This window comes from Sciurus vulgaris, assembly GCF_902686455.1.
Source record: "Sciurus vulgaris genome assembly, chromosome: 6".
Taxonomy (NCBI): Eukaryota; Metazoa; Chordata; class Mammalia; order Rodentia; family Sciuridae; genus Sciurus; species Sciurus vulgaris.
In genome coordinates this window covers 28,635,648-28,694,423 of record NC_136466.1, presented here as the reverse complement: position 1 = coordinate 28,694,423, position 58,776 = coordinate 28,635,648, and the positions used below count along the sequence as shown (strand labels likewise).

General features: G+C 43.6%; 1 protein-coding gene across 3 annotated transcripts; it reads left to right on the top strand.

Annotated features, from left to right (window-relative positions):
* The first annotated feature begins 12,433 nt into the window (after nt 1-12,433).
* LOC306664740 (proton-coupled amino acid transporter 1) lies at nt 12,434-57,550 on the top strand. Of its 3 annotated transcripts, XM_079145787.1 has the most exons (12): nt 12,470-12,592; nt 13,254-13,387; nt 21,369-21,513; nt 26,841-26,931; nt 27,681-27,769; nt 28,176-28,271; nt 30,504-30,588; nt 30,983-31,201; nt 36,162-36,260; nt 44,445-44,611; nt 46,843-47,012; nt 53,259-57,550. In XM_079145787.1, exons 2-12 carry the CDS (start codon nt 13,297-13,299, stop codon nt 53,528-53,530), a joined length of 1,524 nt encoding a protein of 507 aa, XP_079001913.1. In that variant the 5' UTR covers nt 12,470-12,592; nt 13,254-13,296; the 3' UTR covers nt 53,531-57,550. The 3 variants fall into 3 exon arrangements, with proteins under 3 accessions (XP_079001914.1, XP_079001915.1, XP_079001913.1); XM_079145788.1 differs by lacking the exon at nt 13,254-13,387 and having other exon boundaries at nt 12,434-12,592; XM_079145789.1 differs by lacking the exon at nt 46,843-47,012 and having other exon boundaries at nt 12,469-12,592; nt 53,259-53,536.
* Nucleotides 57,551-58,776: the final 1,226 nt, after the last annotated feature.

Here is a 58,776-nt window from a genome sequence, read left to right as displayed (position 1 = left end):
TTCAGTTATGTGTATACATACCTTCCTCTCTAGGCTGTGAGATTCTTAGGGACACAAATGGAATGTCGCTTTCTTTGCCAAAGTACCACAGTTCCCAGGTGTTCAATGACGTGTTATGAATGAGTGGAACTGTAAAGGGGATTCATGCTAAGGATTCAAAGCATGGTCTTCAAGGAACATTATCTTTGCCACTAATACAACTTCTCTATGTCTCTCTTTGCTTACCAGGAATGGGAAAAAGTCAAATTTAGCTCTTTGGGTTACTGGAAAGAAGAAGAAGAGGGAAAAAAAAAATAACCAAAAAAGTTTCAGGTTCAAGTTCTCAGGCCCAGAAGCTCCTGTTGAGGAGGGAGGGACACTATAAAAGCCCACTGGCCTCCTGGAAGCAGGGCCTGGTGTGGAGGAGTTGCTGGGCCCTCTCTGGAGGCTGGGAGGGAACTCTTTAGGCTTCGCCATCCAGGGATTGGCAGCTGGTGGAGGTGTCCCCACCCCAGGCAGGTAGACACTGTTTTTCAGCTCCAAGCGCTGGGTGGGTGAGGGGCCTGGTGCTGCCTTGGCTTTGGCAGAGAGAGCAAGAAGGTTTTTGACCTACAGAAGCTGCAAAACTCAGCTCTGAGCCTTGGTAAGTTCAGGAACTTAAATACAGGTCTTGCCTGAAGTGACACAGACCCTGGGCCTTAAGAAAAGTGAAGGACTAGAAGCACGAATGACTGGATAATCGGGCTTCTCCTCCGCCCACACAGAGACTACTTACAGTTCCTCTAACAGTTTATTTTTTTCCCCCCTTCTACCAATTGGATACCCATGTGCTAGGTACTCGGTTGGGGGCTGGAAGCCCAGTGGTTCCAAGTGGTACAGTCCCTGCCCTCAATGAGCTCAGCTGGAAATCATGAATATGAAGCACAGTCTCCCATAAATTAGTAAAAAATAAAAATAAAAATAAAAGAATTCAACTGTGGTAAGTACTCTGAAGGAAAATGCAGAGGTTCCATATGCAGGAAAGCAGTTGCAGTCAAAGGTTTTCTTGGAGAAGAGAAAATATCCCTTGCATTGCAATGTGGTCCCCCTTCTTGCTCCCATCAAAGGGTGGCTCCCCCTGAAGTCCCTCTACCCCTGCAAGCTTTGAATGGAGGACTGTTCACGCTCTCATCCCCTCGTTCCACAGGGCCAGGACCCTTGTTCTAGCCATTGCTTTCAAATCATTCGCTTTTCCTCCCTCTCTAAAAATGCTGCCTCCTTCAAAACACGTTCCAGCAGACGGCCTGTCCCCTCTCCTTGCTGCAGATGTGTGGGCCTCAGGGCCAGGCCCCCTCTTCCACTGATATTCGAACACTTCGCTCTCTCTCCCTCTCTTTCTGTTTTGCTATGGCCATTCTCGATGACTTCAACAACCACAAATGAGTCATCTATACTCCAGCCTTTTATGTCCTGACCACCTTTGCTCCCAGTTAGGTTGCTCTCCCCCCACCCCAGCTGAGACACCCACTCCCACCATGAGACCCCAGTCCCTGTTACCAAAAACAACACTGAAAGGAACAAGGCTGTAGCCATTTCTCCCCTGATTCTGCCCCCTCCCCACACACTATTTTTTAATCTACATTATTTACTTCCTCGTTAGTCATTGGTCCAAATAGCCCGTGGGCTTCCATTAGTTAAGGGTAGTTCCCCTGCTATTAGTGGTCCTCATCCTCCTTCCCTCTCTCCCCCCCCCTCTCTCCCGCCCTCTCCCCCCCCCCCCCCCTCCCTCCCCCTCTCTCCCCCTTCCTCCCCCTCTCTCCCCCTCCCTCCTTCCTTCTCCTCCCCCTCTCCCTCCTCCCCCTCCTCTCTCCTCCATACTTCTCCTCCTCCCCCTCCCCCTCTCTTCTCCCCTCTTCTGTCCCCTCTCCTCTCTCCTCTCCTCTCCCCTCTCTCCCCTCTCTCTCCTCCCTCTCTCTCTCTCTCTCTCTCTCTCTCTCTCTCTCTCTCTCTCTCTCTCTCTCTCTCTTGTGGTTTTCTGGGTGCTTTCAAACACCACCTTCCAAATTTATACTTCAAGCATCTCTTTCTCTCAGAGGCTCACCAACTCTATTGTTCTAGTTCAAATCCACTAGTCTACCCCTCCACAAGTGTATAATCTGATCAGGACCTTCAGTCTATTGAGACTGCTCGGCTGCCTATTTGTCCTTTCATTCTCTCTCCTCTCTTTACCCAGTGATCTGTCAATCATTGCAATCAGCCCGTCACATATTCTCATCCCTTGCCTTGAAAATCTACCTAAGAAATTTCCACCACCTTTCCATCTACCTCGTGCCTGCACCCACACAGTCTGGCTACAGATAATACAGTTTGTCAGCTGGTTGCATTTTAAATTTATGAACACAAATCTCAGGTGGGTCTTAGCACTGTTGGGCAAAATCTACTACTTCTGTCATTTATATCACTCTTCCAGCGTTCAGGAGGACTCTTTTCTGTCTCATCTCTTGATTCAAAACTCCATAACTTGCCCCTTCTTTTTCTCAGTTGATGACCTTGTTCTTAACTCATTGAGAAAATAGAATCAATAAGAAGAGAACGTTCTCATACTACAGCCACTGGATCTATTTACAGACCTGTGCCTGAATGCATGAATGTGGCTTTTTCCTCCTGTTACAGTAGCTGAGCTGTCCTTGTCCTTAGGTCCCTTTATCTTGTGCCTTGAACTTCATCCTCTTTCATTCACCTGCTCAAGAATTTTGCTCCTATAATTGTTCCTTCCTCTCTCTTGCATCATCAAAATGTCCCTTTCTGCTGTATCATTTCCATGAACATATGAATGTACCAGTATATTTAATCTCTCATCTCTCTGCTCTCTTGTATAGAAAAACTCTTTTAAAAAGGTGCCTTCATTCACTCTATCCAATTTCTCACTTTCCATTCACATCTCTTGAATTCACTCCAGTAGATTTTGTCTTATTGAAACTGCTCTTGCCAAGACCAGCAAGAGCTCCTGATGCCAAATCCAATGGCTAACCCTAGTCCTTTTTCTTTCTTTTCTTTTCTTTTCTTTTCTTTTCTTTTCTTTCTTTCTTTCTTTCTTTCTTTCTTTCTTTCTTTCTTTCTTTCTTTCTTTCTTTCTTTCTTTCTTTCTTTCTTTCTTAACTACTTGTCCTAGCAAGAGTAGAAATTTCAGACCTTCTTATACTATGTTGTTGCCAACATAGTGGACAAACGTGGTATCCACATTCATTCTCCCCCCACTCCCCTCCCCTCTCTTTCCTCCTCCTTCTCCTTCTTCTTCATCTGTGTGTGTGTGCCAGGGATTGAACCCAGGGGCTCTTAACCACTGAGCGACATCCCCAGCCCTTTTTCATGTTTTATTTTGAGACAGGGTCTCACTGAGTTGCTTAGGGCCTTGCTAAGTTGCTGAGTTGGCTTTGAACTAGCAATCCTCCTGCCTCCCGAGCTGCTGGGGTTACAGGTGTGTGCCACTACGCCTGGCAGTATTCACAATCTCATGTGTATGCCCCCCTGGAGTGTGGGTGGGACCTCTAATTTGCTTCTAACCAGTATAAAATGGCAAAGGTGATATGATTCCACTTTTGTGATTACACGTTACATAAAATTTCATCTTGGTAGCAGACTCTTTTGGATTTGAAGAAATAAGTGGTCATGTTGTAAAACCCACATGGCAACAAGCTGAGGGTAGCCACAGGCTGACAGCAACAAATCCTCAGTTCTACTATGGCAAGGAAATGAATTCAGTCAACAGTTGGAGCAAGCCTGGGGGACTCTTTATCAGTCCTCCAGATGATAACAGCTCAGTCAGCACCCTGATTTCAGCCTTGAAAGACCCTGAGCAGAGAACTAGCGTAAACCATGCCAGGCTCCAGTACTGTGAGATAGTAAAAAGAGTGTTGTGTTAATCCATTTGTGGTAACTTATTACTCAATAATGGACAACTAATACAGCCACTCATCTTTTTTATATGGTCATTTGTTTTTATGTCTGTTGCATAAGTGCCTTCTTAAGTTGTATTTTTTTCAAAACTCAGACACAATTTATGTACCTATTAAATAGGTAGAAATAATTTTCACTTCCATAAAAAAACTTGCTCCTCTTGTTTTTACGTGTTCACTGCTCTATTCCCAGGACCTGAAGCACATGTTTCAATATATATTCAGAATTATGAGTAAATTTAAAACTTTATTGAAAGATACAATCATCTTGCTCTGAGATTTTGTTTGCCTATTTCCTAGAGCTGTAGGCAACTGAAATATTTTACCTTCCTTTTCATCATAAAGAAAACAACATTGCAAGCCCAATGATGAATAGGAAATAATTCTTTTCTGTCTCTGAAATGAGGGTATAATATGGAACAGGGGCAATTGTGAGAAACGGGACCAGCTTCTTAGCTCTAGCAGGATTGCTGTGGGGGAGTATATGATTTGAATGTTTTGTCCCCTCCAAGACTCAAGCTGCAATTCTCATGAGGCATTAGGAGGTATTAGGATGCAGGAACTTTAAGAGGCGATTAGAGCTCTATCCTCAAATTATTCCATTCACCAGATATAATAACCCTTTGAACTTGGAACAGAATTGTGAGCAGGTCCTATGGGCTTAGTTTTGCCAAATTCTCTGTATTTAAAAATAAGAAATATGAAATCACCTGTTTTAATGTTTGACTGAATTAAATTTTGTTTAAACTGCACAATTCTAACTTCTTACAAAGTCACGGGAACTTAGGCTCTGAATGGGAATGTGAAACTGGAGAAAGGGAACATAATCTCAAGGAGGTAGGCAGAATTCTAAAGATAGCTTCCTGTCCCCAGCAGGATTCTTGTCTCCTGGTTATTTGCTCAAACACGAATCCAGGTGCTGCTTGAAGAGGGCCATGCAGATTCTAAGTAATTTCCCAAGTCAGTAGACATTACAATATGGAGATTATCCAGGTGGGCTTGCCACAATTAGGTGAACTGTTCAAAAACAGAGTTTTCTTTGGCTGGACCTGAAGGGACATCAGAGAGATCAGAAGACTGAGAGGAATGTGATGTGTCATTGCTGGCTTGAAGATAGAGGGATGCACGTTACTAGGAATATAAGATGCATTTCAAGGAGTAGAAGCTGGGAAGCCAGCAAGGAAGTGAATTCTGCAAACCACCCGTGGGAGCTCGGAAGAGGATTCCTCCCCAGTCAAGCCTGCAGATGAGCATGCGCAGCGTGATTGCAGCCTTGTGACACCCTTGGTGGTTTTAAGCCACTATGTCTCTGGCAGTTTGTTACACAGCAACAGAAAATGAAGGAGCTTGACAAGGAAGCGTTGTGGTTCTGAGATTCCAGTCTATATTTTTCAAAAGAAAAATCCTAATTACAGTTACTACTATCAAGGCAGTACGGTCCGGTAAGGGAACATTGTCTTCGCTTCTGAGAACAGCATGCTTTAAAAAATTCTTAACATCATCAAGGGGAGATCAAGAGAGAAAGGAATTCCTAGATGAAGGCTTCATTCAGACCAGAGAAGACAGGAGGCTGGAGCCATAAGCAGAATTCTCCTGCAGCTTTTCTCCCGAGGACCTTTGGTGGAATCCTGTGACACTGACCTTCTAGGGCACAAGTATGGTGAGACACCAGGTGATTCCAAAAAGATAGCTCCCCACCTGCCCAGATGGGTTGGAAGCTCTTCACACAGTGAATTAGAAATAAACCAAGATCTCTCCTCTCCTGACCCTTCATGCCTGCCCCAGCCTCCATCCGGGGCCTTTGAAGAAAAGTGCCACCTTGAACCTACTGCTCAGAGGATGGAGTAAAATTGTGTCCACAATGTGGACTGAGGATCCAACCCTCACTCAGCTTTGCAGCCCAAATTCATCCGCCTGGGTAGTACCAAACACCTGAGAAGTGCAGAATTTAATTCACATTCTCGGAGTGTAGTCACCAACTTCTGGGATAGGCAAATACATAGTATTTCCAGAAGAACCCATATTTCATCTCAGACCTCAAAGAATTCTCACAAGTTCCAAGGAACAGCAAAGCAAGAGAAAATTTAAATAGAACAAGAGGTTAGGGGTGTGGCTCAGTGATAGAGTGCTTGCCTAGCATGCATGAAGCCCTGGGTTTGATTCCCTGGCACCACAAAAAATAAATAAGACGAAAATAAGGTGAATAGAACACAAAAGAAATTTGAAAAATAGGAATGCTTGATACAGACTACAAAGTATTTTTATTTTAAATATGTTTAGCAATCATAAAAATGAGCTTGAAAATATCTAAAAGGTGCAAGATACTATAAAGAACGATTAGGACCAGATGCCTTATAATTCCAGCAGCTTGGGAGGTGGAGGCAAAGCCAGTCTCAGCAATTTAGTGAGGCCCTAAGCAACTTAGCAAGACCCTGTCTCTAAATAAAATATTAAAAAATGGTTGGGGATGTGGCTCAGTGGTTAAGTACCCCTGGGTTCAATCCCCAGTACAAAAAAAAAAAAAAAAAAAAAAAAAAAAGGCTTGTAGTACAAAGAAATTTGCAACAGGAAAAAAAAAAAAGTCACATTTAGGCAGTCAGCAGCTTTCTTAATAGCAACCATGGAAACCAAGAGATAATGATTGGAAATGATAACCTCAGTGTGCTTAAGGAAAGATAAAATATCTTTTAAGAAAGTTCAAAATAAAGACATTTTAAAATACAGTTGAAAAGAGCCTTATTAAAGGAAGTTTTGAGGCACATATTCAGATAGAAGGTCTGAGATGTAAAAGGAAATGAAGAACCTAAAAGGGGTAAAGAGGTGGGCAATGTTGATGCTAATATTAAAATATTATGGATCCTAAGGAAAGGAGACCTAAAATATGACACCAATAGTATATAATTGAGCATGCAGTGAAAGTACTCATCTTTCCTGGAATTAGAGAAAGATATTGCTTAACTTTTCATCACTACTCTATTAATTTAAGCTTACTTAAGAGAGAATAGAAATACAGTGTTTAACTTCCAAATTAGTAGAGGATAAAAGCATAGAATAAGGGAATAAAACTCAACTGGTCCAAAAGAAGGTCAAAAAAGGAGAGAAAAATTAATGGAATAGGTAGAATATATAGAACAAAATAAGAAGGTAGATATGACTGCAAATATGTATGTAATTGTAATATGTATAAATAAAATATTTTTTTAAAAATATTACCAAATAATGTTTATAAAAGACATCTAAAACATAAGAAGGCAGAAAGATTGAAAATGAAAAGGATAGAAAAATACCAGGCAATTCTACCAAAAGCAGAATAATATGACAAATTATTATTACCATTATTATTATTACCATTGCCCTTGTTACTACTGTTTATTGAGCACCTATTATGTATGAGGCAATATCTCAATCTTAACATCCTCCTTCTAAGATAGGCATTTGAAAATCTTTATTATGGTTCACACCACAATTAAAGGTGCAGATTTTACCTGTACAGCTAGATGTATTTTGACAAATGAACACACTTGTGTGAATCACCCAGAGCATGCCCTTATGCTTCTTTCCAGTCAGTACCCCCAATACCCACAGCACCACTTAGATCCCTAGCACCTTAGTTTTGCCTGTCCATGAACTTTGTATGAATGAGATAGTACAGTACATATTCTACTCTTTCCAGCCTCTATAACACGAGAGGCAGATTTGGAGAGAGGTTGGAATAGGGCTGAGGCCCAAACCACCATGTTCACCATTCTGCACCTTCATATGGCAAACTGAAACCAAGGACTCCTATCTCTGAGTGAGGGGTCACAGACTCCCCGAACCCTATGGCAAATTGTGACCAAGGAACTCTGAAGTTTAAGTGAAGGGTCATAGAGGAACCTATAGATTCTCACAGTCCCAAGTATGAACTTGAATAAATGCTTTGGTCTCTCTGAGGCTGTTTCCCTCGTGTAAAACGAATGAGAAGCTCTCCAGTATGATTTAGAATGATTCTGTGGCTGACCTGGGCCCAGCCTATCATCTTTAGCAGGAAGAAGGTAGCTCCCAACAGGGCTGGGAGGTTGAGGGATGAACTATTCATCCTGGTCAGTGAGGGACTGAGGGACGGAAGGCGCTTGCTGGTCGGAGGCAGAGCTGGTCTCAGCCTTTTCCTTTTGGCTCCTGTCGGTGATTTTGCACTGGCAGCAGGAGGCCTGCTCTCACCTGAGCCCCTCAGGCCTTTGTTACCATTGTGAGGTAAATACCAGACCTACCCACGCCACACCTGGGCTTTGGGCTTGGCCCCAGATCTCTTAAACTGCCTGGACCCAATCCTGAGCACACTCTTCCTCCAGTGGTGCCTTCTTCTGCCTTCTTTCAGGAGGACCTAGCAGTTGGCCCTGGCTTGTGCCAAGACTGAGAGTAAGGAAGCTGCTGGCTGAGTAAGAGGTGAGTGGAGGGTTGTGGGAGGGCAGAAGCTGGGATCATGCTTGAGGATTAGTGGGGGTGTAGAACTTGAGAGAACCTGAGCCCGTAAGCTCTTAGAGTGTCTCCCAACACACCATCTTACTTTAAAATTCATGTTTGTATGTAAACATGCTTGCCCGTGGTTACCGTAGGAATGGTTTTAACCAAAGGCTTTATAATAAGAAGCAATAGTCTGATGAGGTGACTTCTCCAGCCAAAATTCCTTTCTGTGGCTATTCTTCTGTTTTTAAAATCGCTGTTCCATTTTAGCTCTTCAGTTCTTCATCTCTCTAGATGATGTACTTAAAATTACACTTTCAGTTGATCAACGTTATGCAAGATGAAAATGTACCCCTACTCCACCTTTCGATATAATTATTTCATTGCTTTATGGATTGCTTTTGCAACTTTAAAAATTATATAAATCATATACATAGGGCCAAATTTCTTATAGATTATAAGTAGTATTTGTTGTGTTAGTTTCCTATTTCTGCTGTAACAAATGACCACAAACATAGTGGAGTAAAACAACATAAATTTATTTCCTTTCAATTCTGGAGGTTAGAGTCCTAAATCAAGGTGTTGGCCAGGCTGCCCTGTTTCTGGAGCCTCCCAGGGAAGAATCAGTTTCCTTGCTTCCCCAGCCTCCAGAGGCCTCCTGCTTTCTTTTGACTCATGGCTCCTTCCTCCATCTTCAAAGCCACAGGATGTCATCTTCTCTGCTCTCTGACCTTCCTGCCTCCCTCCTATCCTGGATGAGCAGTACACCATTCCAAGGAGAAGTGTGAACCTCACTGTCTTGTCCTTGTGACCCTCCCTGTGGGTTGTCAAACGAGTGTCCTCTTTGGCGACATCTTTACATATACCCTCCAGGTCTGTGTAGCTGTGGAATTTGCCACTCTCTCCCAGGTGTCAGATCATTGGCAATGTGGCAGAGGGGCCCTATGTAATCACCGGATGGATGGAATCTTCAATAGCTTGTAAATTTTTTTCCTGGGATCTCAAGAGTACATATGTCTGTGACCTTTGTAACATTTTTTTTCTTTATATCTTGTTTGCCACAAAAATACTATTGGTAGAATATTTTATCATCTTACCTCATTTCCGATCATAAAAAAAATCATAATAAGTGTCAGAACAATGTCTTGGAGGTGGAGGCACCTCACAGTCACGCTGATCTGGCTCCAGCTCTTTGAATATTTGTCCCATTGGTGGCTTTCTTGCTTCCAGAGCTGCTTTTCAGTCCTTCAGCTTCTTTGCTCATTTGCTTTATAGGATACTCTCTCCTGAGTCACGAGCATATAGTGTCCTAGTGGGTGTCTGGTATTCTTCATAGTATAGCAATTTAGTCTTTTCTTATTCCCAAAATTAAGATTCTTCCAAATTCACTTTTCAGTCTTTGGCCAACTTAGTGAATTCTTGAATTATGTCTCTATAGCTTATTAACTATTTTAAATTATAACAATGATGAATGCTTACACTATAGCAAATAATTATCCAAACCACCCACAGAAATTCCTTGCGTATGAACAACAGCATTGCTGTCCAGATACTGACTGCTTTATGGCACTAGCAGAGTAGCATGGTTTACAATACAGCAGGCAACATTCATTGGTGGCCGCCAGCCTGTGAGGACTCTGTACTGGTAAAGAGAATGCAGGAGGGACCACCAACCATATCTGCTGTATACCTCCGAGGGCTGGCATGACGATTCGATCAGTTAATAAACATGAAGCCTTGGTGTGGATCCTAGAACCTTGTAAGATACAAAACCTTAGAACTTCAGAACTGGAAGCTAATTTAGAGGGCAGTGTTCCCAGCAGAGTGGAATGGAACAGGGGTGCCATCAGTCACAGAATGTGCTGGAAGATGGGGCAAGGACCCAAGGGATCTCTAAAGTAGAGGTGGAGAGGAATAAGGGACACTGGGCAGGGCTCATATGACATCTGAGGACCCATTACCCTTGAGGATGGATGGGTGGGGTGGTAAGTAGAGGGGCTACATCCCTCACAATTAGATACAGATAGATTAATTATCTGCCAATCTCTCTAGCATATTCCTGGTGGTATGCATTTAACATTTAGGTGCCAGATTGCATCTGATTTGCAAACAAACCAGGGAGGGAAGCAGGATCAGGGAGGGTTCTCAACTTCATTTTCCAGAGGAGGAAACTGAAAAGAGATCAAAAGGCTTGTCCAGGCCACCTAGCCAGGAGGAAGTGATGGAGAAAGGCCTTTCAGTTACTCTACCATGCAGCCACAGGTGCTGGACTAACACATAGCCTGTGGGGCTATGGCTGAAGCAGGGCCCACAGAAGCTAACCCTAGGGCAGGGGTTATCAGAATCCAGAGCAATCAGAATCACTGGGAGGGCTAAGCAATGCACAAATTGGCGGACTGCACTTCTGGGGGTTCTGATGCGGTAGGTGGGGCAAGAGGCTCTGGAATCTATATTTCTAAAATGCCCAGGTGATGCTGATATTGTTGGCCTGGAGCCCACACTTTGAGATGACTGCTTACAACAGCAGGTGTACCACAAGGCAGCTTCCAATAGTGTAGCTATAAACAGGAGATTATTTTTAACATGAGGATGTCAGCATATATCCAGGCCTCCAGGAGTACCTGTTAAAGTCTCCAGTTTGACATCTTGTTATTGAAAATGAAGGAGAGACAGGTGGGAAGTAGAATTGATGACGCCAGATAATTGATTTTACGTTTTCTTTTGTGTGTTTTTCCAGAGTTTCTTTATGTCTATACAAACAATAAAATATATCCTCTCCCTTTTATACAAAAAGCTGTATCACTGTTCTCTTCATTTGGTCTGAAGCACAAGTCCAGTATTTTCTTATTAATTTTCTTTTTGGTTCTATCATTGATAAAAGATGGGTGTTGAAGTCCTCTATCATAATTATATTGCAGACAAATTCTCCCTTTGTGCCTATAAAAAATTGCTGTATGTATTTAGGTGCTGCCGTTAGGTATGTTTTATATATAAATATATATGCACATATACATATATACACACTTACATATATATATACATATATATGTATACATTATTGTAATATATGTATGTATTACATATATGTGTAATATATATATAATTGTAATGATCCCTTGATAAATTGATCACTTGTAATAAAATAATGAGTTTGTGTCTTGTGAATTTAAGACTATTTGTGACATAATAAAAAATATTTTAGTTGTAGATGGACACAATACCTTTATTTTATTTATTTATTTATGTATGTATGTTTATGTGGTGCTGAGGATGGAACCCAGAGTCTCACACATACTAGGCAAGTGCTCTCCCTCTGAGCCACAACCACAGTCCATTGCGACATAATTTTTAAAGGAAAAATCCGCAAAGAGGAAAGAAGACTAGATAATCCATATGTCTCAAGCATACTGAAATGTTGCCATCCATTTTTTATTTTTATTTATTTATTTTTGGTACTGGGGATTGAAGTCAGGGATAATTAGCCATTGAACCACATTTCCAGACCTTTTTGTATTTTATTTAGAGACAGGGTCTCACTGAGTTGCTTAATGTCTTGGTAAGTTGCTGAGGCAGGTTTTGAACTCCCGATCCTCCTGTCTCACCCTCCCAAGTCCCTGGGATTACAGACGTATGCCACGGGTCCATCCATTTTTAAATTAAACATTTTCAACATATTGAAAGATAGTGTTGCCCTACCCACAGTCTCATTTCAGTAGTAACCACAGATGAAGGTTTGGGTATGCTTGTTGTAATATGACCAGACGGTTTTTTAAAAGACATATATTCCTTATTATAAAAGCAATACACGCTCATTGAGATGTGTTATAGACAAGATAGCAAGTCGAAAATTGGGCTATTGCACAAGTTCACAACCAAGCGGACGGTCTCCGCTCTGCGGTGCTCTAAGATCAATGTCCCTCTTAGGTCCACTGCTAGTCCCACCCCTCGGTCTCAAGGAACGCGGTCGTCCCTGCAGTTGCAGCAACGGGTCGCCAGGTGGTGCTGCTGAGCAGAGCGCTCGGGCACAGGGGGGCAGCCGGCGAGCCCGGCAGCACGTGACCTGAGCCTCAGGCTTTGGCACCTACATCACGTGACAGGGCCCGGAAGCAGCTGCCCGGGCAGCCGAAAAGGATGGCTAGGGCTCCACGCTGAGGCAGGGAGGGGTGGGCTGCGCCGAAGCCGGAGCCGGAGCCGGAGCCCGAGCCGGAGCTGGGGCCGAAGCCGGATTCCAAGCGGTGAGTTCCTGCCCTGCCCTGCTCTTGCTGGCCGCTGTCACGGCCTTCCGCAGGGCCATCTCCGGCTCAGCAGATGCTCTAGGTTAGGGGCTGGACCCGCCTGGGCTGTGCGTCCGCGGCTCCTCGGCTCCTGGCCGCAGCGGCGGTGCGATGCGGGCAGTCCTCCCGCATGAGGCGGAGTGGCCATCCCGGTCCCTCGCGCTATCTGCCTGGACCTCGCGGGGCTGGGGGTCTGCCGCCCTATTTGACAGGTGGGGAACTGAAGTCCGGAGATGAGAACGATCACTCAGACGACCATCTCGGGCTTCGGGCTCTGCCCACGCTCCCCACAGCGGCGTGCTGTCTGGGGCGAGTCTCCCTCCCTCGCCCGCCGCAGGAGCTGTGTCCCGGACTTGCTGGTAAAGGGACTTTGGGCCACACAGTACCAGAACTGCAGGACCCGGGAAAGGGGTCTGGTGCACCCCGCTCCGCGGACAGTAGGGAAATCGAGCCCCAGGAAGGACTGGGGGCTTGCCTAGGGTCACCCGGTGAGTTAGTCCCCGATCTGCCACTAGAATCCAAGTGTCCCCGAGCTCCAGCAGCTGTTGACTTTGACTACACCGCCTCCTGCGGGAAACTTGATGTGTGAAAAGGCACCTTTTCCTCTTCCTTTCTCCTTCAGTCCTCTGCTTGTTTAGCTCCGCGTTCTCCATCGCCGGGGTTGGATGGGCTCTGGGCGTGGTTCCGTTTGTTCACGGTTTTTCTGCAAACTCATCACGGTGGAGGCTTGGTTTCTAACCGTCCTGCAAATTTCGTGTAAGTCATATCAAAATATGAAATATGAATTGGACTATGTCCCTGGGAGGATACTTGTCTCAACCGAGGCGGAAGAGATCCCTGGCATTAACTTGAAGAATGGAAAGACCTGTGCTTTATTTTTTATGTAACTTGTCAGATTGGGGGAAGATGCTATTTGAATGGATGTTTGCTGTTATTTGAGGCTTAATGAAATATGATAGCAGAACCTGGTACTGGAAAGAACTGAGATGGGAGAATCGGGATATTTTGCTTTAGCTCTGCCGCTTACTCTGCCACTTTCGGTGACTACCATTTCTCCTGGGTTTAGGTTTCTCAGTCTGTACAATGATAGAGTTAATCCCTAAGGGCTCCTTCTGCTCTGACATTCTTTGCATCTAGGTCTGTTTGTTTTTTATTCAGAGATATTTTTTCTTCCCTCTATGCTTGAAGCATCAGCCTTTCAACAAGAGTTAATCCAGTTGTCCAGGCAGCAGTTGTCCCGTACTTATTTCTGCATTGCCATGAAATTCTTCTCCTTTCTTTTCCTGTATTGTCTAGGCTAAATGCTAATAGCTGAAAATGATTTTAATTGTCTTGTTCATGATGAGAACCATCTTTTGACTCTTGTCTGGAGCCTTGTTTACAGTAATTAACTTGTATGTACAACAACAGTTTTCTTTAGAGGTTTTCTTGACAAACAAGAGTCTCCCTCCTTCATTTGGGGTTTGAGGTTGTTTGTCCAGGGGTGGCAGCAGAGACTGCTCTGGTGACAGTAGCTAGTTACTGTCCCCCATTTTTTGTCCTTTATAATCGGCTGCTCTTGAGTCCTTATTTTCTCTTAAGCCAGGTAGCCTCATCTCTGTGGCAGCCCCAAGTGCTCAGAGCTGACTGTGTCTATTCCGAAGGCTGTGTAAGGAAGAGGCATTCCATTTGTGTTGTAGTATTCCAGAATCTGCAGTTAGGATCAGATGATGGAAGGGCCCTAAAGAAGAGGTTTTTGGGTGAGCATAAAAACTTTCAAAGAATTAGTTCCTGCATTGCAACACAGTATGGCGTTCCCTGTCACTGAAGGTAATTGTCACTGAGCAATTACCTAGGGGTTTGTTGGCACATGAAATTACTGTGTTGGGTGGAGCGTTGGCCTAGATGTATTTTTAAGTTTTCTCCAAACTGACTCCAGTGCAGGTCCCAATTCTTCAAATGCTTCATTTCTCCTTAAGAGTCAGAAGATAAAGCGTTATTGCCGATGATACATTTCTTCTTTCCCCCTGACCTAAAGCAAGACTGTATACATGGGCTGAGTGAACGGTCTTCTGTTTCTACTTTTGCTGGGTTGCTGCTGATGATCTGTTCTAGAAGGTTATTACTGATTAATACCATTAATACCTGTAGCAGCTTTTCTTTTTCCCACAGAGGTGACTCATTGAGTCCATGTCCTTCTACCTGGGCCTGGGGGAATCCTGTGCCTCCCTCCTTTGGCCAGGGCTTGCTGTATTGAGCACAAAACACTGGTCACTGTTTAATGGGTGTGTATTCCAGTAGATGGGGCATTCAGAGTTTACCAGAATAGACACCACATGATGCTGTGTTTGATGCTGTCCCCTTTTCTAGCCCCAACACATTTCTCTTGGAAGCCCGGACACCCAGGGCCAGAGCATCAAAGACTTCTTTCTCTGTGTTTCCCATTTCTGTGAAATCAGAAATCTGTGTGGGTTACTGAGGTCCACTTGATACTTAGATCTCTTTTACCAAGAGCAGGATCTGACTTAGTTCTCCAGGGTATTAAATGAAGAAAGTACCACAGAGGTTCTATAGTGAACTTTCTTGTTTCACATCCATGAATGTCTGTAATAATCACAAATGCTAACATTATAAGGCTCCCTTATGTGCCAGATAACATCTATGTACCTTTATAACAAATTTGTGATGTAGATGATATTAACAGTATCTTTCAGATGAGAGAATCAAGGCAATTTGAGTAATTTGGCTCAGAGTCACACACCCAGGCTCCAAATAGTACTTTTTTTTTTTTTAAATCATGCACAATGGCCTTGGCAGACTTAACCCTGCTCCAGCTTTTAGGGACAGTTCTGTTGTGGAGATTTTAGAGAAGGTGGATAACGTGTGGTGTGGTAGAAAGAACATTGGCCGGGGACTTTGTTTTGCTGGCTTTTAATCCAAATCTTTGACCAGTTGGGGACTATGTGGTGTAACCTCTCTAGGCCTTGGTTTTCTCATCTCTTAAATGGAAAACTGAAATAGGATCTGTTTTGAAGTCATGCATGGTTCTAATACTTAGTAATCTTTGTGATAACAGAAAAAAAGTGGGCATGTTTACCCACTTAGCAGTGCCTGCTGAGGTCAGCAGCTGCCCTGTGGCTGCCCCAGCATGAGACTTGTCCTCATTTCAAAATAATGGACAGCACTTTTACTTTGCAGATATCACCCGTGTGTGAACTCCGGTAGGAGGTGAGGCCTGAGGTGTACCCATCATAAGAAGATCATAATTTTTTTAGTGCTTTATTTAAATCTTCCTATAACCAGGATCACCTGGGATTAAAAATAAAATGCTCAGGTGAAATCAGGTGTGGCCCAGAAATCTTTGTTTTTTGTTTTTTTGTTTTTTTTTTAATTTTAACGTGTTTAACTACTTCTATTATTGTAGCATATAATCAGTACAAAATTATGAGTTCATGAAATATTTCATAATTTTTGTACCAAATTACTAAAATCCTGTGTCTACACATTTAAGTTTTGACCAACTGTATTTCAAGTGCTTAATAGCCACTTATGACTAGTGGCTACTGAATTGGATAATACAGGACACTTTGATGGCTAGGTTGTATTCTCCTGCATCCTGATATATGTACCATTTTAAAATGGAAACAGTCTTTGAATTAAAGAAACAAAAAAGACTTTTGTCTTTACCTTAAAATTCACTACAAGCCAGATGTGGTGGTACCTGTAACCCCAGCAGTTTGGAAGGCCAAGGCAGGAGGATCACAAGTTCAAAGTCAGCCTCAGCATCTTAGTGAGGCCCTAAGCAACTCAGCGAGACCCAGTTTCTAAGTAAAATAGTTTTTAAAAGGGCTGAAGATGAGACTCAGTGATTAAGCACCCCTGGGTTCGATCCCTGGTACCAAAAAAAAAAAAAAAAAAAAAAAAAAAAAAAAATCACTAAAAATTCTTCTTAAAAATTCTCACCTCTAGAAAATTGAATGCTTTTTCTTCTTACAAAAATTCTATTTGCAAATACACTTTCCATGCTTCATCCAGTTGTACAAAGTGATTCCAACTGCTCATGTTTAGTGCTACACTAAAAACAGCACATTTTAAAAAAATTTTTTAATTTTTATTTTTTTTATTGTAAACAAATGGGATACATGTTGTTTCTCTGTTTGTACATGGTGTAAAGGCATACCATTTGTGTAATCATAAATTTACATAGGGTAATGTTTGATTCATTCTGTTTTTTTCCCCTTCCCCCCACCCTTCCCACCCCTCTTTTCCCTCTATACAGTCCTTAAAGGGTAAGTCTTATTTATTGAATCAACTAAAAGAAGTTCGTATAGGGAAAAAGAAGAAAGTCTGTTGAGGTTATACAAGTAGTTGCTATTTCAGTGTGATTTGGATTGAATGTACTTTTCTTAAAAGTTTTCTTTTTGGGGGCCTAGATCTCTTACAGAGGTTTTGACTTTGTGTTAATGGACCACACATAATATATAAACTCTGTTCATTGTACTCAATAACCTGAAAGACAGGCTCTTCTTCAACTTTCACATATTACAAGCCTCGTTTGGACAGTTAACAGGTCCTATTAAAATCTTCCAGAGGGCAGGAACTGGCAATTACTGCAAGAGACTTGCATACCAGCCTTCATCAAGGGAGCCCAGGGGCAGGGTGGCCGTGGAGGCCACGTTCAGTGGTCACAGCAAGAGAACAGAAGGAGCCATAGAAGGGGTGGCTACCACCACTCTCTCTGATGCTTGACAGCCTATGTAACAGCTTTGATTATTCCAGAGATAGGAAATTGCTTTCCCTCCATCTCTTCATTTGGACAACTCTCTTTGCTAGAAGTTTTTTCCTTACATCTAGCCAAAGATCTGCCATTCTTCATTTTCTACCTGTTGAATCTAGCGCAGATCTTTGAGGCCTCAAAGAACCAATCAAGCCGGGTGCAGTGGCACATGCCTGTAATCCCAGCAGTTTGGGAAACTGAGGCAGGAAGATCACAAGTTCAAAGCCAGCCTCAGCAACTTAGCGGGGCCTTGAGTAACTTAATGAAACCTTGTCTCAAAACTTAAAAAAAAAAAGGGGGGGGGTGGGGCTGGGGAGTGACTCAGTGTTTAAGCACCTTTGGGCTCAATCTCTGGTACAAAAAGAAAAGAACCAATCAAGTCTGTTTAACCGTCTTTGTGCCTTCTAACGTTCACCTTCTTGGTGCTTCCAACTTTTTCTTTATCAGTTGGTTTCCAGCCCCCTCTTGCCCCAGGCCTTGACCCTTGGATGAACCATAGTTTGTCATTATCCCCTTCATAGTGTACAGCCTGGAGCAGGATGTGGTGCATGCAGAACTAACTGGTGCTGTCAGTTGCTTGGTTCTTTCCCTTCCTAATGCAACCTAGAATTGTTATTTGCTTATTTGGCATCTGTTATTATATTATTGACTTCTTTTGAGCTTATCATTAACCAAAGTCCATAAATAGCATTTTTTTCTTTTCTCAATATGTATGTAGTAGCTAAGTCACATTTCCCACATCCTGCAATTGTTTTTTGGACTTTAGATCTTTAGGTTTCAGCTTCTTCTTGAGCTTTCTAAACAATATTCTACTGTAGGTAGCTTCAGGGTTTTTTTCTTTCTTTCTTTCTGTTTTAGTACCAGCGATTGAATCTAGGGGAACTTAACCACTGAGTCAGCCCTTTTTTAAAATTTCTTATTTTGAGACAGGGTTTTGCTAGTTACTTAGGGCCTCACTAAGTTTTCTGAGGCTGGCTTTGAACTTGCAGTCCTCTTGCCTTAGCCTCCCAAGCCACTGGGTTTACAGGCATGTGCCACTATGCCCGGCTAGCTTCAGTTTTTGTGTAAGACAGAAAGAAGACTCTTTACAGTGTTTGAAATAAATTGAGCATTTGTACTAAGGACACATAGAGTGGTTTCTTGGTTGGTTAGGAGAGATTGGGGAACTTCGCACTCCCTGTGGTCTGTCCCTTTGCCCTCAGTATTGTAAAGGATTTACTTAAAAGGTTCTGTTCCTCAGATGCTTTTGGTATGTTGGAAGGGACTAGCAATTATCTGTTTTTGCATAAATGCATTCATTGGTATCTGTAATTTTAGAAATGGGGAGAAGAAAAGAGATCTTTTAGCCTGCACTCCCACCCTGCTTTTGCATTTGGAGACTAACATCCTAGACAAAGAAAATTGTTGAAAAATTGCAAAGCAAACTGGTGAGAGAGGCAGGCTTAGAACCCAGGCCTCCTGATATATGAGCTAACTTACTAGCTTTGGCCGGCATAATAAGAGGTTTTCAACTTCTTGTGTTAAAGATTCCTCAGAGATTCCTCCCCTTCCTTAGCAAAGAGACTCTGGCAGTGGAGCTGAGCAGGATCTTCCCTGGGATTTGACTTGACTCTGGTTTGCTCCTTGGTCTTTATCTCTGTGTGACCTTATGTGCCCGCTGGTTTTCCATTTTTCCACCATGCATAAAGCAACCAGAGGCCTTCACCTGAACTCTTGGACTTTCAGAACTGTGAACTCTTTTGTTTATAAATTACCCAGACTCAGATATTTTTGTTACAGCAACAGAAAATGGACGACAACAACTCTTTTCCTGTCTTCTGTCAAGCGTTTTCCTTTTAAGATTGTGTGGGGTCTTTTCCCCATTAGGATTGGTGGGAGAAAATGAGACCTCTCCTGCATCACTCTGGTGCCCAGGGGTTGGGGCCAGTTTTCAAGAGTCCTCAGGGACTGGACGTGGTTGTTCCCTGCAGAGCTGTCCTGTGGAAGGTGGGGTTGGTGCTGGGGTGAATGGCAAGACAGCTGCTGGAGATTCTGCCTCCTCACCAGGTTTCTGAGAGAACATGTCAGACTCAGCATGGTGTCTCGTCACACAGAACAAGAACCTTGCAGGTGCGGAGTGGGGCTAGTCTGCCAAGTGGCGAAGGAGTTTTACTTGTAATTTTTCATGTTAATGCACCTTTCTTTTTCATACTTGATTGCAGATTCTTGAAGGGTAGGAAGTTGGCTCTTTTTCTTTGTCTACTCCCTCACAGTGGGTACCATATTCAGTAGACATTTCCAGATTCAGGCAGGGCATCAGAAGATATGTTTTCTGCTTTGCTATTTCCTAGTTGTCACTCCCTCATCTTCAGGGGACTAATTCTTTGTCAAATGAGGGGTTGGGGCAACCTGTCGAGGCTCTTTTAGTGACAGTCTCTAGAATTCTGGAGACTTCCTCAACTCCCAGTTGGCATCCCTGTTGTGAATCCCAGAGAAGCTCTTGCTCTTCTCCTTTCTGGAATAGCATTATGGAGAGTCCCCGCCAGCAGACTCCATCCCCACTGCCCTACCAGCACACACAGGAAAGGTTTCTTCTCTCACCATCTTTTAAACATGAGCAAACCTATGAATGTGAAGAAGGTGTAGGAGTGGAGAAGGCGTGAACTCTTCCCTCCCCATCATAAAGGTCGTGGCCGACTCTCCTGTAATAAGACAGTTTAACAGGAAGATCAGAACATTGATTTAATCAAAGTTTTATGTGACACCACAGTCTTCAGAAATGAAGGCTCAAGGACCTAGGGGAAACTTAAGCACAAAAATGGTGACGCATGGACAACTGTGGAGAAATGAGCTTAGCCAAAAGGTGCTGAGGTAATGGAAATGGACTAAGGGGGAAACCCAGCAAAGCCAGTCTGTTCAGATTATTCTTGGCCTCCCTACATAGAATTCCTTCCATCCATGGATGGATCCTCTGGGTTGAAAATCTTCAGAGGAGAAGGGAGAAGGGACAGAGTGGGCTTTCTGGGTTTTGTCACCACTTTGCAAGAGAGGGCTTCAGGCATTTAGGACTCACCTTGGGGAAGAGGAGTTCTGCTTCCTATGATTGCTTCAGGGAAGCAGGCAGGACAGGACAAAGTCAGAGACGTTGCTGACTGAGGACTTCCGGTCTGTCTTAAAGCGCTCAGAAGCAAAGGCACCATACTTTGTGGTATCATTTTCTGAGCCCAGTAAAGGATTGTGGAAGGGAGATGTTGAAACTAAGGTCAAGGTCTCCTGCTCTCTCACACTCTTGGTCTTCCTCTGAGCTGCTTTCAGCTGCTATTGCTCAGTACTCACATTGGTGGCAAAAAGAGAGCCCTATTGAAGGGATGAGACTCACCAATTAACCTCCAGAGTAGAGGATAGGCTGAGGTCATGGTGGAAAAACGGAGATCTGCTTCAGTGGCTCTGGGACCTCTAGGAGAGCCTGAGCAGAACTAGATGATCCTGAGGGGATTTCTTGACTGCACCAAAATCCTCTAATACTGGTAAAGGGAAAAGAGAATAAAACAAGAGATGCCCAGATTCCTGTCCTCTGAGGGCTCGCTCTTGGGAAAGATACATAATCTAACTATGTTTGAAGTCCTCAGAGGAAAGGGCAGTTAATCCTGAGTGAAGGGACAGGGCAGGCTCCTGGCGGTGCTTGCCAGCATCATCTCCCACCCCTTCCAAGCACTGCCTCACCTCCGCTGGGTTCAAGTGCACTGGGATGATCTAGAAGTTTATGAGTCCAGCAGCAGCTGGGGAGGTCCTGAGCAGGAGCCGAGTGAGCTCGGCCTGTCCCTGTGCACTTTGCACCTTTGCATTCCCTTGGTACCAGGCACTCTCCTTGCACTTAATCCACAGAGCAGCTGTCACTGTGAGCAGCTGTGACAATGACCACTTCTGCCCCAGACCCCACCCCAGACTTGGAGCTTCCGTCTCCAACTGCTGGAGGTCTTAACGCTGACCCTGTCCCCCCAGCTACCATGTCCACCCAGAGACTTCGGAACGAAGACTACCATGACTACAGCTCCACTGACGTGAGCCCCGAGGAGAGCCCGTCGGACGGCCTGAGCAACTTCTCCCCTGGCTCCTACCAGCGTTTTGGGGAAAGCGGCAGCACAACGTAAGTCGCTGTTGTCCTCCCTCCAGGGCAGGTTTCAGATTCCTTAATCTCCACTAGAGCGATTTCTTTTCCCCCTTTTTTGTCAATTCCCTCCTGAAACCTACTGCTCATCTGGCCTGAGTTTGACCCCCTTTGGGCCTCAGTTTCCCTAGATGTAAGAAAAAATGGAGGAACTCACTCTGAAGCTAAACTGGCTGGGTGGCACTCATCACTTCAGTTAGAAAATTCAGAGGAGACTTTTCAGCTCTATTGAGTTTCCCAGCTACCCCACTCCCCCACCCCGCCTCCGTGGACCTCTGACCTTCCTCAGAATCCCCGCACCTCATCCTCTGCAGCCTTCCATTTCTCCTCAAGCCGAGCACTCAGCCTTCCTTGTGGGCTGGGTGTGACTTACTTGTGGGATCCTCTGTGTCCTGCAGTTGGTTATGCTGCCTCCATGACTGCCTGAGTAGACTAAGGAAGCATGTCTTAGAGCCCCTTGCTGAGGTGGCTCCCTCTGCCTGCACCCGCTCCTGGGCAGGGCACTTTTGCTTGTGAACTGGCATGAACCTAGAGGATATGGTCTGTCCACATGACCTGCTCCTCACCACCACTATCTGGTTTCTGCTCACAAAGATTTGTGCCCCATGGCAGCTTCTTTCTCAGCCGACATGCTTTTGTCAACTCCTCACGTGCTCGCGTTTTTAGCTGATTGAAAGATTGCTTGGAGCACAGCTGGCAGCAGCAAGGATCACCCTTCCTCTTTTCCTCTAACCTTATCCCCCACTGGCGTCCCACAGACAGGAGCTCCGCGTGCAGCCAGTGGGTCACACTCGTTATTGTGAAATACCTCTGCCAAGCTTCTCTCTCTCTGTGTTCCCTTCCAGCTTTTGTTCCTTCTTGTTCTCAGGCTTCAACTTGTCTATGCAGTACGTGCCCTGTGGGGCCTTGCTTTTCACTTTTATAGAGAAGTCTCTGAAACTCAAAACTAACCAACCAGCAACTCCAGAATAGGAGCTTATATGTTCTGGGCACATGGAGGTTAATGCATGCCTGCTAGTGATTCTGAATCTCTCTCTCTCTTTTTTTTTTTTTTTTCCACATTGGGTAATAATTAGTAGTGAATCCAAAATTACTTTCCCTTGTTTGTTGGAAATTGAGCAAATCAGAAAATACCTTCCTCAGGCTTGTATCCAGACGTTTTCCAGAGTGTACTTGGTTCTGAGGTTCCCATCCTACCCTGATATTATGGTACAAGGTAGGTGATCAGGAAAGTCCATCTGAAGGTGATGGCAGGTTTCACTGTCCCATTGCATTTGGTGCAGGGAAAGTGTTCCTCTGGGACTTGAAGGGTTGAGTACCGCCAGTCTGGAGCACAGGATCCACATAAGCGTTTATGTAGGAAATAAGCCAGATATGTTTTATAGGTTGATTTGGGGAATCTTGTTAACCCAACTGTATCTCCAGTACTTAGGAAGAGTTAGGGACAAGTTTTTGAGCTAGGTTCCATTTCTGTTTGTGCCTTGCCCTACCCTGTTATCTAATTTGCTAAGGAACAAAGTACATGGAAATACTTCTTAGCCTACTGCACATATTCATGCACACACCTGACTCTTCTAGAAGTTAATAGCTCATTAAACCTTCCTAATTGGGGGGTACATGTGAAAACCCCCAGACTTTTCCATGATGAAGTGTTTGGTGAGACTCTTTCCTATCAATTGATATTAACAAGCTGTTGACTCTTTGACAGCAGCCTCAGTTGACCAGCTCTTGGGCACATTTTTCTTCTGACTACCCTGTTGAGCAGTAGTAACAGCCATTGATCACACCCTCTGCTTCTTCCCCAGTCTGGCAGGCTAGGAACCAGCTCACCCAAACCGGCTTTTTCTGGATGTCTGGAGAAGCATTTGACAGGTGTGGTCAGCAGATCTTTTAGGGTTTCCAAGACCGTTTCAAGAAGTCTAAAGGGACAGAACTGTGTGTTCCCTTCCAGCTTTTGCTAATGTTCCTGAGCTGTTGTTTGCCTCTTCACTGTGTTGACATTTGCACTGATGATGCTGAAGCCATGGCAGGTGAAACCACACGGCACTATGGCACAGATTGAGTCAGTGGCTGCAGGCCCTACTAGTTGTAGTTGTAGTTTTCACTGCCACATGTAGCAGGAAAAGTCAGTTTCACTTAAGAGCATCACTGATGAAAAGTCAGATCATCAATTTTATTAAATGGTAACCCTATGTGACAAGTCCCTATATGACAAGATGGGAGGTGCACAGGGACCACTTCTGCATTCTGAAGGATGACACTTGCCTTGGGGCAAAGCCTTGGAGTGAGGGTTGGCCTTGTCAACTGAGCTAGCTGTTCTTTTTTTTTTTTTTTTTTCCCATAGAACATCATTTTTACTAGAAAGAACAACTAACTAACTGTAGGTTATTTGGATTTGAGTATTTGGCATTTTCTTGAAAATGAAAGAAATGAACCCATCAACTGCAAAAGAATAATCAATGGCATTTGTTGCCTTCAGTAAAATTTGAGCTTTCAAGCAAATTTAGGGAAATAAACAAAGCCCAACAAAAACCTTATGTCTAACACTGTAAGTTTCACAGCTCCTCTCTATGTATAATCTCCCCTGATTATATCAGTGGTGATATTAGTCAGTGGTCATGTTAGTCAGTGCGATTTCATGATGTTATATAAAGAAATGTGCTAATGTTTGGAAGATCTGCATAACTCAGGAAACCAGCAAATTGTGCATGGGTATAAGATCCATCAAGAGCACGATCACCAATGAATTTGAATGCACATTCCATATTGTAATTTTCTTAGAAACTGTCCGATGTTTCATTTTGGAATAGTATGAAAAGAAAGATTAATTGAAGAGGCTATTAAAATACTCCTTCCTTTTCCTACTACATATCTAGAGAGAACAACTTTTCTTTATACACATCAACCAAAGTGTATCAGAATAAATTGAATGTAGAAATAGATAAATCCAGCTGTTTTCAGTTAAGTTACATTAAAGAGATTTAAAAAAAATATTCTTTTTACATTTTTCTTCTTTGGCAAATGGTGCTAATTTTTTATTTAAAAAATCTATTATTCACATTTAATGAACTTATATATATTTTAATTAAATATTTAAAATTTTTGTTTTAACTTTAATGTGATATGAATTAACAGATATAATCCACATAAGAAAAGCTGTTTATCAGAGAATAAAGAAGTCCTGAGACCAAAAGTGTTAAGAACTACTGACGGAGCATAAATGGAACCTCAGAGATTTGCAAGGTTTCTCCCTTCCCCCTTCACAAAGATAATCCACCCTTGTAGCTGAAACTCTGCACCCCCTGGAGTTGATTTTCTGATGTTCATACAGTACTGGGTAACCTCGACTTGGAGTCACCTATGGAACAGAGTATTTGTGATCACTAGCCTGAAATCCCAGCCAAAGGAACCATCGAGACCATCTTTCCTAGTTCAGTTTCCTCACTTTACAGATGAGAAAACAGCCCAGGGAAGGGAAGGGAATTGCCAGGCAGAGGTGATGGCAGAGCTAGGGCCGGAGGGACTTGGTCTCCCAGCCCAGGGGCATTTTGGGGAGGCCTCTGGTAGGCAGATGGGTTTGGTACAACATTTACCTTTGTACTTTAGTGGATTAAACATTGCCAAGATAGAAATTTAATAGGCCCATTATCTCCTGGCTGCTGATAATGCAGCTGGACCCTTGCAGCCCTTAAGCTGTTACCTTGGTGAGGCCAGGAGAGCACTCCACCTCCTCTCAGTCAAGTTCCTTGATCCTTCCTGAAAATATTAAGGAGAGCAGGACGATCAATAAATTTCTTCCCGATGTCAAAGGAAAAAGGTTAAAGTAGGATTGCTTTCCAAAGGGTATAGATGGGTCTTATAAATGGCCTTTATGAGTAATAAGTGTTATTTGCTTTCAGTCTCTACTGAATTTCAGATTTGAAACATCATTTGTTAAGCATCAGTTTTGAATGATTTAGGTTATTTGTGCAGAAGAATTTCCCAGCAGTATCAAGGACCAAATCCTGAGTGATTTAGGGCAAAGCGATATACTTCATTTGACCATTTTCCTGTCCTATTTCCTAAAGGTAACAAAGGTTAAAAATGCCAAGACCAGAATACTTCTCTTTTGTCTGTCCCTGATGAGTCCCCCTTTCTCTAGAGAAAAAGGGGCAATTCCATGCCCACTCTTGCCCTCAGCTGGACCCTAGCAGCCACTGAGGTGAACTGTTCCATACACATACTCCACATTTCTCTCCAGGGTCTTGTTTGTAGGCCCTCTGCCCATGGCCTCTTCTTCCCTAGGGGCCCACGTACACCTCCTGCCTGTCCTGCTGGGCTTAATTCAGATCTCTCCACTCCACCAAGCCTTACCTGCCTTCTCCATGGATTCTCTTCCTGCCCTTTCTTTAAGACATGAATCTTTCCACCTTGCATGGTTACGAATGTGTCCCCTATATCCTTTGAGACGTTACTAATTTCTGGAGCCTAAGATCCATATCTGATTGACACCTGATTGATACCTGATTGGCACCACTTCAGTTAATACAGTTTTTTTATGCGTGGTAGATGGTATTTGTTGAGTGAAAAATGAGCGAGGAAAGGCAGGAGGCTTTTCGATCGAAAAAGCCTGTGGGGTGACACAGTCTGTACAAATAGAAGAGAAACCGGCCTTTAAAGCAGAAAGATTAACTAGGTGACTCTCTGAGGAGGACTCCTCCAATCCTAGGATGCTATGGCAATCGACCTTTTTTCCTTTTTAAACTTTTTATACAAAGTACGTTGGGCCTTTCTGGCCTGTTATGGTGTCATATGACTTTAACTCTGTACATTTCAGAAAGCTTTCTGTTAGACGGTTTGGGCTTCGATCTTTATTTCCTCTGTTCTTCTGCACTCTTGTCTGTCTGTCATCATTATGTCTTGTCATCCTTTGTTGCCCTTTCAGGAGTCCTTACAGTGGTCAGTTCAGTGGTTAGGACAAGACTCAAATACACTAGGACTTGACAGCATGCCTAGAGAGAGCCCATCGTCCCTCTGGCCTGAGAGAGAAGGGGTTCTCTGAAGGGCCAAAGTCATGGGAGGCTTATAGCAGTGGTAAGAGAGTGTACTCTGGGGTCAGACGGCCTGGGCTGGAATTCCAGCTCAGCTCTTTACTAAGTTCACGCCCTTGAGCAAGTTGCTTCCTCATCCATAAAATAAATCCTCAGGGTTGTTGTGGAAGTCAAAGGAGATCATGCATGTAGGCATGTGGAGCAGTGCTAAGTGTTTGCCAAGCATTAGCCGTTGTTATGCTTAACATTCCCCTGTCTACCTTCTTCCCTCTTCAGATGGTTCCAGACCTTGATCCACCTGTTAAAAGGCAACATTGGCACAGGACTCCTGGGACTGCCTTTGGCAGTGAAAAATGCAGGCATCTTGGTAAGGGTCTGCACCTGTGAAAGAAAGGATCGTGACAAACTGAGGAAATATTTTGTTGTTGTTTTAAATCCAGCTGGGAAAATCAGTATTCAGATATTCATTCAGCTGTTGAGGGCCTTTTGTGCGCCAGGCACTGTTCTTGGCTCTTAGATTATATCAGGGAGTTAATCAGAGCTTGCTTTGTGGTGGAGGAGATGTAGTTAAGATTGTTTCTATTAATAATATGCACTATTAGTGACCCTAACCCTAATCCTGTGCATATTAGTGACAGATATCTGTCCATTTTCTGCAGATTTCCTGGGCCCGCCCCATCACTAAGCGGCTAATGCTGAGAATCATACATCTTCTCACCTCCTTTAGATTGCCCACCCAAAGTCATTCTGGTTTCAGAGATGTTCAGCTAAGTGCTGTCTGTCTGGAGGTGGCGTTATGCTAATGATAATGTACCCTCCCCCCATGTCCCTTGGACCATCTCTTCTTCCCACGGAGTCGCAGGAACTTTGTTCTGCTGGTTTGCAACAGTCCTGAAACAGATTTATCTGGGGTCATCCTTGTTCAGGAGGTCAGCTCTCTGGAAGACATGCTAAGGTTTGGATAGTGCCCTCCTCACAGAGCTGATCTCCGTGATCACATTTCTCATACTTGGGTTAGAAGTTCTGTCCCCGGAAAGTGCCTTCGCAGCATTTTCATTGTTTGAAAGTCCTAATTCTGTTTTTCTCTCCTCTTTTGCTTGCAACCCCTGTCCCCAGATGGGTCCCCTCAGTCTGCTGGTGATAGGCATTGTGGCCGTGCACTGCATGGGTATCCTGGTGAAGTGTGCTCATCACTTCTGCCGCAGGTGAGTCCTCTGAGCCACACAGCGTTTGTGGATCTCTGTCCCGAAAGTGGGCACTTATGCAGATAATGCTCAGATCGTCACACTGGCCGACTGTGAAGGTTATTACTACAGCAGGGTTACCTTTCCCTGCTTATTTTTGTGTTCTTTTTCTGCTCTTGGTCATTTGTTAGGTTTACTTATGGACAGAGGCCACATCCTAATTCGCCAGTGGTTGTGAATTATAGCTAGATTAACTGTCCCCTAGACTTCACACTTCTGGTCCTTCAAAGTGTTACACTCGGACTCACAGTGCTGCCGTTAGGGTGCCAGGTGGGGCACAGGCCCAGGTCTCAGCGCTCCATGTGTGCCGCCGCCATCACTGACTAACCCCTTGCTCTGCCCTTCCTCTGTCCCTCCCCTCTCCCAGACTGAACAAACCCTTTGTGGACTATGGGGACACTGTGATGTACGGACTAGAATCCAGCTCCAGCTCCTGGCTCCGGAACCACGCTCACTGGGGAAGGTAACTGGTGTCCTGTTCCCTTTCAGCTGTGGCCCCACAGCGTGGAGGCCTTCAGATGGCGAGGTACCATGTGGGGATGGTGTCTGGGGTGGAGAGCGTGGTTAGGGTGTCTCTGCAGTTGGTATGCTCTGTGCCCTTGGGCGGTGGGAACCCTCCCTCTCTTCTCCAGGCCTCCATTTCCTCATCCATAATACGGGAGGCCTGGCATGAAAGATCTCTGAAGGCCGTTTGACTTTGACAGTGTGGCATGGCCTGCTGTCCACGTGCTGACCATACTCCCTTCACTCACTTGTTCAACAAGTACATCTGAAGCACTCCAAGTGGCCCAAAACAGTTCTTGACTGGGAGGGGAGATTCCCTGGGGTAAATGATATGATCTCCACCCTCAAGGGACTCGTGGTCTGTACAGGGAGAAATAACCCAAGAACAAGACAGGAGACCAGTAATGGTGTAAACTGAGAGGAAGAGAGCATAATCAGGTGGAGAGGCGGCCCAGTGCTTAGAATGGAAGGAACCTTAAAGGTTCTCTTGCCTGGCTGTGCCAGAAGAGAGGCACCCATGATTAGTGAAAGAAGGAACAAGGTGGGAGTGAGGTTTGTGAGGAGGTGGAGGGTGTTTAAAAATGTCCCCTTAGCGGAACTGGGATTGTGGCTCAGTGGTAGAGCACTTGCCGAGCACGTGTGAGGCACTGGGTTCGATTCTCAGCACCAAATATAAATAAAAAAATAAAATAAAGGTCTATCAACATCTAAAAAAAAAATTTAAAAAATAAAAAGAAAGAAAATGTCCCCTTAGGTTACTTTTCAGATACCTGCCAGGTTATACTCTACTTTTTGTTTCCTTTATCTATGGGAATTGATACCATCAAGGGCTGAATCCTGTTTTTTTGTTTTTCTTAATTGAACCACCTTAAACCTATGTTCTCTAGAAAAGTTCCTTTTGGGGGTCATAGTAGAAACTTTGATTCACAGTCAGCTTCATCCCGTGACACAGATTATGTTGTTCTTTTGGCAAAATCATTTTCTGTTGCCCGGGAGAAGCCAGGTTGCCAAGCGAGCACCCTGGGCTGGTATCAGTTGTTCCTGTCGTCCTCCTTCCCTCACTCCTTCCTGCTTCCCTCCCTCATCTCCACACCCGCCTTCCTTCTAATAAAATCTGTGTTCACAGGGAAAGCATTTTTAAGACAAGATAAGAGGACATAAAATGAAAAACAGAAATAAACACAGGTCACAGGTGCATTGGATATCCTTTGAGAATTTTCTATGTATAAACAAACATGTTTTTTAAACATTTTTTGTACAAACGGACCATACAGTAAATACTCGTACAATAGTTCTTCAACCAGCAAACTGAGTACATTTATTTCTGCATGTTTATATGAGACTAGATTGGCTCTTGAGTTCAAATTTTAGGGGAACATTATGAAGGGCTCCACTTCCTGGCCTTTTATGTCAAGGGCTCCCCATGTGAGGTGGAGTAGGCTGGCAGGAGGGTACAGAGGAGGCCAAGGGGCTGGGCAGGGGTCTTGGGGTCTGTGTGGTAGAACAAAATGGGAGCTTAAGCAGTTTAAGAGCTGACAGGCTGTGGTTTTGCAGGCTGACCCACAGCAGGCCTCTTACTGACATTTAACCATAGAGGCCTGCAGCAGCTAAGAGGTATCTATAATAGATAACTGAAGTAGCAGAAGCAGGAAACAATGTAGCAGGATCGGAACAATCTCCCTTTAGACTTAGTGCAGTAAAAGTCCCTAAGCTATATGAGCTGAGTCCCTAGGCTGTTGACAAGCTTGTACCCAAATAAGGAATGTAGAATACACCCTCCAACAGAATTGCATCAATTTTCTTGCCTTGATATACCCAAAACTTGTTTATGTATAAAAGTAAAAGCTCTGCTGTGCTTCAGGCTGAGACTTTGGGAATTATCCCTCTGGGGCGTGGCACCACCAATAAAGTGTTGCTTCCAGATCTTGGTGTTCTGACTGTCATTTCCTGCTGTGCCCTGTTGATTCTCTGACCTTAGGCAGCATCCTAGAAAAACCAGTAAGGGATCTCAGAAACAGCACAGATAATGTCTTCTCATCTCAAAAACTATAGACAGACATGCTTGTCCTTGTCACCTGCTGGGATGGGTCTGTGATGACTTAGAATAAAACACTAATTAAAACATTTGTCTCTCTTGGGGTCTTGCATTTGTATTATAATGACCTTTGTATTCCCTCCGTCCCATCTCCAGGCACATTGTGGACTTCTTCCTGATTGTCACTCAGCTGGGATTCTGCTGTGTCTATTTTGTGTTTCTTGCTGACAACTTTAAACAGGTAGGGTTCTGGTAAAAAGAGGGTATGAAAGAGATGAGTGAAATTTCTGTTTAGGATTGTTTCCAAGCCAATTTTGGTTCGCAGACGAGTTAGGGTTTTAACACTTTATGTACAGTGCCTTTTGTTTGATTCTCATCTGAAGACCTAAGATGTAGAGAAACCTCAAGATGTCTTGTCCGTTCTTGTGTCTTAGGTAAGATGTGATCACACCCAGCTCAGAGAGTTGGGTTACTAAAAACAGTAACCATGAAGACCTCCATGGAGAGCTCACCGTCTGCAGGTGCCTCTAAGGCCTAGTTCACTCTGAGCTTTTAGTCAGGAGCCTCTTCCAGCAGGTCAGTCACTAGCTTTGTGGTTGGAGGCCTTTTCGTTTTTCTTTCTTCCCCTCTTCAAGGTGATAGAAGCCGCCAATGGGACCACCAACAACTGCCATGACAATGAGACTGTGATTCTGACGCCCACCATGGACTCCAGACTCTACATGCTCACCTTCCTGCCCTTCCTGGTGCTGCTGGTCTTTATCAGGAACCTCCGCGTCCTGTCCATCTTCTCCCTATTGGCCAACCTCAGCATGCTGGTCAGCCTGGTCATGATCTACCAGTTCATTGTTCAGGTGTGAGCCCAGGCCCTCCCTACCCTCTTAGAGGACTGAACAAAACCAGTATGTAGAACCTAATAGTTACATGACACTTATGTGAAGTACATTTTGAAGTTTTTAACTTCAACACTAGTGACATTTTGGGCCAGAGAGATTTCTACTGTGGGATTTTCCTGTGCATTGTAGGATATTTAGCAGCATCCCTGGTCTCTACCCTGAAAATGTGAACGGCAACTACTCCCCCAGCTTGACAACCAAAAGTGTTTTTACATATTGCCAAACATCCTGGGGGCACAATCACCCCCAGGGAAATCTCTAGTTTGGACTTTTTCCAATTAGATTGTTCATGATCATTATGCACGATTGGAAAATAGTGAAAACATATTAAGATCAAATACAAATCAATTTTTCTAATCTGTACTTAGATAAAATAATTCTCTACCATCCCCTGTTTTATATTTATTTTTCAAAATTATAAATCCAATAGTGTTTATGCCACTTGCTTATCCAGGGGGACAGATCTGTGGGGTTGTTTGGAGAACACTGAAACATAGATGGGGAGAGGATCACATGTAGAAAAACATGTCTTTAAACACCATGGCAGTTTGCGGAAAAGAAAATGCATTTTGCCAAGATTCAAGTAAAGGAAAAGAGGAAAAGCAGATGAATAAAGCTTAACTTAAGATATTTAAAATTAATTTCCACCTGAGTCTCCTCTCGGATGCCCCTCCCCGCCCCGTGTGAGGGGTCTGTCTTGTTCTAGAACCTGTGAATGCATTTACATACTATATTAGCTTGTAGGAAATGTGAAAAACAAAAATTAGGTTTGTTTTCATCTTTTAAAACAAATTTTTAAAAATTATTGGTAGTGTTCATCTACAGATCTCCAGCTGATTCAGCTGGCTCTACTTCATTGTTTTTCATTGCTGCCTCTTATCACAGAGTAAGATGGCCACAGTTTACTTAGCCAGTCTCCCATAGGTGAACCATCAGGTCATTCATATCTTATAGTCTTATTTCAGTATTATGACAGTGAACATTCACTTTTGTGGGCATAATGAATCATATTATAAGATATTGATCAAGAGGTGCAATTAATGAGAAATATGCATTTTTTTTCCCCTTGTGATACTGGGGAATTGAACTCAGGGGTGCTCTATCACTGAACTACATCCCAGCACTTTTCATTTTTTTTTATTTGGAAACAGGGCTTTTCTAAGTTATCCAGGCTGGCCTTGAACTTGCTGTTCTCCTGCCTCATCCTCCAAGTTACTGGGATCACAGGTGTGCACCATCATGCCCAAGAAGCGTACACTTTTGAATTTTTATATTGCCAAGTTGCTTCTTCCAAAAGTTGTGGACTGATTTCATATAGATTCCCCTCCATGCTCCCATGGCATACAAGGGCCCACTTTGCCCCTACCCCAGCTGACCCTGGACATGTCAACATTTCTAGTTCTTGTCAGTCTGACAGATGAGTATCGCCTCATTTTCACTGACCCAGTCACCTACTAATGTGGTTTCTAGGAAACCAGTAGGCCTTGAAAAGCAGGATGTCCTGTGCTGAGGAAATGACATGATAAATTAGATTGACATTGTGGTCAGTGAGCTTGTGCTAGTTTTCCTTATTGTAAATCAGATGGTTGGTAAATATTGTCTCCTCTGTGGAACAGTTTTTTGAAACGTAAATAGTTCTAATCCTATCTTTTATGTTGAAATTGTGATTGACCATTTCCATGATCAGAGGAAGGGTAAATAAACACGTAATTTCACTAAGTAATTAGCTCTCTCTTGAGTGTACATAGGCTACTCCAGTGAGAGCTAAAGGTGAAGTGAGTGAGGCCATCTCTCATAGACAGGCACACGCTGCATTGAACCATTGCAGGTAGTTACACGCTGGTGGTCGCCGTGATCAGAGGGCTGAGTGAGAATTTGGATCCCTGTAACATCTTAGTTCCTGCTGACTGCTGATGTCCACTCTGAGCCTTGTCTGCATCTAGTACAATCTGCACATTGATGTGAGGCAGCCCTGCCAGTTTCTTAAGAGTAATTCTGAGTCTGTGTCTGCTCAGCCCACAGAGTGCCTGATCAAGTAGTGCCCTCACCCTGATTCACAGGGGACAGCAGTGGTTTGGCTGTGTGGCGGCATAGCTGTTGTCCACAGTGTGGTGACAGCACTATTTCCAGGTGGCTCACAGCTATTGGTGCTCCCTCTGCATCCTTTTGGTTGCTTTGACTGCTGTTTGGCATTTTGTATTTGCCACGAGGATTCCCCTACTCTCTGATGTTCCTAAATTTTTCCCTTAATGCCAAACATGTGCGTGACTCTGCTACTCTTGATCCTCATGCACGTGCACCACAGGAAACAGTCCAAGGTCCTCCACCTAAGCAGGATTCTCTGCCTTCCCCATGAAGATGAAGGGGAAGGATGAGTGGCACAGTGCTGAGTCCAGGCCTTGCTCAGAGGGAGACTCCCAGTGAATGCGTTATCACTGCATAGCCTTCATTCTGTGACATATTTTTGCACAGTTATTGTGATTCCAATATTGGAGTACATCTTTGAGTCTGTATGTACATTGTAAAGCAGTTTCTCAAAAAACTTTGATTATTGTAATTGATAGTACTGTTGAATTGAGACATGTTAATAATGAGCTGATTTTAATTTGCATGTTTCTTGGTAAATGAAACTTGTTCCATTTACTTGTTTGGGGTGTAAGTCAGTAACAATCATTAAGTGTGTAGAGTAGGACAGTTCCTTTTGTTGGTCTCATGGGAACCATATCTCCAGTCATGATCTGTGAGATTCCCTTTCTGACACCTCAGTCTGGTCTGATTATGAACCTGAACAGTACTAATCAACAGATAGCACCTACTTCAAGGAACTTAAGTTTTATTTGTGACTCAGAAATAATTACAGGGAAATTTCGCTCTCGTTTCATTATAGAGTAAAAAATACCTATTAGTCTATCTTCATTCTAGGTACAAAAACACTTCTGAATGGAAGTCTGACTGACTTCTTAGCAGGAAATAGTATTTCTTTTTCTTTGTCATTTTCACCCCCTGTCCCCAGAGACTAGGGTATTATTGTTTTGAAATCTTTCAGAGAGAAACCTGCCACAGATTAGTAATAGACCCTCTTTGGTGTACTTGCTGCTATCCTGTTGCATGTAAATATCTATGTAGTTGAGAAGGTTTGGATTATTGTCCTGCAAAGGCCCATGTGTTAAAAGCTTGGTCACCAATCTGTGGCACTATTGGAAGGTGGAAGAACCTTTAAGATGTGGGGCCTAGTGGGAAAGTTAGGTCATTTGAGACATGGCCCTGGAGGAAAGGATATTGGAACTCCAGCTCTTCCCCACCCCCTTTCTCCTTCTCTCTTTCCCCCTTCTGAACTGCCATGACATGAGCAGTTTTGCTCTACCATGTGCTCCCTGCTCTGATGTTCTGCCTTACCACAGGCCCAAAACAACAGAACCAATAGAACCATGGAATGAATTCTCTGAAAGTATAAGCCAAAAGAAACTTTTCGTCCTTATAAGTTGATTTCCTCAGATATTTTGCCACAGTGACAGAAAGCTGACTAACACAATAGTTTAATCAATTGAAAAATGCTGTGTCATAGTCTGTTTTCTGTTGCTATCCCAGAATACCCAAGATAGATAATTTATAAAGAATAGATGTTTATTTAGCTCATGGTTCTAGAGAGCCTTGGGAAGTCCAAGGGGATGGTGCCTTAGACTGTTTGGATAATGGTGGGGACCTCATGCCATTTCCTAGTGTGTCAGAAAGACAGATGACAAACCTCCATACGGAGGGGCAGCCTCACTTTACGACAACCGCTCTCATCATAACTGATTCAGTCTGTTGACAGCAAGAATATACTTATTCCCTCAAATATTGACCCACTTTCACAAGAAAGGCATCAATCCCTCTTAATGACCTCAGCACCTTTTAAAGACCCCACCTTCCAACACTGCCACAGTGTTTGAAGTGAGCTTTGGAGGGTACAAACCACGTTTAAACCATAGCATATGGTAAGAGGCAGTTTTTAAAAGTCAGTTTGTATTTTAATCTAAGCAATGTATGCACTTGGTTTAAAAGCCCAAATCTATAAGTGCAGCAACTTCTGAGCCCCCTGACCCCCACTTTGACATGGTCTGATACCAGTAGCTGGTCCGGGGTGAGCCAAATAGGACTCTGGGACCATACCTCCTTACTGGGAACATTAGGCCTGTAGTTAATAATTGTCTTTTTTTAAAAACTTGCCTGTTTTTTATTGTTCTTTTTGCTGTCTGTTCCCCAGTGATTTTCAACACTCTCATCTTGTACCTTTCATATTTTCATTGACAATTTTAAAACAGAAAAAAGGAAAAGGACTAGTCTAAAAATTGACCACCTTCCCTTCCAGATTTATCCCTATGGGGTGTTTTTATAGTCACGTCATAGTGACTATACAGATTTTAAATAATAGTTCTCACTATTACTGCATGGTAGTTTTCATACACTACTTAGTCATCTAAATTTTTACTTTTTAAGTAGTGTATAATCTGTGATACAGTTGGTACATGGGTCATTACTTAACTGATCAGTTGGGTTTATTTAAAGTGGTTGTTTGCACTTACTTTGCTAAGTAGCTTTGCTCAACTGTTTTCATTTTTTGATTTTCTTTTCTTGCATTACAATTCTGGGGATGGAATTCCCCGAGAAAGAATGTGACTCTTTTTATGCAAGCCCCAACATTTCAGTATCTTATGGTACGTTGGACTAGTCTTCTCCCAAAGCAAGTAGGGTTTTCCCAGCTTGAAGATAAAAAAATATAACTGGGCTAAATGTCCTCAAATCATCTGTCAGGTGTCAGACTTTCTCCCTTGAGAGAGTCTTGAATTTCAGAAAAGGTCTGACTTGTCTGATTTGGAGTTCAAATCTTCGATATCTGTATTGTAGCCTTTTGCTTTGTTTTGTTTATCTCTTTCAGAGCATCCCCGACCCCAGCAACCTCCCCTTAGTGGCATCCTGGAAAACCTACCCTCTCTTCTTCGGCACGGCCATCTTTGCATTTGAAGGCATTGGAATGGTAAGAGTTGTGCTATGGTTGTACCTACCTGATGGTTCCCTGGTGCCCTTGGTGACTGCACTGTCTGCTTTAATGCTAAGGAGATGCTGTCAGAAATTCTCTTCTTAGAATGACTGGTCAGTTAGTGAATAATGTTTCAAGGATTCCCTTGAACTTCCAAGCTCCAACTTCTGAAGATAAATTGTAACTTTTAAATGTCTATATTGAAAACTCCTCATGGCATAATTATCTCCTATGTGCACAGTAAGCAATAGAACATGCCAATCAGAACTGCTGGTCCTAGAGTCAGCCTGACTTAGGAGAAGGTTCCAGCTCCACCAGAGAGTAATTATGTATGAAAATGTCACAAAAATCCATTATTTAGTGTCATTAGTATGCAGTAATAGTTGTAATTTTAAAACAGTTGTGTGATTTTGTGCAGAGACTTAACCTCTCTGAGCCTTCATTGTTAGCCCCTGAAAAGTGAGCATAATGATTAATAGTTGTTAGAATTAAATGAGGTGTGTATTACACCTCTCTCACCATTAGTTAGGTCATTCAGACATAAACTCAGTAAAGAGTTCCTAGACCTGTAAAATATTATAAAGTATTATAAATCAAATGGACTTAACGGACATCTATGGTATGTTTCATCCAACAACAGCTGAATACACTTTTTTCTCAGCAACTCATGGAATCTTCTCCAAAATTGACAGTATTTTAAATCAAAAGGCAACTCTTAGCAAATTCAAAAAAATTGATATAATTCCTTGCATCTTATCAGATCATAATGGAGTAAAATTAGAAATCAACACCAGGGAGCTGGGGATATAGCTCAGTTGATAGAGTGCTTGCCTAGCATGCATTGGCCCTGGGTTCAATCCCTGGCAGCACCACAAAAACCGTACAGAAACTATATAAACATGTGGAGATTAAACAATACACTTTTGAATGAAGAATGGCCAATAGAAGAAATCAGGGAGAAATTAAAAAATTCTTAGACTCAAATGACAATACAACATACCAGAAGCTCTGGGATGCTATGAAAGCAGTTCTCAGAGGAGTTCATAGCTATGAGTGTCTGCATGAGAAAATCAGAAATATTCCAAATAATCAACCTAATGATGCATCTCATCTCAAGGCCTTTGATAAAGAAAAGAAAACCAATTCCAAAAACAGCAGCATGAAAGAATTAATTTAGATCCAGAGCTGAAATCAATGAACTTTGAGAATTAAAAAAAAAAAAAGTGGAATGAATCTAACATAATTTTCCTATGTATGTATATGAAAATATCTAAGTGAATCCCACCATCATGTGCACCCACAAGACTGGTATCCTAATTAGAATAAGATATATTGCATGCTTATATATAATTATATGATAATGAATTCTACTGTCATGTATAACTAAAAATAACCAATAAAATACAAAGGATCAAGAGTCAAAGACTTGGTTCTTTGAAAAGAAAAGCAAGATTAATAAACCTTAGCCAAACTAACCAAAAGAAAAAGAGAGAAGAGACAAAAATTTGAGGTGAAAAACGGGAAATCACCACAGACATAACAGAAATCCAGAGGATCATTAGGGACAATTTTGAAAACTTATACTTCAATAAATTGGAAACCCTAGAAGAAATGAATACATTTATAGGCACGTATGACCAGCCATAATAAATCAAAAGGACATAGACAACCTAAACAGACCAATAGCTTATAATGAGATAGAAGCAGTAATAAAAAGCCTTCCAACAAAGAGAAGCTAAACTTTACTGGACTTTTAAAGAAGTAATGCCAATACTCCTAAAATTATTTCATGAAATAAATAGGGTTGGAACACTTCCAAATTAATTCTATGAAGCAGTATCATACTCATCAAGGAAAGAAAACCATAGACCAATAGCCATGATGACTTTAGATGCAAAAATACTTAAAATATTATCAAATCATGTTCAACAACATATTAAGAAGATTGTATATCATGACCAAGTTGGTTTTATTCTAGAGATGTAAGGATGGTTTTACATATGCAAATCAATAAATGTTAATCATCACATAATTAGAATTAAGGACAAAAATCACTTAGTCATCTCAATAGATGGCAGAGATGACCTGGGACAAAATTCGGCACGCACTGATGATAAAAACACTGATAAAACTAGGGATAAAAAGAACTTACCTCAACATCATAAATGTTATACATGAAAAACCCAAAGGCAAACCTCAGTCAATTGGGAAAAACTGAAACCATTTCCTTTAAAATTTGAAACAAGACAAGGATATCCACTCTAACCACTCCTATTTAACATAGTGCTAGAAATTGTAGCCAGAACAATTAGGCAAGAGAAGGAAATAAAAGGGATAAAAATGGAAAAGGAAGAAATCAAATTATCACTGTTTGTAGATATAATCCTATACTTAAAATATCCAAAAACTCCACCAAAAGACTGCTAGAACTAATAAACAAATTTGGCAAAGTAGAAGGTTACAAAATCAACATACAAAAATTAATAGCTTTCCTATATACCAACAATGAATCTGCTGAGAAAGAAATCAAGAAAACAATAAATCCAACTAAGGGATTGAAAGACCTCTACAATAGAAAATCATAGAACACTGAAGAGAGAAATTGAAGACCTCAGAAGATGGAAAGACCTCCCATGTTCATGGGCAAATATCATTAATATTGTTGAAATGGCCATACTACCAAAAGCAATATATAGATTCCATGCAATCTCTGTCAAAAACTAAAAAAACTTCTTCTCAACAAAGGAAACAATAACTTGAAGAGAAAGCCCATAGAATGGGAGAAAATCTTTACCATATGCACCTTGGATAGAGCATTAATCTCCAGGATATATAAAGAACTCAAAAAACTTAACACCAAAAAAACTAAATAACCCAATCAATAAGTGGGCAAAGGAGCTGAACAGACACTTCACAGAAGAAGAAATATGAATGATCAACAAATATATGAAAAAATGTTCAACACCTCTGGAAATTAGAGAAATGCATATCAAAACTACTGTAAGATTTCATCTCACCCCAGTTAGAATGGCAATTTTCAAGAATACAACCAACAATAAATATTTGTGAGGATGTGGGGAAAAAGGTACACTCATACATTGCTTCATGGGACTGCAAATTGGTGCAATCATTATGGTAAGTTGTATGGAGATTCCTCAGAAAACTTGGGATGGAACCACCATTTGACCCAGTTACCTCACTCCTCCGTAATACCCAAAGGAGTTAAAATCAGCCTACTACAGGGATGCAGCCACACCAATGTTTATAGCAGCTCAGTTCACAATAGCTAAATATGGAACCAACCTAGTTGCCCTTTAACAGATGAATGGATTAAAAAAGTGGTGTATATATATATATATATACACACACACACATAATGGAATATTGCCCAGTCTTAAATAAGAATGAAATTATGGTATTTGCTGATAAGTAGATGGAGCTGGAGAATGTCATGCTAAGCAAAATAAGCCAATCCCCAAAAGCCCCAAAAGCCAAATGTTTTCTCTGATATCTGGATACTAATTCACAATGGAGGGGTGGCTAGGGAAGAGTTACTTTAGATTAGGTAGATGTGAGTAAAGGGAGGGGAAGAGGGTATGGAGGTAGGAAGGACAGTAGAATGAATCAGACATTATTACCCTATGCACATATGTAACTATATGACCAATGGGATTCTACATCACGTATAATCAGAAGAATGAGAAATTATTCTCCATTTTATATGATGTATCAAAGCGCATTCTACTGTCATGTGTAACTAATTAAAACAAATTTAAAAATTTAATTAAAAAAAATGAAAGCATACAATAAGAATAAAAAATACCAGCGACATTCTTCACAGAACTAGAAAAACAGTCCTAAAATATATTTGGAAGAATAAAAGAATCATAAGAATTCTAAGCCAAAAAAGCAACACTGAAGCACCACAATACCTACTTGAAACCATAAACTATATGGTACTGACTGAAAAACAGACGTATAGACCAGTGGTACAGAATAGAAGACACAGAGACAAACACAGATATAGTCATCTGATCCTTGACAAAGGTGCCAAAAACATGCATTGGAGAAAAGACAGCTTTTTAAACGAGTGGAGTTGGGAAAACTGGTTATCCACATGTAGAATGAAGCTAGACCCTTACCTCTCCCCCTGCACAAGAATCTAAGACATAGAAATCATACCAGAAACTGTGAACCTTCTAGAAGAAAACTAGGGCCATTTAGGCACAGGCAACAACCTGTTCATTAGGACCCCTAAAACTCAGGAAATTATGCCAAGAGTTGATAAATGGGATGGCGACAAATTTAAATACTTATGCATATCAAAGGAAACAATCAGCAAAGTGCAGACAGAACCTATAGAATGGGGGGAAATTTCTGACAGAGGATTAATGACTATAGAAAGAATTCAATAGACTTACCACCAGAAAATCAAACAGCTCAATTAATGGGCAAATGAACTAAGCAGACACTTCTCAGAAGAGGAAATACAAATGGTCAACAAATATATGAAAAAATGTTCAACATTGTTAGCAATTAGGGAAATGCAAATCAAAGCTATACTGAGATTTCATCTCACACTGGTCAGAATGGCAGTCATCAAGAATACAAATAATAATGAATGCTAGAGAGGATGTGAAGGGAAAGGAACATTTTTACTCTGTTGTTGGGGTTGTAAATTAGTACAATCACTATGGGAATAAGTATGGAGGTCCTCAAAAGACTAGGCCTGGAAACACCATGTGACCCAGTTACACCATTCCTCAGTATTTATACTGAAGAATTACAGTCATCACAGTGTAGTGATATGTGCATACCCAGGTTTATAGCAGCACAATTCACAGTAATTAAACTATGAAATCAGCCTAGGCGTCCATCAGCGGATGAATGGATAAAGAAAATGTGGTATATGTACACAATTCAGCACTAAGGAAAGATGAAATTATGTCATTTGCGGGAAAATGGATGGAAGTAGAGACCATGTTTTAAGTGAAATAAGCCAAACTCAGAAGGTTATGGGTCATATGTTTTCTTTCCTATGTGGAAGCTAGGGAGAGAAAAGGGAAAGAAAGATGGTAGTGCTGTTGGGCAATGATCACATGAAAATCAAAGGGAGATCAGTAGTAAGGGCTGGGGGCCGGGGAGTGCTGGGGAGTGATATTGGCCAAAGTATATTGTTGTGTTGTGTGCATATACGAATATGTAACAACAAATCTCATCATTATGTACAACTCTCATGCACCAGTAAAAAATGTGGAAAGGAAAAAATTTCCACTGAGATTCTATTTTTACTCCAGTAAGAATGGCAACCCATACAAATAACAATAAATGCTGGCAAGGAAGCAAGGAGAAGGAAGCACTTCTACCCTGTCAGTGTGGATGTAAATTAATACAACCACTATGGAAATCAGTATCAAGGTTTTTCCAAAAACTAAAAATGAAACTACTCTATGATCCAGCTTTACCAATCCTTGGTATCTCTCCAAAAGATAAAGACAAAGTACTTTAGAGTTAACATGCAATCTCATGTTTATAGCAGCACAATTCACAAGAACCGAGTTGTGGAACCATCCTGGGTGTTCATCAACAGATGGACAGATAAAGAAGTTTTATTTACCCATAAAAAAAACAAAATTATAAGGGCTGGGGATATAGCTCAGTTGGTAGAGTGCTTACCTAGCATGCACAAGGCCCTGGGTTCAATCCCCAGCACCACCAAAAAAAGACATAAAAAAATTATATCATTTGCAGTAAAATTAATGGAACTTGATAGCATTATTTCAAGTGGAATAATCCAGATACAGAAAAATAAGTGTTGTGTGTTTTCTGTCATATATGGAAGCTGGAAAGAAAAAAAGCGTTCTCATGAAGATAGAGGAGAAACTCTTAGGTAGATAAAGAGGATCATGAGGGAGGAAGGGTGGCCCAGGGAAGGTTCTGGGAAGTGGAATTGGTCAAATTGTGTCATATGCATGTACGAATATGCCTCAGTGAAACCCTATATAATTAATATGCACCAATGAAAATTTTTTAAATGACATGTATTTTCAGTACTTTGTACAGTCCCTGACACATGATAACCATTCAGTATTTTTTTTATTTTTACTAATAATAGTATTGGATCAATTATTGAATCAATGAATCTATGAATATGTCATCTGCCCTGGCACATTGGTGTGGTGTACTTTCTCTGCACAAATGAGTAGCCTTCACTCACGGCTCAGCCTCCTGCCATTTTTCTTTTCCTCAAGTGGATCTGCCACTCAGCTGGACTTAATTTGATTTTTATTTATTTTTCATAATAAAGGCCCAGTATCCCTCTTGAAGTAAGTTATAGCTCTGCTCACCAAGGGATTGAAAATGAGAAGACGCTTCCCCTTTCTTAGCATCCCTTTCTCTCCCAGTTTGATTTCCCTAACACCTTATTCACTTTGAAAAAAACCTAGAAGCCAATTTTTTTTAGTCAAAATACTGAGGACTCCCCCAGTGGTGTGGATGGAATGTGTTTAAGGCTCTGACCTCAGCGGGAGGCTTTGTGAGTGAAGGTGTGTGCAACACGGGTCGCCCTGAGGTTTTAAACCCCCTCCTGGCTCCAGGAGAGCCTGGATTCAGGAACACACGTGCCCTCTGGCTGCTGGTCAGAGCCCCCAGTGGGCCCATATTGTATCAGTGTGAAAATGGCCCCGGGAACTCGGGACTTGAAAGAAGAAGTCGAGAGCGGGAGGAAAGATGCCCAGGGACGGTGGGTTCTTAAGAAATGTGGGATTAAATTTGAATCAGTTTTCCCTCATGGCACAGCGTGGAGGCCGTTCTTTGCTTCATGTCATTAGCCACGGCTTGGATACAGAGTCCCTCTGGAGACATCATTATTCCACACTTCAAGATTACTCTGTGTTTACCATTGTTAGAGAGCTAACACTGCTATTTCAGCTCTTTGTCCTGGATGTAAGGGTGGCTCGGGTGGCTGGGTAAAGCACCAGGCTGCGCACCATGTGCTCACTGTGCCTTCTGTGTTTATGCGGCTGTGCCAGGCCTGATGGTTCCCTGCCCGGTGGCTTTTGGTACTCTGGCATGAAGGAACCAACACACAGGTCTGGAAGCTGACGTGGGTTAGCTAGATCTTGCAGCTGGCAGTGGGGATGCCGAGGCCCAAGTGAGTGCAGAGCTGCAGTGTCCCCTGCAGCTCGGGGCCTGGCAGTGGTGTCAGGTGTGGGCAGCACAGACCTATTGTTCCTCATGGCCTCTGGCACTGCAGGAAAGTGAACATAATGACAAGGCCAGAGGTGGTTCGTGGGGCAGCTGTTGTTGCCCCACACTGCTCTTCCTCATCGGTGGCACCAGACCCAGTTGGGTCATACCTGCTACCCTCCATCCCCCCAGTTCCTAAATGAGCCCTCCCTCCTAAGGAGCCTTTGCTTTCCCCAGTGTTAAAGAACATACCCAGATGGGATCCAGAGACAGCAAGGCTCAGTGGTTTGAAACAAGGACCTGGAAACTGCTCAGTTAAGCACCCGAGTCTCAAGAGCCTCTGTCCAGTCATGCCGCATCCAGCACCTCACCTCCTTTAACTTGGAGACTTAAGTTGTCACCACTGTCCCTGCCGGTTGAGGTAGGGAATTTGTTGCTGGGAACAAGAGTGGCCATTTTGTTTGACCTGAGATTCACATTTTGAGACAGGTTCACGGGAAGCTGTGATGTCAGGTCAGGTTAAGGGGGTCCTGCTGGGGACCACAGGCTGCTGGACCACCTTCTGCTCTCAGGTTCAAGGTCCTCCAGCCTGAGGGGTCCTGCTGCAGGAGGTCAGAACTGGCCTGGGGTCTTGTCCTGCCACACCCATACCTCTCAGGATTTCATTCTTTTTTTTTTTTTTTTGGTGGTGCCTGGGATTTGAACCCAGGGTGTTGTGCTTGCAAGGCAAGCACTCTACCAACTGAACTATATCCCCTATATCCCCAGCCCTCCTCTCAGGATTTCTAATGAGAAAATGAAGCCCCTTGAGGACCCCAGAGTGTAACTTATGATAAAATCACTCTTTTGGGTTGTCTGTCTAGTAAAGGACAGCTGGGCTTTTAGGGAATTCTGGGGATAAAGAACTTCCTTTTTTCTGATGATGATATTTTTGTTGGTGGTTAATTTTACTTTTGTGTGTGTGCTCTCTCTTCTCACACTATTGTCTCATAGGTGCTGCCCCTTGAAAACAAAATGAAGGATCCTCAGAAATTTCCACTCATCCTATACTTGGGGATGGCCATCGTCACCACCCTGTACATCAGCCTGGGGAGCCTGGGCTACCTGCAATTTGGAGCTGACATCCAAGGCAGCATCACCCTCAACCTACCCAACTGCTGGTACGTGGGGAAGGATGGAAACCCAGAAGCATGGGATATTTTATAAAGTTAACAGGTCAGAAGGTGCATTCTTCCTCTTATCTCTTGAATCAGCCTGTGTTGGTTACATCCTCTTTGGCTAAGATGAATGCATTATTGTTTGGGTGAGTCCTTCCTATGGAGGCTTACACAAATCTATGTGTTGATCAGCTGATTGACAAGTCATTTCTCCTGGGAAATCCTGAGCCTGGAAGGACCAAGTGTCCATCCTGTTTACCTTCAGCAAGAGAGGAGGGCCATTCTGTGTTTTGTTACTGGCTTCTGCTGTGCCTCTCTCCCCTGGCTATCCCAGGTTCATGTACACGTGGCTCAGAGCCTCTTGCTGTGTGTGGACCAAGGATTGTTGGAGACTGTTCATTTTTCATTACTGGATGGATTGTAGAAAAACACTGAGACATATTAAAGTGCCTAGATGTCACAGCATGTGTGCTGAGCAGTAATTCTGTTTGTAAGATGGAAATCTCTTTATGGAGAACAGCTGCCTGTAGACTCTGAGAAGCTTGTTAGGGCCCCAAGGAATAAAACTAACCTTTCAGTCCAGCCTCCCTGATCTGTCTACCTGTGGGTACATTTTGGGACTCTGATTGGTGAGACTTTGGACAAGGACAGATTGAAAGATTGAGGAAAATGTTTGCTCAGTAACATTAGCAGGTAGCACGGGATGCCCTGATCAGTAGAAGGCTGAGGATTGAGTGTGTTGCAACGCCAGCCGAGTGGTAGCTGTGCAATGACCGTTGTTTTCAGAAAGTCTTCCTTTTTCTTTTCCTCTTTTAAATTTCCAATGTGCCTGCCCTTTCAAGAGAGAAGAGTCAGGTGGTAGCTTGGCGTAATCGTGTCGTCTTTCCCTGGAATATAACCAGATCAGGAGCAGCAGAAGCAGCCACATATCTGAAACCTTGGGGAACACCTGTCTGAGCGTTCATCTTCCCTCTGATACCCAAAGCCAGCTCCTCTCATCTCTCCGCCTCCACTGGGTTGATTGATATAGTTTTCCCTGCACGGGACTCTCCTGACTCCAGACTTCACATCTCTAGGGGGCTTTCGTGCTGCTTTGAGTTTAGCTATAGAGCCAAAAGCTGATTTTTCCAAGAAATTTCATTATCCTGGAGCAAGTGGGAGTTTCTAAACTCAGTCTCTCCCAGGGTGTGCTCCTGCTCATAGCATAGAACCTCCTCTAGGTGTTCAGTCCAACACAGTTTATGAGCACATTAGGTAGATCCTCAACAGGGAAGGCCAAATGCCTTTTCCTGCTTAACACCTGACAGTATGGTTGAAAAGGGAGCTTTGCCCCAGGCAGAGTGAGCTTCCCTCTAATGATCGAATCGGAGCCATGAGCACTTTCTTCTACCCTGCATGATAGAGGCACTGGGGTGGTTAGTTGGGGGATATCCCATGGTGAGTTAATGGTCTCCCCAGGCAGCTGCTTGGAAAAGCATGGTAGAAAGGTAGCCCGGGTGGGATGGAAAAGATTCTGCTTCTGCCTGTAGGTCCCTCTGATTCTAGGGAGCACTGAACTGAGTACGAAGTATATCAATAAGCTTGTTATATTTTAAATCATTTTTATTTTTGAAAGGCTGTGTGTCCATCTGTGCATGGTGAAGTTTCCAGATGTGCAAAAGGTATTTAGAGAAGATTAAGTTTTAACTGCCCCCATCCCTAGAACCAGTGTTAAAATTTAGAGGCAGTCATACTCCACCTTCCTGTGTTTTCTTCTGGATGTTTAGTGTATGAAAGAATGTCTCATGGGTGTGGCTGTAGGTGGGGTTTTCCCTCCTTTTCTTTTTCTGGAACAAACGATAGTGCTTGGTAGACACCTTACTGCATCAAGCTGTTTTCCCTCAGGATCCCATGTTGGAGATGGTCCCACTCAGCACCTGGAACTCTGCCTTACACTTTTCAAGAGCTTCATGGGGGCTGTGAGTTAAATAACCAGTTCCTCAATAACTAGCATTCAGTCGATTTCAGGTTTGCATTCTTAAGTAATGTTGCTATGACATATTTTGAGTGCACTTGTGCACATGGACAAGTGCATTTGTGAGATAGACTCCTAGGTGTGAAACTGCTGGGCCTGAAGGACATGTGGGTGTGTGACCTTAGTAGGTGTCCCCAGGTTGCCCTGGGACTCCTTTGCCTTCTCTCTGCTGACGTCAAAGTGTGCTGAGCGGGCTCCTGAAGGTCCCCCCCACCTGCAGGTTGTACCAGTCTGTTAAGCTGCTCTACTCCATCGGCATCTTCTTCACCTACGCACTCCAGTTCTACGTCCCGGCTGAGATCATCGTCCCTTTCTTTGTGTCCCGAGCGCCCGAGCACTGCGAGCTGGTGGTGGACTTGTTCGTGCGCACTGTGCTGGTCTGCCTGACCTGTGAGTAGAGGGAAAGATGATTGCTTGTTTTTCCCAGAGGGCACCCAGTCCCCAGGGCTTCCGTGGGGAGAGTGTGTGTGTATTGTCGTGAAGCCGCCTGTACTGTGGGCAGAACACCTGGCACACACCTCGCTCTAGAGCTCAGGGCACGTGCAGATGGTGAAGGGGGTGGGCTTGGTGCGTGCTCTCAAGGACTCTGGAGTGAGGGCATGCTTTATAGTTGTGGAATAGAATGCTGTGGGAATGGTAGTAACTCAGGGTAAATACCTGTCATTGTTCTTCCACATAAACTAAGGCAAACATCCAAGAAAGAGCCACTTGGCTCACATCCATGATGAGTTCAGGTCACCTTGACAGAGGCGCTTGCTTGTTTTTTGCATAGTTGTTCCTTCTGACTTGGTGTTATACAGTTCTGGGCATTTTTTGATGTCAGTCTTATGAAATAAGTTTCTTAGAAAATGTCTGTCCATTAACCTAGATCTTTTATTCCTCTTCCCTTGTGACACAGGTATGATTTAAGATGATCTCACTTTATTTGCTATTAGTTAAAAACTGATATAAATTTAAAACAAAGAAAAAAATTTTTGTAACTTCTGTGAGTTAGTAGGATATGGGACCCCTGAATGAATGGGTTCATAATATCTAATTTAAATTTCTAGGAGATTTACAATCATTTTCTAAATTAAAATACTTAAGGCATTAATTTATCATTTTTGGCTATATCTGGTTTTTTTTTTTTTTTTTTTTTTTCTTGTTTTATTGGGACAAGAACATTTTTGTTTATTATACTGAAATGTCCCTGGAAATTTTCTTAAATTTTCAGTCTGGTTCTTTGTCTTTGAAATAAGGATAGTTTTAGTTGACATAGTTGAATGTTTTAGAGATGAAAGATGTGAACATTGTCTGGCGTTTGACTTTATTGATGGTCTGTTGGCAAGAGAAGGGCAAGCAAGAGGTTATCCATTCCATTCATCCACCCAGGCAAATGTGAGGAATGGACTTATGTGTGTCCCGTAGTGAACCCTTCGAACTACCTGCAGTCCCCGCCATTGTTGTACTTCAAGGATGGGGGGGGGGGGGGAGGGAAACCTAGCATCCTGAATCTCTGTGTAGAAGAACTCTCTAGAACTAAGGAGATGAAGGCCTTCCCATGAACTTCTGATTTAATCATGGGCAGCTCTCCTTAGGATTTCTTGCAGAGTAGGGCTAGGGAGGAGCAGGGCAGAGGATGGACAGCTTGGACTCACCAGTCCTCCAGAGCATCCAGGAACCTGGCTTCTGCCTCTGCTCTTATATGGCAGACTCCAGGTCCTCTCCTAGACCAGTGTATGGAATCAGCCCACGAGGAAGCTACTCCAGAACCCAGAGTGACTGAAAAGAAGCAACATGATGTTTCTTGCTTTTCCAGTCCATTGCCTGATGGATGGGTGATGGTAAAATAGTCAGCTTGCATGTGGATTTTAATCCTGGCTTCTGCCAGCAACTCTTGGTGCTTCGATACGATTGGGAAGGTTTTTTCCACGGATGGATAAGCTCCAAGTGTTGAAAAGATAAGATTCCATGTATACAGTGGCTTATAATGTCAACTCTGAAGGCCTGATATGTAAAGGGTATTGGGAAAAAGGATGGGGATAGTTCAAATCATTTGCCTTTTTTCAAAGTGGTTCCTCTAGAAAAAGTAGGTCTGTCTATGTAAACTGTGCTAGAACAGACCAAGCAGCTCCTTCCCCCTGCCCTGGAGGGCTGGTGGTAATACTGGCCCAGATTCCCTCCACTGCCCCTCTTTCTTCTCAAGCCTGGCTCAGCCTCCCTGAAGCCTGTGTCTGGCTCCCCACCAGGTTTGTTTCCACCACACCCTGCAGGAGGCAGGAGTCCTGATTCATAGGCCTCCCGCAATCCTTAGATGCCTCTTGGTTTTTTGCTTCACTTTTCTGTGCCGTGTCTTCCCTCCCCTTCACAAGACACTGCTCAAAGGGCACGGGCTGCCTTTGATCTTCCAGTGCCTGCTCTCCTTTGCCCCTCTCCTGTGATCCGCTGTGATTAGCAGTGCACTGTCATCCTACTAAAGCAGACAGCCCAGCTGCCCCTGCATCTCTGAAGCACTCGGGCTTCTCTCACCTTCCCTGGAGACTTTGAAGTAGTTGTAGGAATTGGCAGAGGCCTTCTGTGTCAGCACCAGCATAAGTGTGTTGATGGGAGCTGCTTTTGTTCCTGCTTCTCATTTCTTTCAAGTCTTTTGGCACAGGCTGATGGGTAGAGGATTTTAGGTCTTTGATGTAACTGATTGTTTTCAATTACACCCAGACCTTTCAATGGAAGCTTATTTTATTGACATTTCTGGTGTTTCCCAGAATTTTTTCCAACTTTTCCTCATCCTCCATTTCCCAGGAGAACAGGGCAGAGGGGAATTTGGTCCAACTTTAAGTGTTAGAAGTAGCCATGAGTTCATCTTGGAGGAGTGGGGGATGTGATGAGAAAGTTGAACTCCAAGTGGGAAACAAAATTAAGTTGGAAATGCAGATTTATCAGGTCATTTTATGTCTTGAGCTCCTGGGGAAGGAGAGCACTCCACCTGGGGAGTCTGGAGGTGCAGGAGAAATTCTTCCTTTGGATCCCTTCAGGCGCTAACCTATCCTTCTATGCTTAATCTGAATTCTCGATGGCATTTGCCACTTGAACAATTTTACTTCAGTTAGGGATGGGAATTTCAGAAACCTACTATGGAAGATATAATAACGTAAAGTCATATCCGTTGCGAGGACTGCTCAGCCTGAAACCCAGAACCTCAAAACATCCCAGGCAGGGGGACCTTCCAGAGTGTGTAGCATCTAGGTGCAAAGTGGCCTTTCGGGGTCTTTTGGCCTTTCACACTTCACAGTCTTGCAGCTACAGTGAAGAAGAGCATCATTAATGAGCTGTGCAACTATGGGGTACCTCCTCAGGTCCCTCACAAAGGCCTCAGGTTCCTCAGCTGTGAGATAGAAGAGGGTCTGAACTCTCAGGCTTCTCTCAACTCCAAATTCTGTGACTTTATGGCAGTTTGCACTTGACTTAAATAAATTTCCACAAAAATATTGCTCTAAAAAATGAAAGTTAATATAAAAACATTTGAAAGTAAAAGAAGTTCTCAATATCCCACTGACTTAACAAAAATCATTTTTATCTTGTACTTTATCTGCCTGTCTTAATCCTCACAGGTACATGGTAAAAAGTTGCCATCTCAGTGCACACAGAATGATTTTACACAATTTTTTTTTTTTTTTTTTTTTTTGCGGTGCTGGGGATTGAACCCAGGGCCTTGTGCTTGCAAGGCAAGCACTCTACCAACTGAGCTATCTCCCCAGCCCCGATTTTTCACATTTTATTTAATATTATATCACGAATATGCATGCTGTTAATATTTTCATGACTGTACTATATATTCCATTGTATGGATAGATTCTATTTAAACTGTTCCTTTAGTGTTAAATATATAGGTTGTTTCTCTTGCTTTTATATATTTTTTCTCTATATAGTCCTACTAAATGAAATTATGTAACTGCACAAGACTGCTGCTAATTTTGAAGGCAGATTTCTAGACATCTAAAAGAACACTGGATAACAATATCGACCAAATTATATTGTGATACTGTGTGCATGTACAAGCCTACAACAACAAATTCCACTCTTATGTATAATTATAATGTACCAATAAAATAAAATATGGGGGGAAATTAGTGATTCAGAATGATTACAAATCCCTCAACCCTAATAAAAAATGACAATTAATATTAAAAAAATAATAAACATTAAAGTAACCTGGCGAATTTCACCAAACATCGATCTTAAAAATGGCAAGAGCTTCCTAACACGGCAGCCGTGAGATTCCCAGTATTCTGTAATTCCGAGTTTGTTCTTCCAAGTGCCTTGTTCTCTTGGGTGTGAGTCAGCCCTTTCTAACGCAGTCCAAAGCCACAGGCTCTGGAATCCTGTCACTTCCTTTTCTGAGCATGGCCATTTGCCTCATGGAGCCTCAGTGGTTGCAGGATCATCACATCGTTAGTGTCTGAACTCACAGGGAAGATGTTGTGCAATAGGGCGCAGCCTCTCTACTTACCTCGTGGTCTAGTTTAAGGTTGTCCTCAGTCCCTCTTTCTGTGGATGGCACAGCCAGCTGCTGCCAAGAGCCCCATACCTGGGGTAGGGAAAACACTTTCTCCCTCTTTGTTTGGGATGAGATTTTGGGGTATACAGGGAAGAGCTGGGAGGCAGGGTGTTCCCAGCCGCTGCTTCCTGAGATCTCCTGAATTCTTCTTCCTGTGGAGCTTTAGCTCACAGAACAAAGAAGATATTTAGCACCTGAAGGGGGTCTTAGTTGCCCCCATATCTTTCCTAAGCAGTTGATTACTACCCTGGAACTAAAGCCATTTTGCTTCCTGGCAAAACACATGCCAGCTCTGGAACCCTGGAGCTCTTTATTGCTGATTTGGCTCGGGCCTCCTTCTCTTTTTTTCCCCCATTATTGAGAAACTCACTTTTCAAGCCTCCCTGCCCCCTTATCTTTCTCCAGTGTTGGGCTTTATTGAGGGTCCAAAGGAGGCGTCTGGTCCAGCTAGGACAGGAAGTAGGGCTTTGTAGCCCTGGCTTATACATACATATACATACATGTATCTATGTATAGCCTGTTGGTTCTGTTTCTCTGCAAAACCCGTTCTATTATACCTCCCACCATCTGACCAGGTAACTAGGACAATGTTTTCCCCAATTATTCTGAAAATTACTTTCTATATATTGATACTTAGATTTAATTTCCTGCTGAAATAAACCTTTCAATAACTGGTTACCAAACATCACAATTTTTTTTTTTTTCTATGCACTCATTTAAGAGATGTTCATTGAACACTTCCTTTATGTGGTAGACATAAAGCAAAGGCTATGTAAAAGAAAATTGTTCTACAAGCCTTTTTTCATTTAAGGACATACTTTAATAATGCTTCCTACAACTAAATAAAATTCTGTAGATCTGGTAAGAAAAAAAAAAGGAGAAATGTTTGCCCTTTTTAAAATCGCTGTTGATAATATCATGAATGCTCATCTTGCATAGACTTTGTAGTAAACACAAGAACCAGTTTTGGGATTGCTTATGAAATATGATCAAGTAGAAGATCTCTGTTCAAGCTGAGAACTGAGTGTGACCCTACAAGCTTCCGTTTCTGTGTCCCCTTGGTCTTGTCACCGAGCGGAGCGTGTCTCTGGCTACACTGACCTCCTCCACCATATGTCCATGTGTCCACCCAGGTTACTATGAGACGGGGTGAGGCTGGGGGCAGGTCTCCGCTTGTCTCCTTCCAGGAGCCCTTTCCCTCTGGTGACAGAGGCCTCGCTTCTCTCAAGGGGCCTGTGTCAGTGGAGACGCTCTCATGGCTGGTGCTTGAGGAGTAACTCGCACACCCTTTGCTGGGACAAATCCAGTGGACCAGGAGCTGCCTGTTCTGGCACAGCCACAGGAAGGGCTGCCTCTGCCATGTTGTGCCCTCTTGAGCTGCACACGGGCCTTCCCGCTGTCAGAGTGCTGGGAAAGTGTCCCAGAGCACCTCAAAGAGCCCAAGCTGGAAAGTACGGCCTCTTAAAACTTCTGAGTCAGGCGAGACTTTCACCATCATCCAGTGTGAATAGCGTCACCTCATTTCATCTGTGAACAAATTGAGGCTTAAAATGGGAGCTGCTTTGCCCTGGGCCACCTGGCTTGTTGTAAGCAGGGCCTGGTGGTGAGGTTAGCAAACAGGTAAGCATTGTGTGCCTTTAGGGCTCTGAGTTCTTTACCCCATTCCACTGTCCCTGGTTAGCAGCTGGGAAAAGAGGAAGACATGAGCTGTCTTGTGCTGGAGCTGGGTGGGAGTCTGTGCATTCTGAGTTCAGAGCCCGCACTCTTAGCCACATTCTCCTGCCACCCACTCCCTGGGCTCAGTTCCCCTGACTGCTGCCTCGGTGGGTCACATGGAGCTATCACCATGAGGTTGACACTAGGCACATGCAGATCCAGACCCCAGAGGAGGCAAGTGTGCTGAACCTGAAGACGCTGGGCATTCCACGTCTCTGAGTATTCATATCCTCGTTTCTGGAACGAGAGGTTGGATCTGGTGGTGTCTGAGCTTTCTCAGCGCTCTCCATTCCCTAAGATGGACAGGTGCTGAATTGGCTGATCATTGAGAGGATCTCTCCCAGCCATGAACGGTTGTGAACAGGCCTGTGCTCTCTCCCTTACAGGCATCTTGGCCATCCTCATCCCCCGCCTGGACCTGGTCATCTCCCTGGTGGGCTCCGTGAGCAGCAGCGCCCTGGCCCTCATCATCCCCCCAATGCTGGAGATCACCACCTACTACTCAGAGGGCATGAGCCCCCTCACCATCGCTAAGGACGCCCTCATCAGCATCCTGGGCTTCGTGGGCTTCTTGGTGGGGACTTACCAGGCCCTCGATGAACTGATCCAGCCAAGCAGCGCTCCTATCTCCATCAACTCCACCAGTGCCTCTGTATAGTGACCTGGGTGCATTCTCTGAACCTGCCTACCCCACCTCTGTGTGTCCCCCAGTACCTGTCCCAGAGCTTTGGTGCGGTCCAGCCTCTGGGAAATGCAGGCTCTGTCGGGGCCCCCTTCTACCTGGCACCTGGGTACCCTGGCCAGGGTAAGACTGGGGCAGGGTGGGGCAGGGAGACACCTGGGAGGTATCGCTAGTCACAGCTCTATCACTGCTCATTTGTACTTACTTTAACCCAGAACGTTCAGTTCTTCCCCTCCTCATGTCCTCTCCCTTAGCACCTCACCTGGATTCTTCTATTGCACAGCTCACTTTAAAAATTTTGGTATCCTATACCGGTGTTTTCTCCTGTCCTGGGCCAGACTTAGAGTAAATAAGTGGGAACTCCCCTCTTTATAAAGCCAGGTCTCTTTCTTATCTCTTTCCCAAAATTGTACCTCAGTATTCTACCTTTTCAAGCTTCCAGGGGGCATCTGGATCTACCTAGTACTTCAAAACCAGCCCCCAAAGCTGGAGAGTTTTTAATCTTTTCTCTTTCTGGCTTGCTGGGACCTTTGGGCCACACCTTCTCTTGAGTTCTTCGACGCAGGTCACAACACTATATTCTTAATTGCTTTTGCTCTTAAAAGATCCACAGTGCTGCGGAAATTGAAAGTATTTATATTTTATTTAAGATTAGGGTTTTGGTTTTAGACTCTGACTCTGGATCTGTGGTTATTATGAATTGTTTCTTTTCAGTAAACTTTTACTCAGCTCCTCTTGCTGAAAAGACACTTGCTCTGGAAAATGTCCGTTGAGGCGCTCAGCACCCTTTGGCTGAGCACCCAAGGGGTTGAAGCAGGATCACCTGCATGCGTGCCTCCATGAGGAGGCACGCGTTTTCTCCCATTGGTCAGCTTGGTCTCGTGCTGAACATGAGAGCGTAAGGGAATGCGCTTGTGTGTGCACCAGGCCCAAGGCACGCGTGGCCGCGTGGCAGAGGTTTTGGTCAGGGAGGCTTATCCTGTGGTTGTTTAGTACATCTAGACCCTTTTTTAATCTCAGCACCTGACAAGAGAAAGGGATGGCAGTGTTCACCCTAGGGGAGGACACCCACTCTGTTGCCACGGGTGGGAAGTTGAGGTCAGCGTGCACAGAGTCTGGCGTTAAGTTCATAGAATTTGGCAGATGATCTGACACTATGCACGGTGCTTGGCTTGGTGTTTTACAATCATGGGGGGAGGGCAGAAACAATGTCTCACCCCAGCTGCCTCTGTGCCCTGGACCTTAAAAGGAACCAGTGAACACTAATTGTTTCCCCTGTCCTTTCCCAGGTGTCCTGAGAAGCCTAGTGCTGGCCACCCCAAGGTCAGCCTGCAGATAGGGAGCAACCTTCGGAGGGGGCAAAGAGAGATGTGGTGCCTGGCTCTGGCTGTCACTTCCTTCCTTTTGGCGTGAGAAGTGTTTCAGATGGGCGTTTGTTGACTACCTGGCTCTTGGACTGTGCGTGTGCATGTGCGTGTGCAACAGTGGCTTCCGTGTCTCCTGCGTTCCCGTCGCCAGCCCTCGCTTACCTGTAGGTATGATTTGTCTGGAGAGCCGTTTAAGGGAAAGCAGCGAGATTCATCAGGGATGTGTTTTGTGTTTCACCGGAGCCCACAAGGGCTGCGACGCCCCCTCACAGCCAGCTTTTCCTTTCTCTGCTCTTCCAAGACCAACCGAGCTGATAAGGCCTTACCTTCCTGGTAAGGGGATGGGAAGAGTGGACCCTCTCGTGTCCCAGCCTGCCTCATCACTTGATGACTTTGGAAGATGTCACCTTTGTTTACTTCTTCTCCCTTGGGAGAATGACACTTTTCACCCACCCTTTCTACTCTTTGGTTGTCTCTAACAGGTGCTTATGTGACCAAGGTCCCAGCCGGGAGTAGCAGAGGCACTGCCCTCTGAAGTCTCAGGTCTCTAGAAGTTACCAAAGTGGGCTCAGAAACTATCACCTCCTGTTCCCAGACTTGGGCTCTGGCAGCCCAACTGGCAGCCCACCATCTTCCTGTAGCCGTCCCGAGAGTTGCTTGCAGCGGGCAGGCACTTGCCAGTAGAAGGGGTCAGACTTGAGTCCTTCCCGTGGCTCCTCCATCATTGGAGGCCTCTGTGCTCAGAGCTGCTAGAAGCAACTCTGTCCAGGCAAGTGTGAGGTTGGGGCTGTGAGGCTGGGACCTAGGAGCAGGACAGCAGGATACTGAGGTCCTCCAGCTCTAGCCCTTAGCCACCTGTGGGCTGTTGCTTCCAGGCCGCTGGCTCAGAGAAGGTGTGCGGGAGAGCTGGCCCTAGCTTTCGGGTTTCCGGGAGCTCATCTGGCATGCCTGTGCCTGCTTGAGCTCTTTCTTGTGCTCCTGTTGCGTTGACAACCTGAATGCATGGCTATTTCAGAAAACCCAGGCGAGGTGACTCCTCAGGGTCTTCCTGACTGCGTGGTCACACAGCTTATGGGCAAGGAGGGAAGCCAGATGGTGGGCTGGGGAAGGCCCTTCCTCCGCCGCTGCAAGGAGCCCTGGGAAGCGCTTTTGCTGCCCCCAGTGCTCCGTGAGTCAGAGCGCTTTCCTGTGTCTTCCCTTTGCTGGCTGAGAGCTGTCGTCCCAGCCATTCACTGTCTCTGACTCTGGCCCCTCGGGAGAGTGCACCTGGATAAATAGAAAGCTGATCTCGGAGCCATGGTTTTCCCGAGTGCGAGGCTGCAAGACTGCATGCAGGATGCACCAAAGACAGACTGCAGGGTTCTGTTCCTGCTGCCGTCTCTGGTTCAGTCCCAGTTTCCCATGAGCCCACAGGCAGCTTTCTCAGAATCCTCTAAATGCTGTGGTTGGGCACAGGATTACAGCTGGCAGTGCCCCTTCTGGTAAATGCAGACACTTGGTGGAAACAGTGTGACCTGGCATTGGCTGTTCACTCTTCCTGAAAGCTGTCACCATTCACAAGTGGCATTATTTCCATTGTGCTGCTGTCCAGCTGCTAAGAGCCCTTCCCCTACACAAGCCCTGGTCAGATGTGAGACCCGACAGCATAGCTTAGCTTAGACCCACGCTCTCGTGTCTCACCGCTCCAGCCAAACCCACTGGCTCGTGCCCGCTGCTCACTCTCTACCCTTGTGAAAGGTAAAGTGTCAGTGTGAGAGGTGGTAACAGTCATTAGAAAAATCACCCCCTCCCTATTCTCTCATCTTACTTTTTCTTCTCAAATTTGCCTCTCCTCCAGCGTCACTGGTGTCTAACACTACACAGCCCCTCATCTTGCTCGGAAGTGAAGCTTCTCACTTCTCTCTGTTTCCAGGGCTCTCTATTCCCTGTTCCTGGCAAGGGCTCTGTACCTGTGGTTTTCTTTGATGGCAGATCTCAGTGTGTCCCCCAGAGGGACACAGTGCTGCTTCATCCAACAGGAGACTGGCAGTACGGAAACGGCAGACTGTGGTAATCAGGAGGGCGACTTCAAGTCGCCTTAGAATTTAATTTTCCAAAGTACATTACAAATCTCTGAGACCATTAGAGGAAAAGAGTGCAATGTGGGTTGCCTTTGAAATCATGGTCAGTACTTTCTAAGACAATTAGTCCTGCTGGTTGCAAGGTTGTTTGCTCTGGCAGCATTAGCCTCTTGGGGTTCTTCCTTTGTACCACTGAGTCATTCCTGGCCAAAGGACATAAATGGTGCTGATACGAAGTTATCAGACGAAGGGAGGTGTTGTTATCTGTGTTCTTTGGTGTAAATCAAGGTGAAGCAATTTTCTTCTGATAAACAGTGAAATCAGGTGACTGTAATAAACTATGTTGATGGACATATGAATCCGAGGAATCAAAGAACTACCGCGAAAAAAGTCTGGACAGCAGACAGAACTGTGTATGTGATGTGCCTACAGAGATGGATTTCCAGCATGGTATGCGTAGAGATGTGGTTTATGCCAGAATGTGTAGAAGATTTTGTTTTGGGTTGCGCACATGAATTACGTGTTAAACTTTTTCTTTTCAATAAATGAATTGTATTTTTTATTTTTGAGAGGTTGCAGTCTATGTCTTTGTTTTTATGCTTTAAAAAAAAAAAAAAAAAAAGTCACTCAGATCCCTTTGCTGGATCTTAGTTTAAATGTCTGTAGTTATGCCCAGAGTTGCCATGGAGGAGTAGTGCAAACAGCAGAACTATCCATGGAATTGAAAGGTTGCCACGAAAGAGACCACAAAATTTATCTTTTCTGTTATACAATCCTACCTTCCCTGATCTCCCCCTGATTCTCTTGAAATCTTGAGTAAAGACTTTTCAAACCTCTCTGGACATGTCAGATGACCCCACCTACCAGACATGTTCTATGTGGTTATTCAACCCATCACTAATATAGGTGTTGCTGTGCAGGTGTTTTATAAATGTAATTACCATCACAATTAGTTGCCTTTAAGTAAAATTATCCTTAATATGTATGGATAAAGAAAATGTGGTATATATATACCCAATGGAATATTACTCAGCCATAAAGAAGAATGAAATGATGACATTTGCAGGTAAATGGATGGAGCTGGAGAATATCATGCTAAGTGAAAAAGCTAGTCCCAAACAACCAAAGGCTGAATGTTCTCTCTGATAATACGGATGCTAACCTATAACTAGGGAGGGTAGGGAAGGAAAGTATAAAAGTTCATGGGATTAGATAAAGGGAAATGAAAGGAAGGGAGGGTGGATGGGAATAAGAAAGAAAGTAGAATGAATCGGACATAACTTTCCTATCCTTATATTATAAATACAGAACCAGTGTTAACTCCACACTATGTGCAACCACAAGAATGGAATCCTAATTAGTTAAGTTATATGCCATGTATGTATAATATGTCAAAATACACTCTACTAAAAATATACTCTACTCTCATGTATATCTAAAAAGAACAAATAAAAAATGAAAAAAAGAAATAAAATCAGCCTGTCCCAAGTTAAAAAAAAAAAAAAAGAATTATCCTTAATAACATGAGCTTCATTCATTCAGTTGAAAGTTCTTAAACTGAAGTTTCCCCAAGCAAGAAGAAATTCTGTCTCAAGACTACAGCATTGACTTGGGCCCGTGAGGATCCAGGCTGCCAGCCTGCCCTGTGAATCTCGGACTTGCTGGTCCCACAGTCATGTAAGCCAGTTCCTCAAAATCCGTCTGTCTCACTCTCACACACACATACAGAATACTTACACAAAAACGGCCACTATTCACAAGACAATGTAATATGATGTCAGTGTTGTATGTACCA

Bases quoted from the DNA above. Each gene is read 5' to 3' on its own strand.
- LOC306664740 (XM_079145787.1), top strand. From the start codon at position 13,297: ATGGGCTCTGGGCGTGGTTCCGTTTGTTCACGGTTTTTCTGCAAACTC. The intron at 27,770-28,175 runs GTGAGTCCTCTG...CCCCTCTCCCAG, and splicing joins GCTCATCACTTCTGCCGCAG to ACTGAACAAACCCTTTGTGG. The intron at 28,272-30,503 runs GTAACTGGTGTC...TCCCATCTCCAG, and splicing joins AACCACGCTCACTGGGGAAG to GCACATTGTGGACTTCTTCC.